The 72,089-nt window shown below is 34.7% G+C and overlaps 2 protein-coding genes, 1 long non-coding RNA gene and 2 other non-coding genes across 6 annotated transcripts; 2 read left to right on the top strand and 3 right to left on the bottom strand.

The window, feature by feature from the left end:
- The first annotated feature begins 23,485 nt into the window (after positions 1-23,485).
- LOC131181216 (small nucleolar RNA R71) lies at positions 23,486-23,592 on the top strand. The gene has a single exon (XR_009149844.1). It is a non-coding gene; the product is annotated as a small nucleolar RNA R71 (small nucleolar RNA).
- A 4,328-nt stretch (positions 23,593-27,920) lies between these two features.
- Positions 27,921-28,027, bottom strand: LOC131181131 (small nucleolar RNA R71). The gene has a single exon (XR_009149759.1). It is a non-coding gene; the product is annotated as a small nucleolar RNA R71 (small nucleolar RNA).
- Positions 28,028-43,396: 15,369 nt separating this feature from the next.
- On the top strand, positions 43,397-45,663 carry LOC110643656 (uncharacterized). The gene is made up of 2 exons (XR_002492691.2): positions 43,397-43,942; positions 44,772-45,663. It is a non-coding gene; the product is annotated as an uncharacterized LOC110643656 (long non-coding RNA).
- Positions 44,516-47,180, bottom strand: LOC110643648 (protein ACCELERATED CELL DEATH 6). The gene is made up of 5 exons (XM_021796109.2): positions 47,006-47,180; positions 46,407-46,905; positions 46,095-46,244; positions 45,489-46,015; positions 44,516-45,355 (listed from the first exon to the last, which is right to left on the bottom strand). Exons 1-5 carry the CDS (start codon positions 47,030-47,032, stop codon positions 44,741-44,743), a joined length of 1,818 nt encoding a protein of 605 aa, XP_021651801.2. The 5' UTR covers positions 47,033-47,180; the 3' UTR covers positions 44,516-44,740.
- Positions 47,181-52,312: 5,132 nt separating this feature from the next.
- On the bottom strand, positions 52,313-64,327 carry LOC110643663 (uncharacterized). Of its 2 annotated transcripts, XM_021796123.2 has the most exons (8): positions 63,758-64,311; positions 62,109-62,208; positions 61,779-61,841; positions 59,610-59,724; positions 55,314-55,355; positions 54,366-54,448; positions 53,594-53,655; positions 52,313-52,796 (listed from the first exon to the last, which is right to left on the bottom strand). In XM_021796123.2, exons 1-8 carry the CDS (start codon positions 63,946-63,948, stop codon positions 52,691-52,693), a joined length of 762 nt encoding a protein of 253 aa, XP_021651815.2. In that variant the 5' UTR covers positions 63,949-64,311; the 3' UTR covers positions 52,313-52,690. The 2 variants fall into 2 exon arrangements, with proteins under 2 accessions (XP_021651815.2, XP_021651821.2); XM_021796129.2 differs by lacking the exon at positions 55,314-55,355 and having other exon boundaries at positions 63,758-64,327.
- Between the last annotated feature and the right edge of the window lie 7,762 nt (positions 64,328-72,089).

Here is a 72,089-nt window from a genome sequence, read left to right as displayed (position 1 = left end):
AGATGCTCATGTATTGACAAAGCCTCAGGGTATAATCAGATCTTGATGGACAATGACGATAAAGAAAAAACTGCCTTTATCACCTAGTGGAGAGTCTTTTGTTACTGGGTGATGCCCTTTGGGCTAAAGAATGCAGGGGCTACTTACTAACATGCCATGGTCACATTATTCCATGACATGATGCACAAAAAAGTAGAAGTTTACGTGGATGACATGATCATTAAATCCAGAGGGACCGAAAGCCATGTACGGGTTCTAAGAAAAGTGTTCGAAAGGCTCAGAAAGTATTAGCTGAAGCTGAACCCAACTAAATGTGTGTTTGGGGCAAGATCAAGAAAGCTATTGGGATTTATAGTAAGTGAGAAAGGAATAGAGGTGGATCCAGACAAAATTCGAGCCATCCAAGAGATGCCTTCCCCAAAGATGGAAAGGGATATGCATAGTTTCCTGGGAAAGTTGAACTACATTTCAAGATTCATCTCTAATCTCACCACTAAGGCTGAACCCATTTTCAAGTTACTTAAGAAGAATAATATGGCCAAGTGGGATCAAGCTTGTCAAGAAGCTTTTGAAAGGATTAAGCAGTACTTGTCAAATCCGCCAATATTGGTTTCTCCAGGGATGGGTAGGCCATTAATTCTGTACATAGCAGTTTAGCAAAGTTCGATGGGTTGCGTTCTGGGACAACATGATGACACCGGGAGGAAAAAAAGGGCCATTTACTATTTGAGCAAGAAATTCAATGACTGCGAGTCGAGATACTCATTCCTGGAAAAAACCTGTTGTGCGTTGGCTTGGACAGCAAATCGACTCAAACATTACATGTTGAATCATAAAACATGGCTCATCTCTAGAATGGATCCAATCAAGTATATATTTGAAAGCCCGTTTATACCTAGGAGATTAGCAAAATGACAGGTCATACTTTCTCAATATGACATAGTTTATATGACAAGAAAGGCAGTAAAAGGGAGTGTGATAGCTGATCTCTTAGCTGAAAACCCAATCAATGATTACGAGGCCCTAGATTTTGAATTCCTAAATGAATATATTAACGCAGTGGGCGATGATACTAAGGGTCCAAATGATGTATGGGAAATGTATTTCAATGGAGTTGTCAATTTAAGCAGTAATGCGATTGAAGCAGTGCTAGTTGCCCCAGATGGGAAACATTTCCCAATAGTTGTTAAGTTGAGGTTCGGCTGCACAAACAACGTAGCAGAGTACGAAGCCTGCGTGAGTGGCTTACAAGCTGCCATTGAAATGAAGATAAAGAAATTATAGGTGTATGGGGATTTGTTTCTCTTAGTTTTACAACCTCGCAAGTGCACGGATCGCTAACAAGTAATAAAGTGATAAGTAGAGTATCGTTTCCACTAGGAATTTTGTTTAACAAGTACCAATCTACACAGTAATTTTGACTGTCTAGGCTATCGAATACTTATGGAATGAAGCTTGTTAACTTTAAACACTAAAATGGTAAACTTAAAACGAAATGGTCTATTTTGAAACAATTCTGGAATTAAGATTTTACACTTGAATCTTACTAGGGATGTTATCTCATTTATTTACTGAATTGAGGAATCGTTTTCCTTGATGGAAATCAGTCCTAAGTTATCCTAAATCCTCTCTCAAGGCACCTAGGGTGTATTCTAATTAACTCAAACCTTACTTTCGTGGTGATTAAATTAATTAAAATCCTTTAAGATTTTTGACCAATTTTGAAGTTCCACAAAGGTATCAGCCCATGTCTAAGTCAGAATTCCTAGGTTCAAGATCTTGATTTTCTAATGTTAATCTTCACCTTTCAGTCCTTCAATTAACATCTACAATCATGGCTAAAAGGGTACCAGCACATAGCATGCATTAAGATCACAAGAAATTAAATCAAGAAACGAATCTCAAATCCAATAAATAAAACTTAGCATTTATCCATAATAATAATTACAAGCGCTACTCTCCCAAATCCAGAATAAGAAAACTACTCACTCATGGTGAGTCCATCAAACATCATGATAAAAGGTAAAAAAAACAGTAAAAAGAAAATCATGTAAAAGAAATAAAACAATAAAAATCTATCTAGGGAAATGAAACGAAAGAACCGAAGAGAGTTACAGCTTTGATCTTATGGAGCTTCAGCTGGAAAACCTCTTTTGGCACTGATGTTTCTCTCCTCGAGACGGCTGGATTTCTCTCCTTTCAAAAACTCCTCAAAAGTGCTATCAAAAGATAAAAGAGAGAGCGAGCCAGCCACCGAACCAACCTAATAAAAACCAACCCTTTTTCTGATGTTTCTTTTCTATTTATAGTTTTTGCTCTAGGGTTAGGTCATTTGTGAGTCCAAAAGGCTTTAGGAGTCTCATTTGAATCAGGAAACAAGAGCAAGAATTCGAGTCAAAAACTGGCTGCCGCATAGTACACGGCCCGTGTGTCACTACACGAGTCCCGGTATGTAGGGCCGTGTAACTTGCTGGAGTGGGATTGTAGAGTCTTACTTTGGCACAGAGAGTTACACGGGTCTGCGCCAACTACACGGGCCTGGTTACACGAGTAACACCCTAGGCAAATCCCACATTGGCAAAACACGGGAGAGATGTTGGGTTTATAAGTTGGCGGTTCGTAACCCCTAGTGACGCGTTTTAAAAACCGTGAGGGCTTCGGCCCAAAGCAGACAATATCACTAGTGGGCCGAGCCGTTACATATTTGGTATCAAAGCTGGACTCCCTCTAGTATGGTGTGTGGTGCGAGGACGCACCAGGCGGAAGCTGGTGGGCTTGTCACGACCCAGGGATGGGGTTGGGATGTACTTGTTCAACCAACTACGCACTGGGTTGGAAACTTCATGTCCCACATCAGAAACGGGAAGAAAAGATTTGGGCCATAAATGTGGGAGCCTTCCTCACCTGGTCAGCGCGCTTTTGGGAATGAAACCTCCCAAGGGACAAATCTGTGAGGCCCATGGGCCAAAGCGGACAATACTAACTGGAGAAGGATCAGGCTGTTACAACACGAGCCGTGTACTATTGTTCCCATAAGGTTCTTCAAGCTTGTGCCCGGCAGAGACTTACTCGGGTCCCTGCAGATTACATGGGTCTAATTACACGACCTGTGTACTTGTGTTTCTCCATTGATTCTCTTGGCTTTCTTCTGGCAGAGAGTTACACGGGTCTGGGGCTTGGTTTACATGACCCGTGTACTTTGTATCAGCAGCAATTCTCTATCTCTTGACTTCTCCAAGCTTTCCTTTGCACTCCCATACTCTGGGGCTTCTCCCAAACACCTGAAATGATGCAGAAAACATGGAATTAAGGGCTTGACAATATAAATTACAAAAACTAATGAAATCAACTACTATGCATGAAAATACTTGCCTAAATGCTATGAGATAGTATACAAATGTGCTTAAAAACATCTATACAATTCAAGTGTATCAAATAACCCCAAACTTAAACTTTTATTTGTCCTCAAGAAAAGCAAAACTATGTTTTAAAATACATTTCAGGGGATACTAAGGAATATAACCAACAATTTAATAAGCATAGAATTGAACTCCTCCAACCTTCACACCAATTTCCCTCTTTCAAGGCATAAGGGTTCTAATAGCTGCCTGTTTAGAACTTCACCTCCTTTCATGGAGTTCAACTAATTATTCCTCTGTACAAGACTATTAATAAGCCACAAATAACCTGTTTTATTGAGAAAGATTTGAGAAACACTAACTCCCCCAAATTTGCCTCTTTTGTGAGTAATTGTGAAGAAGTAATTCAATTCCAACTCCATAGGCATATCTCAATTTTCTATCTTCACTAATATAGCATGCGCTTTTCAAAAGATCAAAAGGTCTTTAAAAGGGTTGTAATAGGGCTAAAGGGATAATGACTTGGTTGCCAATGAAAGGTTTTTAGGGAATGCAAATATGAGGATAGCATGTATGCATAAAATCCAAGTGTACTAAGTTCACTTCTACGTATTTTGCATGGAGAAGAGGGGCTTTTGGCTTTTTATAGTGCCAAGCGTGCTTGCATGATACTTATCTTGGGACTTCTTCTCTTTTTCCTTTTTGTCCTCTCCCCCAAACTCATTGCTTTTGCTGGGTTGGAAAGGCAAATTTTTCTTTGATTTCAATTGCACACTTGTATCCTTTTTTGGGTTCCACATCCTCTCTTCATTTTCCTTATGCATTTTGCTTCCTCAAAAGGGTATGGTAGATGTTTAGGCTAGGGGCTAGGTAAATAACATGGGTAAGCAATAAATTCTAAGGGATAAATATAGGCTTCAAGTTGGCTACAAGGGATATACATTTTAATTAGGGGTGGCTAAGGCTTAGTAAGGCTATATCAAAGAATGCCTTAATCATTTCTTCATCAAGCATATGCTAGGATTTTGCCTTGATAGGTTCAAGAGATATGTTCTTGAGCTAGTGAGGTATTTTTAGGTTTGCTTGTATTTCAAAAATTGTTCTCCTAATTTTACAAGTTTAATGTGATAAATTAATAATTATGAAGAGGTTTAACTAGTCTAGTTCCATTAGAGAGATTAGTTTCTTCACAAACAACATATTAGAATCCCTTTTTGCCTATCTAGATACGTTCATTCCTCTATCTCATGGAGTCCAATTATTAGCTTACTAAAATTTAGTTATAGTGCTAAGTTTCACAATTTAAAGTCCAAATTTTTTCAAAAATTTTCAAAAATTTTGACACACAAGAATAATGTAGCTGAATTTAAACAATGTAATGATGTGCAAATGTAATGATATGCAATGCACTTGTATCCCCCCCCCCCCCAACTCAAAACAGACATTGTCCTCAATATTAAAATAATATGCAAAATTAGAGAAGATGTATAAAAATTTTAAGAAAGCATATTATTTATTAAGCATGGAAAATTTTTGGACATAAAGCAAATAAAAGAGACCTATGATTGCAGTTTAGGACTAAGGCATGTAAGATATTACAATAAAGATTCTATCCTATAGTCCTAGCTCTAAAAGGTCTCTGATGATGATGATGGTAATGCTGGTGATGCTGGCTCCTCTTCCTTTTCATCTAGCTTCTCCATTAGCGTGTCCAATTTGGTGTGTGCTTCCTGGAGGCTGTCCTCAATAGCTCACATCCTATTATTGATTGTGGTCTCCATGCGCTGTAGGTATGCGAGTACCGGATCTATCGATGGTGGTGTGTATGGAGGCACTCGAACGGGGGACTCCTGAAACATTGGCTCTTAGCCTTCTTCTTGAGGCTGCGAAGTCTCGCTAGGTCCTTCGCGTGCTTCGTCTCTCTAAGGGATTGCGTTTCCTTCAGCATCCAGCAAGTAGCATGTGTTGCCCACCTTCTTACATATCCCCATGGATATGCAGATAATTTGTTCTATTCTTGACGTTCTAGTGACAAAGCGCAGCCTATGATGTCCTAGAACGAAGTCGAAGTGGAGGGCAATGGTTGTGACAAGGCCACCAAGCACGATGTGCCCAGTAGACTGTTGACAGAGGCATCGGAGATGGTTGCACAAAAAGAAGATGATGCTACATCGCTGTCCAGTGACCATACACCACAAGAAGAAGAGCTCGTTGGCATTGATAAAGCCAAGGCTATCACCACGGCCCATGATGGTGTGGGCAGTGAACCGATGCATATATTGTAGGGCTGGACTAGTGATGCCCATGGATTTGGATTTGCTGGAGTTATATGGCTCTGTGTTCGGGGTAATGGAACTCCAGAAGATGATGTTGTTGCAGAGCATGCGGTTCCTTGAGATCTCTTGGTGGTTGGCGCTGTCAAAGCCAAAGATGGCGTTGAACTCGTCTATATTCATCACCCGGTCGACACCAAGGAGACAAAATTCAATCCTGCCCCTGTCCTCCCTATCGGTAGGCCATAAGATGGCCTTGAAACTACCCAAAAATTCCAGCGTGGTGTCCTTGTATGCTGGAAATTAGAGTTGGGCGAACCTTGTCCACCTGACGCTATCAAGTAGCCCATTGATTTCATCTTGCAACCCGATTTGTTGCAACAGAGGAAAATCCATGTATTTGGTGGAGCTTATTTTCCGGGCGTGAAGCCGGGTGCATATTGCCTTATGGGCATCATCACGAAATCCCCAAGGAATGGAGATTTCAAGTTGTGGAGCGGGTTGTGGCTGTGGTTACGGTGGAGGATGGGCTTGTTGAGATGGTTGGGGAGTGGCTACCTTTGTTCTTGGGCGTTGGGGTGGAGGCTAAGGTGGAGAAGGTGAGGATTCTCCTCTTTGCCTCAAAGAAGAGCCGATTCTTTTTGCAGATCTCTTTGCAGGAGCCATGGATGAGTTTTTGGGAAGGAGAAGAGTAAGGTTTTGGTGAAGGGAGATGAGATTTGAGAGGTTTTTATAGGCTAGGAAGGGAGGAGATGAAAGGTTTTGTGTTTATAAAGGGTTTTAATGCTAGAGGTGTATTTAAAGAGTCGTTAGGACTCTTCGTTTTGCACATTTCGCACCCCAGGAGTTGCGTCTATGACGAAGTACACGGGTCGTGTATCACTACACGGGTCCCGACATGTAAAGCCGTGTAAATTTCTGCCCGAAAATTTCAAATTCTATCGTGTAAATGAGCTCTAGGACCCGTGTAACTTTCTGTTTCTCGAGTTGCTTTACTGGATATGTTACACAGCCCGTGTCAAGTACAAGGAGGCCCGTGTAAATTTCTGGCTTTAAGTTATTCTGTTAGAGACATTACACGGCCTGTGTAAATTGGGCAATGGACCCGTGCAACTTTCTATCTCTCTTAGAGTTAAAAATGCAAGAAATTTACGACCCGTGTAATATTCTGATTTTTCAAATTTTTGTCAAATGAAAAATTATTATCACCACAACGCATGAAATGGATATAGACTTTAGCAATAGAGCTACTTCCCTAGTTCTCTCTAATTTTCCCTTTTATGGTTTTGACTTGGTGATTCCTTTCCTCTCTTGATCTCTACTCCCCTTTCCAAAAATTCCTACAAAATGAAATGCTAATGAGTATGAAACAAAAATCAATATGAAAAAGGAGAAAAAAGAAAAGTTCAGAGTAATTTTTGGGTTGCCTCCCAAAAAGCGCTTGTTGATAATCTTTAGCTGGACTTTGCTTGTTTATGGTTTATTGGTAGGATGGTCGAGAGTGCAATTGACTCTCGTTTCTATGGGTTCTTCCTGAAAGTAAGGCTTCAGCCTCTGTCCATTGACCTTAAATGCACCTGAGGTTTCTCTCTACACTTCTGCTGCTCCATGTGGAAAGACTCGGGTGACCTTGAAAGGTCCGGACCATCTTGATTTAAACTTTCTTAGAAAGAGTTTCAATCTAGAGTTGAATAAGAGGACAAGATCTCCTTCCTTTATTTCTTTCCTTGCTATGCGCCTGTCATGCCATCTTTTGGTTTTATCCTTGAAAATTTTGGCATTTTCGTATGCATCCTGTCGGATTTCTTCCAACTCATTTAGTTGTAAGAGTCTTTTCTCACCAGCAGCTTTGAGGTCAAAGTTTAGAATCTGAATTGCCTAGTAAGCTTTATGCTCAAGTTCAACAGGGAGATGGCATGATTTTCCATAAACCAGTCAGAAGGGTGTTGTGCCAATTGGGGTTTTATATGCAGTGCGGTATGCCCATAGTGCATCATCTAACTTCATGCACTAGTCCTTCCTGGATCTGTTTACAGTTTTCTCCAGATTCTGCTTCAGTTCCCAGTTTGAGATTTCTACTTTGCCGCTAGTTTGAGGATGATAAGGTGTGGCCACCTTGTGAGTCACTCCATACTTTTTCAGTAGTATTTCGAATTGTTGGTTGCAGAAGTGACTTCCTCCATCGCTGATTATTACTCGTGATGTGCCAAATCTTGTGAAGATATTCTTCTTAAGGAACCTTGTGACCACTCTAGCATCGTTGGTTGGTATTGCAATTGCTTCTACCCATTTTGATACATAATCAACTCCAACCAGAATATACTTGTTTCCACGGGAAGAGGGAAATGGGCCCATGAAGTCTATTCCCCATACATCAAACAATTCTATCTCAAGTATACCATGCAGTGGCATTTTATTCCTTCTTGAACTGTTACCTGTTCTTTGGTATTGATCACAACCTAGCATAAATGATCTTACATCCTTAAACAAATGTGGCCAGTAAAACCCTACTTGCAAAATTTTTGCTGCGGTTTTTGAGGTGCCGAAATGTCCTCCATATAGTGATGAACGGCAGTGATAAATGATACTTTCCATATCTTCCTCTAGTATGCATCTTCTTATCAGCCCATCATTACATTTCTTGTATAGTAGAGGTTTCTCCCATAAGTAATATCTCACATCATGTAGGAGTTTCTTCCTTTGTTGATAAGTCATGTTTGGAGGCAGTACCCTGCATACAAGAAAATTAACAAAGTCAGCATACCATGGAACTTTGGAGAATACAAGTAATTGTTCATCAGGAAATGAATCATAAATCTGCAAATCTTCGAAGTCCTCCGTGTATTCCAATTTTAGTCTGGAAAGATGGTCAGCTACTATATTTTTGGATCCTTTTTTGTCCTTGATTTCAAGGTTAAATTCTTGCAGGAGTAGAATCCATCGAATCAGCCTTGGTTTTGCTTCCTTCTTGTTCAAAAGGTACCGGATTGCAGCATGATCTATGAATACAATGACTTTTGACCCAATGAGGCAAGATCTGACCTTGTCCATTGCAAACACCACTGCTAGGAATTCCTTCTCTGTGGTGGCATAATTAATTTGCGCATCATCGAGTGTCTTGCTAGCATAATAAATAGCATGAAGCTTTTTATTTTTTCTTTGCCCGAGCACTGCTCCAACTGCAAAGTCACTCGTGTCGCACATCACCTCGAATGGTAGCTCCCAATTTGGTGGCTGCATTATTGGTGCTAATATCAGGGCTTCTTTGATCCTGTTAAAGGAGACAAGGCAATTTTCATCAAAATGAAAGGGAACATCTTGACTTAACAAGTTAGTAAGTGGCTTAGCTATTTTGGAAAAGTCCTTGATGAATCTTCTGTAGAATCCTGCATGTCCCAAAAAGCTTCGCACTCCCTTGACTGATGTTGGGGGTGGTATGTTTTCAATGATCTCAATTTTTACTTTATCAACTTCAATTCCTCTTTCTGATATCAAATGTCCCGGAACTATGCCTTCCCTTACCATGAAGTGGCATTTTTCCTAATTTAGGACCAGATTTGATTCTTCACATCTTTGCAACACTTTAGATAAATTAGCTAGGCAATCATCAAAAGTAATTCCATAGACAGAAAAATCATCCACAAAAACTTTCATGATATCCTCAATATAATCAGAAAAGATAGTCATCATGCATCTTTGAAAGGTAGCAGGGGCATTACAAAGACCAAAAGGCATTCTCCTATATGCAAATGTTCCATAGGGCCAAGTGAATGTTGTCTTTTCTTGGTCTTTTGGGTGAATAGGAATTTAAAAGAATCCCGAATACCCATCTAGATAACAGAAATAAGAGTGTTTCGCTAACCTTTCTAACATTTGGTCGATGAAGGGGAGAGGGAAATGGTCTTTTCTGGTAGCACTGTTCAATTTTCTATAGTCTATGCACATTCGCCAACCAGTGACTACTCTAGTAGGGATCAGTTCATTGCTTGCATTTTGGATAATAGTTGTCCCACCTTGCTTAGGAACTACATGTACTGGACTAACCCATTTACTATCAGAAATTGGGTATATGATACCTGCATCTAATAGTTTTAAAATTTCTTTCTTGACTACTTCTTTCATGTTTGGGTTAAGTCTTCTTTGATGTTCGATCGTGGGTTTACTGTTTTCTTTCATGGGTATTCTATGCATGCAAATCGAAGAGTTGATTCCCTTCAGGTCTTCTATTTTATCCCTATGGCTTTGTTATGGATCCTAAGTTCTCTTAACAATTTTTCCTCTTCTAACTTAGACAGGCCAACATTGATTATAACAGGATATTTAGAATTTGAATCCAGAAATGCGTACCTTAGCGAGGAGGGTAGAGGTTTAAGCTCTACCTGTTTGACGTTTTCCTGGAGCTTACCTTTGGTTTGTTCCTCCTTCACCTTCTCCATCTCAGAAGCCTTAGCTAAGGGTAGGGGTGGATGAGCTGCTAACTATTGTGCATAGGCTGCTATTTATGTATTTTCATCATCCACTATGTGGCTGTGCACAATACATGCTTCAAGAGGATCTTTAGGATGGGTCTTATGAAATTATTTTTCAACTTGTTTGTCAATTGCGTCAACCTTAAAGCATTCATCAAGTTCAAATTTGTGTTTCTGTAACACCCCATTGCATAGCCTGGTATATTTCACTGTTCCGGTGTCTGTCCGGACAATTAATGGGATTAGGGCCACACTTAAGACAACTAGAGAAACCATAAACACAAATAATTAGTAATGTTTAATTAGTTAACTATAATTTAGAAAAACAGAACATAAGAGGTTAAACGAGCCGAGAGTCACAGCGATGAGTGACCTCCTCGGGAACGATTGCGAAGTCGTTTTAACACCGTAAAAAGTGACGCTGCGGTCCTTAGGACCCTTATGGACACAGTAGAAAAGAGAAAATCATGAAAAAGAACTGTTAAGTCAGTTAAATAATTAAGTCAGGGAGCCGGAAGAAATATTGGATTATTTGCAAACCGGGATAAACCGGCGAGGGGCAATTTGGTCAATTGACCCCGAGAGCTGACTCCTGACCTAACTGTCAAATAAAATCGGAGAAAAGAAAATTTCGGAATCGAGAATTAAATTAAACAACTAATAGAAAATAAAAAAAAATAAAAAAAAAGAAGATGGAAAAGTCAAAGTTGATGACATCATGAATGATGTCATAAACAAATTAATTAAGTGAATTATTAAAATGGGATTTTATGGTCTTCCACCAACTAAAATAAATAAAGAAAAGAAATGAAAAAAAAAAAACATTATTTGGTCTTCTTTCCATCAAGTTGCCGCCTCACCTTCATCTTCCCTCTCCCTCACCCAAAACCTCCATTAAAGCTCATTTTGAGCTTGATCAAATCCCTAATTCCACCATAGAAAGTTAAACCTCCAATATTAAACCTTGATTTCAAGCCTTGATAGAGGACTTGATAAAAAAAAAAAAAAAAGGAAGAAGTTTGAAGGAAAGGAATTCTGCACTAAGGTTAGAAGATTAACTTTGATTTCTTTTGTTGAATTAGTTGTGTTATTAGCCTAATTAACTAGAAACTAAAGAAATGAAAAAGAAAAAAATTGTGAGGGACCATTATTGAAATTTCAGCCAGCCATGGATGTAGGAAAGTTTTATGTATTTTGAATGAATTAAAGGTGTTAGTAAGTTTGTAGGAGTATGGTAGTAGGATAGGGATGCATAAATGTAGTTAAATACAATAATTTAGTAAATTAGGGTTGAATGTTAGGGTTTGTGAACCAAAATTTGGAGAAATACATAAATGGCATGTTGGAATAATGGTCAATTATGACCAAATAACTTGTGTGGGAATGATAGGAAACTAAACTAAATTCGTAGGTCCAATGGTCATGCTGCTGGCAGCATGACCAAACCTACTTTGAAGGACCAAAACTCAAATTTTACAAGCCTAATGGATATGCCACCAATTGGAGATGAAAATAGACATAAAATAGCACAATTTTCATTAAGGAACCATGGCCAAAAACTGACCAAAACTTGGTGAAACAATTGACCAAAGTGAAATGATAGCAGGCTGCCACTGCACTAAACTGACCAAATGAACAGTAACTGTTCATTTGGTCATAACTCGAGTTAGACAGGTCAAATTGACCTGAAATTTGGCCAGGGGTTAGAGGAGATATAGATCTAAAACTTTAATGAAGAACATCACCCCAAATTATGCCATTAACCCATTCAAATTATTGAGCAAAGTTTAGTTATCAAACCTGCAACTCTGCAGATTTTCATTTGGGCAGTAATGTTTGGATAGCTATAACTCTCTCTAGAAAACTCGGATTTAGGCGATTCTTGAACCGATGAAAACCTAAGACATAGTAGAACATTTCATATGAAGAAAGTGAGCCAAATTATGAACTTAACTTGATCAAATTATTGACCAAAGTTGGATCAAAATCTGCCAGAACCCAAAATTGCAGCATGAACAGTGCACGTGAACAGTAAACTTATTTTGGCCATAACTTGAGCTACAAAACTCCGATTGAGGTGATCCAAAAATGAGAATACACTTAAGACAATAAGGAACATTTTCTATGAAGGAAGTTTTGTCAAATTCCAACAGTAGATCGACCAATGGAACAGTGCAACTAAGTGCACCAAAACCGAAAATTGGCAATTTTGCCAAAATGACCTAAGCTTTGAGAAAATGACCAAAACCAACAAGTTTAATGACCAAAATGTGGTATGTGGGTGAAGTTGGAGTTCCCATACCTATTAAGCCTTAGAAAGTCAACTATTTGACTTGAATAGTGGAGTGAATAGTAACCCAAAACACAAAATTTAAAGAACGTCGAATTTAACACGTTAGAGCTAGGTAATTGTGAAGCTAAATTTATTTTGGATTTATGTTAAGTTCTAGTACTGAAACATTGTAAAATTGTGTGTTTCAGTTGAAAAGAATATCGGGAAGGAACCCGAGGAACCGAGTCGAGGCTAAAGGACGACTCGTTTGAGGTTTGTGCACAACATTACTATGCTTTAAAAATTCATTGATTAAATGAATGAAATATGCATTTTATTGTTGCTTTGAATTGTTGAAAGTATTGTGACCTTACTTATGATGTTTTGATTTAAATTGTGAAAGTTATTGTGTATATTTGAAATGACAATGTTTAGCAAATTGTTAAGATAAGTTTTGAAACCACAGTATCATGACCATATATTTGAACACCTCACTAGCACGACTAGTGGGGGTAATTAGTTTCGAATTTTGATTCCTTCTCTGGAGAAGTGTTGAGGTGTGCCAGTAGAAGAGGATGTGAATGGATATCCATATATATGAGCTAGCTAGCCTTGTGATATGATTTCTCTTTAGCCTCTGGCTATTGAGATTCATGTGATTTCTCTTTAGCCTCTGGCTATTGAGATTCTATTTGTTTCGAATGGCGTGATCTAACTGTGGGTTTTATGAAATGTGTTTTGATACTTCGAAACGAACTTGGTTTGCATTAAAACCTCATGATTCATGTTTTATGTTTAATGCTCATGTTTAGTCAAATTTTGAATAACTGTGATTTATATTTTGCATAAAGATTATTTAGTATGTTGTGCACCACTGAGTCCTAGTACTCAGCAATAGCTTTTGTTGCTGTCGCAGATACAGAGATTAGAGGAGCAGCAGACTGAGCTGCTGAGGTGTGTGAAGTCATCAGCTTGAAGTCTTCGGGTGTAATTTATACCCTAACTGTAAATACTTCTTTTGATGTATATATTGCACATAAATGTATGGACATGTAAAAATGGGTCTTGAGCAGCTTGTACACAAATTTGTATGAAGTTTGTAATAAAGTTTAGTTTGTGTTTCTTTTGATATAAATTTATAAGGATGTGTATAAATTGTTGTGTTTTTAATGAAATATGAATGATATTGATTGACAGTATTTTGATAATTATTGAACTTGTGAATTTTGAGAAATTGGTTGAGATTGAGTATGAATTTGAAGCAGTGGTTAGAAAATTATTGGAAGTGCTTTTATTTCAGGTATTTGAAGAACTGGTTTCTCAAAATACAGAGGAAACTCTGTCAAAATTTTTATAAAATTTGCGTAAAAATAAAATGGGCCAAAAATATTAACTAGTTTTAATTTAACTAAATGTTTTAAGTACTTATTAGAAAATGCTCACCACTTATCAAAAATAAGAAAATTGTTTTAAAATCCCTTGTAGGGTACTTAATGAGTTATCGGTAGGCGAAGTGCGGTAGTTCATTAGGTATTCTACGGGATCATGTTATGCCTTACAAAGGGGTAAGGTGTGACATGTTTTAGTGGTATCAGAGCAAATTTTTGAATTATGTTTTAAATTGTGAATTTGTGTTTTTCTTTGTTAAGTACAACTGCTCAATGTCCATAATTGTTACATACAGTGCATTACATCATGAATATGAACTAACGGAGGGAAATCTCCATGTGTTACTTGTTCAGGAGATACCCTAACTTCAGATTGAAATGGAAGAAGGGGATCGCTCAGTTGAGCAGTCTGTTGAAGCTGAGGCACAAGGGGAAGCCCCAGCTTTACCGAATGTCAGTGGGTCAGCAGCACCAGCCCCACAAATGCCGCAGTTCCCTGCACAATTCGCACAGCAGATGGCTGCGATGTTTCAACAAATGGCTGGGGGTATGCCTGCTCAAGCTCCACCCCAACCACCTGTGGCACAACCACTGCCTCCAGCCAGACAATATGATAAATTATTGAAGTATGGGGCTGCAGAATTTAAGGGTACAGTGGACCCTTTAGAGGCAGAGCAATGGCTTGAAAGAATGGACAGAGTGTTTAAGAAACTGCACTGCCCAGATGAGTTGAAGTTTGAATATTCTGTGTCGCTACTGCAAAGGGATGCGTATGACTGGTGGAAGACCATCCCCCACAGCTTGGCTGAACCACGATCTTGACACAGGATGACTTCATTAGAGAGTTCAGACAGAAATACATCCCAGATGCATATGTTGATCAAAAGTTGCAAGAATTTTTGAGTTTGAAACAAGGAAATCGATCAGTGGCAGAGTATGAGAGGGAGTTCTCCCGCCTGAGTCATTATGCTGAGAGTCTCCTTACTACCAGCAAAGCAAGATGCAAGAGATTTGAAACGGGTTTGAAGCCCAGCATAAGGATGCAAGTTGTGGGATTTCGACACAGCAACTTCTCAGAACTTATGTCCCAAGCACTTGAACTGGAAAGAGTTGAAGCAGAAGCAACCCCAGTGAAGGAAAAAGCTGAGAAATCAGAAAAAGACAAGGGGGAAAAATCAGTTGAACAGAGTTCTGGTGCTACCTCTGGAAAGAAAAAGAAGTTTAGTGGACCCAGCAGGGGTCGAGGTGGAAGATTTGGTAGAGGCCGATTACCGGCAGAGACCCCTAGTGCAGTCCGGTCGATGAGTAGGGGTTCACATTACGCCCGCCCGTGAGACTTGTGGCAAGATTCATGGGGAATGCTATTGGGCCACTGGAGCTAGTTTTAACTGTGGAGGCAAGGGCCATATAGATAAAGATTGTACTAGTTCTCGGAGATAAGGTACAGCTCCTACTACTGCAGAGGGATCTATTCAGAGTCCTGCTACAAGAGGTTCACAGTCAGTTGGCTGAGGAAGAGGCTGTGTTAGAGGCACTGCAAATGGTACAGATTGGTCAATCGACAAGGAAGTGCTTGACAGAGTCTACACAATGAGACAATGGGAAGAGGCCGAGACTTACGATGTGGTAGCTGGTACATTCTCTATCTCGATCAAGAAGTATTTGTATTGTTTGATCCGGTTCAACCCATTCATATGTTAGTGCTAGCATAGTCAGTTCACTTGCATTCCATGTGTGCAAATGGGTTTTGAAGTGCTAGTAACTAGTCCGTTAGGACAAGAAGTCCGGTCAGAATTTATAGAGATCGCCCTTTGGTGATCCAAGGACATGTTTTCTGTCGACTTGATTGAAATGCCCTTGAGAGTATGATATTATCTTGGGCATGGATTGGTTAGCGGGCATCATGCCATGATTGATTGTAGATAAAAAGTCACTTTTGGTCTCCTTTGTACGGTGATGTGGTCATACACGGGAGAGGCATTTATCGCCATCAAACATCATTTGGCTGCACTAGCGGAAGAATGATCGAGAAAGGGGTGTGAAGCATACTTGGCACATGTAATAGACACCCAAGTGGAGAGTCCAAAGATCAAGGACATCCCTATCAGTATGTGACTTTCGGATGTATTTCTGAAGAATTGCCGGGATTACCTCGAGAAAGAGAAGTGCGATTTGAAATTGATGTTATGCAGGTGTGGACCCAATCTCCATAACGCCATATAGAATGGCACTGCAGAATTGAAAGAGTTGAAAGTGCGGTTGCAAGAATTGCTTGACAAGGGCTTTATCCGCCTAGTGTGTCACCTTGGGAGCGCCGGTGTTGTTTGTAAAGAAGAAAGATGGCACTCTGCTTGTGTATTGATTATCGACGGTTGAATAAGGTGACAATAAAGAATAGATATCCATTGCCCGCATTGATGACTTGTTTGATCGGTTGAGGATGCATTTGTGTTCTCAAAATTGACACGAGATCAGTTATTATCATTGAAGGTACAAGAGCAAAGTATTCCTAAAGCGCCTTGTAACCCGCTATGGCCATTATGAGTTCCTAGTTATGCCATTCGGGTTAACTAATGCTCCAGCTGCTTTTATGGATCTGATGAACACTATCTTCAGACCATACCTCGACCAGTTTGTAGTGGTATTCATTGATGATATATTGGTCTACTCGAGGAATGCAGAAGAGCATGATAGACATTTGCGGATTGTACTGCAGACTTTGAGGGAGAAACAGCTATATGCCAAATTGTCGAAGTGTGAATTTTGGCTGAAAGAAATATCTTTCTTGGGGCATGTAGTATCAGAAGAGGGCATCAAGGTAGATCCAAGTAAGATTGAAGCTGTCCTTAATTGGAGGCCACCCAGAAATGTCACAGAGATTCGTAGTTTTCTTGGTTTAGCTGGATACTATCGTAGATTTGTGAAGGGATTTTCCATGTTGGCATCTCCATTAACCAAGCTGCTTAGAAAAGATGTAAAATTTCAGTGGACGGATAAATGCCAGCAGAGTTTTGATGAATTGAAGAGATGTTTGACTGAAGCTCCAGTCCTAACTTTACCCACACCGGGTAAAGAATATACAGTTTACAGCGATGCTTCTCACAATGGGTTAGGTTGTGTGTTGATGCAAGATCGAAATGTCATTGCCTATGCATCACGCCAGCTAAAACCGCATGAGAGGAATTATCCGACACATGATTTGGAGCTTGCAGCCATTGTGTTTGCTCTTAAGATCTGGAGACATTATTTGTATGGGGAGAAATGTTATATCTACACAGATCATAAGAGTTTGAAGTATTTGGGCACCCAGAAAGAGTTGAATTTGAGACAGAGGAGATGGTTAGAGTTGATAAAAGACTATGATTGTCTGATAGACTATCAGCCAGGGAAAGCTAATGTTGTGGCTGACGCCCTAAGTCGCAAGACTATGGCAAGTCTACAAGTTACTCCTTTGTCTTTGGTACATGAGTTGAGGTTATTACATGCCAGCTTAGAGATTAGTGATGATGGGCAGACAGCGGTTGCATGGCATGTACAGCCAGTGTTGATTGATCAGATTAGAATGGCTGCTCAGAATGATCAGAAGTATCGGTCGATGGAAGAAGTCGGCAGGCAAGAAACCGAGTTCTCAATCGAGATGATGGTTTCTTGCTACACAGGCGTAATGTGTGTTCCTAATGATGTTGATTTGAGGCAGATCATTTTGAAGGAAGCACATGAGTCTCCTTTTGCCATGCACCCTGGTGGTACAAAAATGTATAGGGGGCTAAAGGAGCATTACTGGTGGATGGGTATGAAGAGAGATGTGGCAGAGTTTGTGTCCAAATGCCTAACTTGTCAGCAAGTAAAGGCAAAGCATCAAGTACCCACTGGGTTGTTACATCCACTACCAGTGCCGGAATGGAAATGGGAAAGAATAACAATGGATTTTGTAATGGGACTTCTGCGGACACAGAAGAGTCATGATGCAGTATGGGTCATTGTCGCATCGACTAAGTCTGCTCATTTTCTGCCAGTCCGGATGGACTACAGTTTGGACAAATTGGCCAGGTTGTACATTGATGAGATTGTGAGACTGCATGGAGTGCTAGTATCCATTGTGTCAGACAGAGATCCTAGGTTCACTTCTAGATTCTGGGGTAGTCTTCAGAGAGCCCTAGGAACTAGATTGAACTTCAGTACTGCATTCCACCCACAGACAGATGGCCAGTCTGAGAGGGTAATTCAGATCTTGGAGGACATGCTACGGGCTTGTGTGATTGAATTTGAGGGTAGTTGGGATACACACTTGCCTTTGATTGAGTTTGCTTACAACAACAGCTACCAATCAAGCATTGGAATGCCTCCATATGAAGCTTTGTATGGCAGGAAATGTAGAATCCCGTTGTGTTGGGATGACGTGGGTGAAAGAAAGATGATCGGACCCGAAATTGTTCAACAGACTGAAGAGAAAATCAGGGTGATCAGAGATCGACTTAAGACTGCATCAGACCGTCAGAAGTCCTACATTGATCTGAAGAGAAGGGATATTGAGTATGCAGTGGGTGAGAAAGTTTTCCTCAAAGTTTCTCCTTGGAAGAGAATTATGAGATTCGGCAGAAAGGGGAAACTGAGTCCTCGTTTCATTGGGCCATATGAGGTTCTGGAGAGAGTGGGTCCTTTGGCATATCGGTTGGCACTACCTCCAGAGTTGGAGAAGATACATAATGTCTTCCATGTGTCTATGTTGAGGAGGTACCGATCAGACCCATCTCATGTACTACCAGTAGAAGAAATAGAAGTGAATCCAAACCTCACATATGAAGAAGAACCCATAAAGATTCTGGCTTATGAGGTGAAGCAGCTACGGAACAAACAGATACCATTGGTAAAAGTACTGTGGAACCATCATTCAGGCCAAGAAGCTACTTGGGAACGAGAGGAGGACATGAGGAGACAACATCCACAGCTGTTCAGAGATTGATACCAGGTAAAATTTCGAGACGAAATTTATTTAAGGGGGAGAGAATTGTAACACCCCATTGCATAGCCTGGTATATTTCACTGTTCCGGTGACCGGTGTCAGTCCGGACAATTAATGGGATTAGGGCCACACTTAAGACAACTAGAGAAACCATAAACACAAATAATTAGTAATGTTTAATTAGTTAACTATAATTTAGAAAAACAGAACATAAGAGGTTAAACGAGCCGAGAGTCACAGCGATGAGTGACCTCCTCGGGAACGATTGCGAAGTCGTTTTAACACCGTAAAAAGTGACGCTGCGGTCCTTAGGACCCTTATGGACACAGTGGAAAAGAGAAAATCACGAAAAAGAACTGTTAAGTCAGTTAAATAATTAAGTCAGGGAGCCGGAAGAAATATTGAATTATTTGCAAACTGGGATAAACCGGCGAGGGGCAATTTGGTCAATTGACCGAGAGTGACTCTGACCTAATCACAAATAAAATCGGAGAAAAGAAAATTTCGGAATCGAGAATTAAATTAAACAACTAATAGAAAATAAAAAAAAAATAAAAAAAAAGAAGATGGAAAAGTCAAAGTTGATGACATCATGAATGATGTCATAAACAAATTAATTAAGTGAATTATTAAAATGGGATTTTATGGTCTTCCACCAACTAAAATAAATAAAGAAAAGAAATGAAAAAAAAAACATTATTTGGTCTTCTTTCCATCAAGTTGTCGCCTCACCTTCATCTTCCCTCTCCCTCACCCAAAACCTCCATTAAAGCTCATTTTGAGCTTGATCAAATCCCTAATTCCACCATAGAAAGTTAAACCTATTAAACCTAAATGATGATTTCAAGCCTTAGAGAAGAAGACAAAAAAAAAAAAAAAAGAAGAAAAGAAGAAGGAAAAAGAATTGCACTAAGGTTAGAAGATTAACTTTGATTTCTTTTGTTGAAAAGAATGAAAAAGAAAAAATTGTGAGGGACCATTATTGAAATTGTAAAAAGTTTATGATTTTTTTGAATGAATTAAAGGTGTTAGTAAGTTTGTAGAGTATGGTAGTAGTAGGGATGCATAAAAAAAGTTAAAAAAAAAAAATAATTAAAATTAGGGTGAATGGTAGGTTTTTGAACCAAAAAATGGAGAGAAATGCATAAATGGCATGTTGACCTATTGTGAAGTGAAATAATGGTCAATTATGACCAAATAAAAGACCAAAACTCAAATTTTACAAGCCTAATGGATATGCCACCAATTGGAGATGAAAATAGACATAAAATAGCACAATTTCTTGAACAATTGACCAAAGTGAAATGATAGGATCTAAATTTCATGAAGAAACATCACCCCAAATTATGCCATTAACCCATTCAAATTATTGAGCAAAGTTTAAAACCTAAGACATAGTAGAACATTTCATATGAAGAAAGTGAGACCACTTAAGACAATAAGGAACATTTTCTATGAAGGAAGTTTTGTCAAATTCCAACAGTAGATCGACCAATGGAACAGTGCAACTAAGTGCACCAAAACCGAAAATTGGCAATTTTGCCAAAATGACCTAAGCTTTGAGAAAATGACCAAAACCAACAAGTTTAATGACCAAAATGTGGTATGTGGGTGAATTTGGAGTTCCCATACCTATTAAGCCTTAGAAAGTCAACTATTTGACTTGAATAGTGCAGTGAATAGTAACCCAAAACACAAAATTTAAAGAACGTCGAATTTAGCACGTTAGAGCTAGGTAATTGTGAAGCTAAATTTATTTTGGATTTATGTTAAGTTCTAGTACTGAAACATTGTAAAATTGTGTGTTTCAGTTGAAAAGAATATCGGGAAGGAACCCGAGGAACCGAGTCGAGGCTAAGGGACGACTCGTTTGAGGTTTGTGCACAACATTACTATGCTTTAAAAATTCATTGATTAAATGAATGAAATATGCATTTTATTGTTGCTTTGAATTGTTGAAAGTATTGTGACCTTACTTATGATGTTTTGATTTAAATTGTGAAAGTTATTGTTTATATTTGAAATGACAATGTTTAGCAAATTGTTAAGATAAGTTTTGAAACCACAGTATCATGACCATATATTTGAACACCTCACTAGCACGACTAGTGGGGGTAATTAGTTTCGAATTTTGATTTCTTCTCTGGAGAAGTGTTGAGGTTTGCCAGTAGAAGAGGATGTGAATGGATATCCATATATATGAGCTAGCTAGCCTTGTGATATGATTTCTCTTTAGCCTCTGGCTATTGAGATTCATGTGATTTCTCTTTAGCCTCTGGCTATTGAGATTCTATTTGTTTCGAATGGCGTGATCTAACTGTGGGTTTTATGAAATGTGTTTTGATACTTCGAAATGAACTTGGTTTGCATTAAAATCTCATGATTCATGTTTTATGTTTAATGCTCATGTTTAGTCAAATTTTGAATAACTGTGATTTATATTTTGCATAAAGATTATTTAGTATGTTGTGCACCACTGAGTCCTAGTACTCAGCGATAGCTTTTGTTGCTGTCGCAGATACAGAGATTAGAGGAGCAGCAGACTGAGCTGCTGAGGTGTGTGAAGTCATCAGCTTGAAGTCTTCGGGTATAATTTATACCCTAACTGTAAATACTTCTTTTGATGTATATATTGCACATAAATGTATGGACATGTAAAAATGGGTCTTGAGCAGCTTGTACACAAATTTGTATGAAGTTTGTAATAAAGTTTAGTTTGTGTTTCTTTTGATATAAATTTGTAAGGATGTGTATAAATTGTTGTGTTTTTAATGAAATATGAATGATATTGATTGACAGTATTTTGAGAATTATTGAACTTGTGAATTTTGAGAAATTAGTTGAGATTGAGTATGAATTTGAAGCAGTGGTTAGAAAATTATTGGAAGTGCTTTTATTTCAGGTATTTGAAGAACTGGTTTCTCAAAATACAGAGGAAACTCTGTCAAAATTTTTATAAAATTTGCGTAAAAATAAAATGGGCCAAAAATATTAACTAGTTTTAATTTAACTAAATGTTTTAAGTACTTATTAGAAAATGCTCACCACTTATCAAAAATAAGAAAATTGTTTTAAAATCCCTTGTAGGGTACTTAATGAGTTATCGGTTGGCGAAGTGCGGTAGTTCATTAGGTATTCTACGGGATCATGTTATGCCTTACAAAGGGGTAAGGTGTGACAGTTTCATTGTGTCGAACAAGTTGAACTCCACTTCTTCTTCTTCTACCTTGAGAGTTAGTAGGCCATTTTTGACATCTATGATGGCTCCTGCAATTGCTAAGAATGGTCTTCCCAAGATGATAGGAATTTTAACATCTTCTTCCATCTCAAGGACAATAAAGTCCAATGGAATGAAGAATTTACCCACTTTGATAGGAATGTTCTCAAGTATTCCCATACGATATTTAACAGATCGATCAACCAATTGCAATGAGATTGTTGTGGGCTTCAGTTCCTCGATCTCTAGCTTTTTACATATTGATAGAGGCATTAAACTGACGCTTGCCCCAAGATCGCTAAGGGACTTGTCTATTTTCTTGTTACCAATGAGGCAAGGTATGGAGAAGCTTCCTGGATCTTTCAACTTTGGAGGCAGTTTGTTCTGCAATATGGCACTGCATTCCTTTATTAGAGCTACTATTCCATAGTCTTCTAGCTTTCTTTTTTTTGACAAAATTTCCTTAAGAAATTTGGCATAGGATGGCATCTGAGAAAGGGCTTCAGTGAAGGGGATGTTGATGTAAAGTTTCTGTAAAACTTCCAAAAACTTCCCAAACTACTTGTCCAATTTGGCTTTCTGAAATCTTAAGGAAAAGGTAGGGGAGGCTGGTATGGCTCTGGTAATTTCTTTGTCTTCCTTACTTCCTCTTCCTGATCTTTCTTAGCTGCTTCCTCCTTTTTCTCTGCTTGGTCTTTAGATTTTTCTATGGTTTCCTCTGTCGGTTCTACCTCTGGTTGTACTAGAGTTCTCCCACTCCTCAGTGTACTACCTTACAATGCTCCCTTGGGTTCATTTCTGGTTGGCTAGGCAGTTTACCAGCAGCCCTAGTTGAAGAACTTGCTTGCTGAGTGATTTGATTTTCTAGCATCTTGTTATGAGTAGCAAGTTGGTCTACTCTGGAAGTCAACTGTTTAATCAATTCATTTTGTTGTTGTTAAGCTACTAGGAATCCTTCCATCATGGTTTTCATGCTCATTTTCGGTTCAGGTTGTTGACCTCTGTTCTGAAATCCAGGGGGTACTGGTAGTTTGTACCCTTGTTACTTGTTTATTAGCTAGTTCTGCTGATTGGACCATGAGAAATTTGGGTGGTTCCTCCATCCAGGGTTGTAAGTATTAGAATATGGATTGTTGGGCTGCCTCTGGTTGAAGTTTCCTCCATTATTCACATAGTTCATCTATTCTGCGGAGGGTTCATTGAAATTGCTATATTCTGAACTCATGTATCCTCTTCCATAGTTGTCTTCATGTTAACTGTTTGTACCAACTGCGTTGGCTTGCATTCTTTCGATTTTCCTTGTGAGTTGATCAAACTGAGCATTTATCATGCTTAGGGCATTTACTTCCAGGACCCCTGCAGTTTTTCTTGCATTTCCTCTTTCATTTGACCACTCATAATTATGGTATGCTAACCTTTCTAAAAGTTCAAGTGCTTGTGGCACTTTTTTCTCTATTTGATCACCTTCTGCAGCTGAATCAACTGTGCTCCTTGTAAAGGGTAGTAACCCATTATAAAAATTTTGCACTAATAGCCAATCTTCTATACCATGGTGTGGACATTCCCACTGTAAGTCTTTGTATCTTTCCCATGAGTCATAGAGTGATTCTCCTTCCTTTTGTCTGAAGGTGTTGAGCTCAAGCCTCAGTTTTGCAGTCTTTACAGGTGGAAAATATCTTGCTAGAAAAGTTTGAGAGAGGTTTTCCCAAGTAATGAACGTTCCAGCCGATTGAGAAAAAAATCACTTCCTTGCTCTGTCCCGAAGGGAGAATGAGAATGCTTTGAGTCTTATTGCTTGATTAGACACTCCATTCATCTTGAATGTGTCACATAGGGCAAGAAAGCACTGGAGGTGATAGTGTGGGTCTTTTGTTGGTGAACCTACAAACTGGGTTTGTTGAATCATTTGGAGCCATGCTGGTTTTAATTCAAAGTTGTTGGCTTCCATTGTGGGTCTAGTGACACTGGGCTAAAATCCTTGGACAGATGGAGCTTCGTAGTCTCTCAAGAGTCTTAGTCTGTCATTGTTATCGTCCATGGTTGGAATTTCAGGATCTCCTTGACCGTGCTCTTGATGTTTCCTTTCCCTCCTGATGGCTTTCAGAGTCCTGTCTATCTCCGAATCACAGTCCAAAATTTCTTCTTCTGGCCTTGTTCTGGTCATATACCAGATCGGGCACCTGAGAGAACAGAAGAGAAATATAACCAGTAAAATAAAATTATATAATAAATATAATTTCCTAAATCAGCTAAATTGCCTATCGCTTGATATTATTAAAACCAAAATTCCCTGGCAAAGGCGCCAAAAACTTGTTTTGCCTGGTTTTACAACCCCGCAAGTGCACGAATCGCTAACAAGTAATAAAGTGATAAGTAGAGTATCATTCCCATGATGAATTTTGTTTAACAAGTACCAATCTACACAGTAATTTTGACTGTCTAGGCTATCGAATACTTAGGGAAAGAAGCTTGTTAACTTTAAACACTAAAATGGTAAACTTAAAACGAAATGGTCTATTTTGAAACAATTCTGGAACTAAGATTTCACACTTGAATCTTACTAGGGATGTTATCTCATTTATTTACTGAATTGAGGAATCGTTTTCCTTGATGAAAATCAGTCCTAAGTTATCCTAAATCCTCTCTCAAGGCACCTAGGGTGTATTCTAATTAACTCAAACCCTACTTTCGTGGTGATTAAATTAATTAAAATCCTTTAAGATTTTTGACCAATTTTGAAGTTCCACAAAGGTATCAACCTATGTCTAGGTCAGAATTCCTAGGTTCAAGATCTTGATTTTCTAATGTTAATCTTCACCTTTTAGTCCTTCAATTAACATCTACAATCATGGCTAAGTGGGTACCAACACATAGCATGCATTAAGATCACAAGAAATTAAATCAAGAAACGAATCTCAAATCCAATAAATAAAACTTAGCGTTCATCCATAATAATAATTACAAGCGCTACTCTCCCAAATCCAGAATAAGAAAACTACTCACTCATGGTGAGTCCAGCAAACATCATGATAAAAGGTAAAAAAAATAGTAAAAAGAAAATCATGTAAAAGAAATAAAACAATAAAAATCTATCTAGAGAGATGAAACGAAGGAACCGAAGAGAGTTGCAGCTTTGATCTTGTGGAGCTTTAGCTGGAAAATCTCTTTTGGCACTGATGTTTCTCTCCTTGAGACGGTTGGATTTCTCTCCTTCCAAAAACTCCTCAAAAGTGCTGTCAAAAGATAAAAGAGAAAGCGAGCCAACCACTTAACCAACCTAACAAAAACCAACCCTTTTTCTGATGTTTTCTTTTCTATTTATAGTTGTTGCTCTAGGGTTAGGTCATTTGTGAGTCCAAAAGGCTTTAGCAGTCTCGTTTGAATCAGGAAATAAAAGCAGAAATTCGAGTCAAAAACTGGCTGCCGCATAGTACACGGCCCGTGTGTCACTATACGGGTCCAGGCATGTAGGGTCGTGTAACTTGCTAGAGTGGGATTACGGAGTCTTGCTTTGGCACAGAGAGTTACACGGGTCTGCACCAACGACACGGACCTGGTTACATGGGCCGTGTACTATTATTCCCATAAGGTTCTTCATGCTTATGCCCGGCAGAGACTTACACAGGTTCCTGCAGATTACACGGGTCTAATTACACGACCTGTGTACTAGTGTTTCTCCATTGATTCTCTTGGCTTTCTTCTGGCAGAGAGTTATGACACACTTGAATTATATAGATGTTTTTTAGCACATTTGTATTCTAAATCATAGCATTTAGGCAAGTATTTTTATGCATAGTAGTTGATTTCATTAGTTTTCATAAATTCTATTGCCAAGCCCTTAATTCCATGTTTTCTGCATTATTTCAGGTGTTTGGGTGAAGCCCCAAAGGATAGGAGTGCAAAGGAAAGCTTGGAGAGGTAAAAAGACAAAGAATTGCTGCTGATACAAAGTACACGGGGCGTGTAAACTAAGCCCCAGACCAGTGCAACTCTCTGCCAGAAGAAAGTCAAGAGAATCGATTAGAAACACAAGTACACGGGTCGTGTAAACAGACCCGTGTAATCTGTAGGGACCCGTGTAAGTCTCTGCCAGGCGCAAGCTTGAAGAACCTTATGGGAACAACAGTACACGGCCCGTGTAATCAGGCTCGTGTAGTTGGCATAGACCCGTGTAACTTTCTGTGCCAAAACAAGACCACGCGATTCTCCTCGAGCAAGTTACACAGCCCTACTTTGCAGGACACATGTAGTGACACACGGACCATGTACTATGCTGCAGCCTATTTTCTGACTCGAATTTCCCTCCTGTTTTCTGATTCGAACGAGACTCCTAAAGCCTTTCGGACTCAAAATGACCTAACCCTAGAGCAATCAATATAAATAGAAAAGAAAACATCAGGAAGAGAGGTAGGTCACTGTCATCGGGACTGCTGCTGAAGGTTGCTATTGTCGGGCTCTACATTAGTACCAAAAAAAGTTTCCCAGCTGAAGCTCCACAAGATCAAAGCTGCAAACTCTCTTTGATTCCTTCGTTTTATCTCCTTAGACAGATTTTTACTATTTATTTCTTTTGCATAACTCTCTTTTTATTGTTTTTACTTTTTATCATGACATTTGCTAAACTCACCATGAGTGAGTAGTTTTCTTATTCTAGATCTAGGAGAGTAGCTCTTGTAATTATTACTATAGATGAACACTGAGTTTTATTTATTGGATTTGAGATTCATTTCTTGATTTAATTTCTTGTGATCTTAATGAATGCTATGTGGTGGTACCCACTTAGTTATGATTGTAGATGTTAATTGAAGGACTAAAAGGTGAAGATTAACATTAGAAAATCAAGATCTTGAACCTAGGAATTCTGACCTAGACATAGGCTGATACCTTTGTGGAACCTAAAAATTGGTCAAAGATCTTAAAGGATTTTAATTAATTTGATCACTATGAAAGTAGGGTTCGAGTTAATTAGAATACACCCTAAATGCCTTGAGAGAGGATTTAGGATAGCTTAGGACTGATTTCCATCAAGGAAAATGATCCTTAATTCAGTAAATAAATGAGATAACATCCCTAGTATGATTCAAGTGTGAAATCTTAATTCCAGAATTGCTTCAAATAAATCATTTCATTTTAAGTTTACCATTTTAGTGTTTAAAGTTACCAAACTTCATTCCCTAAGCATTCGATAGCCTAGACAGTGAAGATTTCTATGTAGATTGGTACTTGCTAAACAAAATTCCTCGTGGCAACGATACTCTACTTATCACTTTATTACTTGTTAGCGATACGTGCACTTGTGGTGATTGCAAAATAGCGAAACAAGTTTTTGGCGCCGTTGCCGGGGACTTTTTGGTTTTAGTAATATCAAGCGATAGGCGATTTAGCTGATTTAGGCAATTATATTTATTATTTAATTTTATTTTACTGGTTGTATTTCTTTTCTTTTCTCTAAGGTGCCCGATCTGGTATATGACCAGAACAAAGCTAGAAGAAATTTTGGACTGTGATCCTGAAATAGACAGAACCCTGAAAGCTATCAGGAGGGAAAGGAAACATCAAGAGCACGGTCAAGGAGATCCTGAAATCCCAACCATGGCCAATAATAATGACAGACCAAGACTCTTGAGAGATTACGGAGCTCCATCTGTCCAAGAATTTCAGCCCAGTGTCACTAAACCCACAGTGGAAGCCAACAACTTTGAATTAAAATCAGCATAGCTCCAAATGATTCAACAAACCCAGTTTGCAAGTTCACCAACAGAAGACCCACACTATCACCTCCAGTGCTTTCTTGCCCTATGTGATACATTCAAGATGAATGGAGTGTTTGATCAAGCAATAAGACTCAAAGCATTCCCATTCTCCCTTTGGGACCAAGCAAGGAAGTGGTTACTTTCTCAACCGGCTGGAACATTCACTACCTGGGAAAACCTCTCTCAAGCTTTTCTAGCAAGGTATTTCCCACCTATAAAGACCGCAAAGCTGAGACTTGAGCTCAACACCTTCAGACAAAAGGAAGGAGAGTAACTCTATGACGCATGGGAAAGATATAAAGACCTATAGAGGGAATGTCCACACCATGGCATAGAAGATTGGCTATTGGTGCAAAATTTCTATAATGGATTACTAGCCTCTACAAGGAGCACAGTTGATTCAGCTGCAGAGGGTGATCTAATGGAGAAAACAGTGCCACAAGCACTTGAACTTCTAGAAAGAGTTGCATACCATAATTATGAGTGGTCAAATGAAAGAGGAAATGCAAGAAGAACTACAGGGGTCATGGAAGTAGATGCCCTAAGGATGATAAATGCCTAGTTTGATCAGCTCACAAAGAAACTCGAAAGAATACAAGCCAACGCAGTTGGTACAAATAGTCAACATGAGGACAGCTATGAAGAAAAATACATGAATTCAGAATATAGCAATTTCAATGAACCTATAGAACAGATAAACTATGTGAATAATGGAGGAAACTTTAACCAGAGGCAGCCAAACAATCCGTATTCAAATACTTACAACCCTAGATGGAGAAACCACCCAAATTTCTCATGGTCCAATCAGCAGAACCAGCCAATAAACAAACAACAAGGGTACAAACCTCCAGCACCCCCTGGATTTCAAAACAAAGGTCAGAACTTTGCACACCCATCACTACCTCTCCAACCTTAACAACCTGAACCAAAAATGACCATGGAAACCATGATGGAAGGATTCCTAGCAGCTCAACAACAACAAACTGAATTGATTAAATAGTTGACTTCCAGAATGGACCAACTTGCTACCCATAACAAGATGCTTGAGAATCAAATCGTTCAGTAAGCAAGTTCTTCAAGTAAGGCTACTGGCAAACTGCCTAGTCAATCAGAAATGAACCCAAGGGAGCATTGCAAAGCAATTACACTGAGGAGTGGGAGAACTCTAGTACAACCAGAGGTAGAATTGACAGAGGAGTAGAGAAAAAGGAGGAAGAAGCTAAGAAAGATCAGGAAGAGGAAGCAAGGAAGACAAAGAAATTACCAGAACCATACCCGCCTCCCCTACCTTTTCCTCAGAGATTTCAGAAAGCCAAACTGGACAAGCAGTTTAGGAAGTTTTTGGAAGTTTTACAGAAACTTTACATTAACATCCCCTTCACTGAAGCACTTTCTTAGATGCCATCTTATGCTAAATTTCTTAAGGAAATTCTATCAAAGAAAAGGAAGCTAGAAGACTATGGAACATTAGCTCTAACAAAGGAATGCAGTGCCATTCTGCAAAACAAACTGCCTTCAAAGTTGAAGGATCCAGGAAGCTTCTCCATACCCTGTATCATTGGTAACAAGAAAATAAATAAGGCCCTTTGCGATCTTGGGGCAAGCGTCAGTCTAATGCCTCTATCAATATGAAAAAAGCTGGAGATCGGGGAACTGAAACCCGCAACAACCCATTAAATATCCTATAGGGATACTTGAGAACATCTCTATCAAAGTGGGTAAATTCTTCATTCCAGTGGACTTTATTATCCTTGAGATGAAAGAAGATGTCCAAATTCCTATCATCTTGGGAAGACCATTCTTGGCAATTGCCGGAGCCATCATAGACGTCAAAAATGGACGATTAACCCTCAAGGTAGGAGAAGAGGAAGTGGAGTTCAACTTGTTCGACACAATGAAAAACAAATTTGAACCTGATGAATGCTTCAAGGTTGACATAATTGACAAACAAGTTAAAGAGGAATTTCATAAGACACATCCTAAAAATCCTCTTGAAGCTTGTATTGTCACAGCCACACAATGGATGATGAAAATACAAAAATAGCAGCATGTGCACAACAGTTGGCAGCTCCTCCACCCCTACCCTTAGCTAAGGCTTCCAAGATAGAGAAATTAAAGGAGGAACAAACCAAAGGTAAGCTCCAGGAAAACTCCAAACAGGTAGAGCTTAAACCTCTCCCATCTTCACTAAGGTACGCATTCCTGGACTCAAAGTCTAATTATCCTGTTATAATCAATGCTAGCCTGTCTAAGTTAGAAGAGGAAAAATTATTAAGAGAACTTAGGATCCATAGTAAAGCATTAGGGTATAAAATAGAAGACCTGAAGGGGATCAACCCTTCAATTTGCATGCATAGGATACCCATGGAAGAAAACAATAAACCCACAATCGAACATCAAAGAAGACTAAACCCAAACATGAAAGAAGTAGTCAAGAAAGAAATTTTAAAACTATTAGATGCAGGTATCATATACCCAATTTCTGATAGTAAATGGGTTAGTCTAGTACATATAGTTCCTAAGAAAGGTTGGACAACTATTATTCAAAATGCAAGCAATGAACTAATCCCTACTAGAGTAGTCACTGGTTGGCGAATGTGCATTGATTATAGGAAATTGAACAGTGTCACCAGAAAAGACCATTTCCCCCTCCCCTTCATTGACCAAATGTTAGAAAGATTAGTGAAACACTCTTATTTCTATTACTTAGATGGGTATTCGGGATTCTTTCAAATTCCTATTCACACAGAAAACCAAGAAAAGACAACATTCACTTGTCCCTATGGAATATTTGCATATAAGAGAATACCTTTTGGTCTTTGTAATGCCCCTGCTACCTTTTAAAGATGCATGATGGCTACCTTTTCTGATTATATTGAAGATATCATGGAAGTTTTTATGGATGATTTTTCAGTCTATGGAACTACTTTTGATGATTGCCTAGCTAATTTATCTAAGGTGTTGCAAAGATGTGAAGAATCAAACCTAGTCCTAAATTGGGAAAAATGCCATTTCATGGTAAGGGAAGGCATAGTTCTGGGACATTTGATATCAAAAAGAGGAATTGAAGTTGATAAGGAAAAAATTAAGATCATTCAAAATATGCAACCCCCAACATCAGTCAAGGGAGTGCGAAGCTTTTTGGGACATGCAGGATTCTACAGAAGATTCATCAAAGACTTTTTCAAAATAGCTAAGCCACTTACTAAATTGTTAAGTCAAGATGTTCCCTTTAATTTTGATAAAAATTGCCTTGTCTCCTTTAACAAAATCAAAGAGGCCCTGATATCAGCACCAATAATGCAGCCACCGAATTGGGAGCTACCATTCGAGGTGATGTGTGACGCGAGTGACTTTGCAGCTGGAGCAGTGCTTGGGCAAAGAAAAGATAAAAAGCTCCATGCTATTTATTATGCTAGCAAGACACTCGATGATGCGCAAATCAATTATGCTACCACAGAGAAGGAATTCCTAGCAATGGTATTTGCAATAGACAAATTCAGATCTTACCTCATCGGGTCAAAAGTCATTGTATTCACAGATCATGCTGCAATCTGATACCTTATGAACAAAAAGGAAGCAAAACCAAGACTGATTCTATAGATTCTACTCCTGTAAGAATTTGACCTTGAATCAAGGACAAAAAGGGATCCCCGAAAATGTAGTAGCTAACCATCTTTCCAGACTAAAATTGGAGTACACAGAGTACTTCAAAGATTTGCCAATTGATGATTCATTTCCTGATGAGCAATTACTAGCATTCTCCAAAGCTCCATGGTACGCTGACTTTGTTAATTTTTTTATATGCAGGGTACTGCCTCCAAACATGACTTATCAACAAAGGAAGAAATTCCTACATGATGTGAGATATTACTTATGGGAGGAACCCCTACTGTACAAGAGATATAATGATGGGCTGATAATAAGGTGCATACCAGAGGAAGATATGGAAAGTATCATTTATCATTGCCATTCATCACTATATGGAGGACATTTAGGCACTTCAAAGACCGCAGCCAAGATTTTACAAGCAGGGTTTTACTAGCTTGTGATCAATGCCAAAGAACAGGTAACAGTTCAAGAAGGGATGAAATGCCACTGCATGGTATACTTGAGATAGAATTGTTTGATGTATGGGGAATAGACTTCATGGCCCCATTCCCCTCTTCCCATGGAAAGAAGTATATTCTGGTTGGAGTTGATTATGTGTCAAAATGGGTAGAAGCTATTACAACACCAACCAACGATGCTAGAGTGGTCACCAAGTTCCTTAAGAAGAACATCTTCATAAGATTTGGCACACCACGAGCGATAATCAGTGATGGAGGAAGCCACTTCTGCAACCAACAATTCGAAACACTACTAAAAAAGTATGGAGTAACTCACAAGGTGGCCACATCTTATCGTCCTCAAGCCAGCGGTCAAGTAGAAATATCAAACAGGAAACTGAAGCAGATTCTAGAGAAAACTGTAAACAGATCCAGGAAGGACTGGTGCATGAAGCTAGATGATGCACTATGGGCATACCACACTGCATATAAAACCCCAATTGGCACAATACCCTTCCGACTGGTTTATGGAAAATCATGCCATCTCCCTGTTGAACTTGAGCATAAAGCCTACTGGCAAATTCAGGTACTAAACTTTGATCTCAAAGCTGCTGGTGAGAAAAGGCTCTTACAACTGAATGAGTTGGAAGAAATCCGACAAGATGCATATGAAAATGCCAAAATCTTTAAGGATAAAACCAAAAGATGGCATGACAGGTGCATAGCAAGGAAAGAGATAAAAGAAGGAGATATTGTCCTCTTATTCAACTCTAGATTGAAACTCTTTCCAGGGAAGCTGAAATCAAGATGGTCCGAACCTTTCAAGGTCACCCAAGTCTTCCCACATGGAGCAGTAGAGGTATGGAGCGAAACTTCAGGCACATTCAAGGTCAATGGGCAGAGGTTGAACCCTTACTTTCAAGGAGAACCCAACGGGAGTAAATTGCACTCTTAATCCTCCTACTGACAGACCATAAACAAGCAAAGTCCAGCTAAAGACTATAAACAAGTGCTTTTTGGGAGGCAACCCAAAATTTTTCTGAACTTTTCTTCTTTTCTTTTTCTTCAATATTGAATTTTTTTCTTCGTACTTATTAGCATTTCATTTTGTGGGATTTTTAAAAAGGGGAATAGAGATCAAGAGAGGAAGGGAATCACCAAGTTAAAACCACAAAAGGGAAAATTGAACAAAACCGGGGAAGTAACTCTATTGTTAATATTTGCATCCATTTCATGCGTTATGATGATAAAATTTTTCATCTGCCAAAGATTTGAAAAATCAGAAAATTACACGGGTCGTGTACTGGTAGTACACGCCCCGTGTAACTTTCTGGAAGTCCATAAATTTCATGCAATCTCGACCCTTCAGGAGATAGAAATTTACACGGGTCCATATCCCAAATTACACGGACCGTGTAATGTCTCTAGCAGAATAACTGAGAGAAGAAGTTTACACGGGGCTCCTTGAATTTTACATGGGCCGTGTAACATATCTAATAAAGTAACCCAAGAGATAAGAAGTTATACGGGTCTCATAGTTGATTTACACGGGCCGTGTACTACGACAGATTTCGAAAATTTCGGGTAGAAATTTACACGGCCCTACATGTCGAGACCCGTGTAGTGATACATGACCCGTGTATTTCGTCACAGACGCGACTCCAGGGCACGAAACGAAGAGTCCTAACGGCTCTTTAAACACACCCCTAGCATTAAAACCCTTCATAAACACAAAACCCTTCATCTACTCCCTTCCTAGCCTATAAAAACCTCTCAAATCCCATCTCCCTTCACCAAAATCATACTCTTCTCCTTCCCAAAAACACACCCATGGCTCCTGCGAAGAGATCTACAAGGAGGATCGGCTCTTCTCTAAGATAAAGAGGAGAATCCTCACCTTCTCCACCCCAGCCTCTAACCCAACGCCTAAGAACAAGGGTAGCCACTCCCCAACCATCTCAACAAGCCCCTCCCCCACCGCAACCACAACCACAACCCGCTCCACAACCCGAAATCTCTATTCCTTAGGGATTTCGAGATGATGCCCACAAAGCAATGTGCACCCGACTTCATGCTCAAAAAATATCTTCCACCAAATACATAGATTTTCCGCTTTTAGAGCAAATTGGGTTGCAAGAAGAAATCAATGGGCTACTTGACAGCATTGGGTGGACAAGGTTCGCCCAACTCCAATTTTCGGCTTACAAAGACACAACACTGGAATTTTTTGATAGCTTCAAGGCCAACTTATGGCCCACCGACAGGGAAGACAGGGGCAGAATTGAGTTTCTCCTACTTGGTGTAGAATGGGTAATGAATATGGATGAGTTCAACGCCATCTTCGACTTTAACAGTACCAGCCACCAAGAAATCCCAAGGAACTGCATGCTGTACAACAACATCAACTTTTGGGATTCCATTGCACCAAACACAGAGCCCTACAACTCTAGCAAATCCCAATCAACGGGCATCACTAGTCTAGCATTGCGATACATGCATCGGTTTGCCGCCCACACCATCATGGGCCGTGGTAACAGCCTTGGCATTGTCAACGCCAGTGAGCTATTTTTCCTATGGTGCATGGTCATCGGGCAGTGGTGTTAATTTCCTGTTATCAACCTCTGGGTTCAAGATCCAAGTTGATTTTAATTTTCAGCACTTTAATTTCCTGTTATCAACCTCTGGATTCGAGATTCAAGTTGATTTTAATTTTCAGCACTTTAATTTCCTGTTATCAACCTCTGGATTCGAGATTCAAGTTGATTTTAATTTTTAGCACTTTAATTTCCTGTTATTAATCTCTGGGTTCGAGATCCAAGTTGATTTTAATTTTTAGCATTTAATTTCCTGTTATCAACTTCTGAATTCAAGATCTAAGTTGATTCTAATTTTTAGCACTTTAATTTCTTGTTATCAACTTCTGGGTTCAAGATCCAAGTTGATTTTAATTTTCGGCATTCAATCTCCTGTTATCAACCTCTGGATTCAAGATCCAAGTTGATTTTAATTTTCAGCACTTTAATTTCCTATTATCAACCTCTAGATTCAAGATCCAAGTGTATTTTAATTTTCAACATTTAATTTCCTGTTATTAACCTCTGGGTTCAAGATCTAAGTTGATTTTAATTTTTAGCATTCAATTTCCTATTATCAACCTCTGGGTTTAAGATCCAAGTTGATTTTAATTTTCAGTACTTTAATTCTTATCTAGAATCTCTAGATTCAAGATCCAAGTTGTATTTCTCTATTATCAACGTCGGGATCCAAGACTCAAGTTGATTTGAATCTCCAATGCTATAATTTGCAGTATTTTATTTCAAAATTTCATCCTCCCAAAATATGGTTCTAAATCTTTACATGATTCCTATACAAGAGAATTTCATTCTCTTTGATAGAAATTATGTAAAGAGGGGCAGCTGTAGACACTATATTTTGGTCGATCCTCAAATGCATAACTTAATATACAATTTTCTTTTAAAGTTGTAATGAGATTGACATTTCAAACATTTTCTTGGATGGATTTTCCATCTTAATGTTATCCGTTCTCAACTAATGACCCGATCACAAGTTGCCTTTCTGAACTCAAAAATGGTTTAGCTTCGGAATAATTCGATCTCACATTCAAGTTAGGTTGTTTTTCGATCTCTTCGTCTTTATTCGAAGTGTTCGGATCAATATTGGATCTTCGGACTATTCGATCTTACATGCTATTATTTTCCGATGTCACTATGTTCAAATACCTCAAAATTCTGAATCTGCGATCAGATATCTCATTCAAATTGTTCAAACATTTCTCAACAAAGCTAAGGTCTTATCCGATCTCTAAATAATGATTCCGACCCTAATAAGCTCAAGTCATTTTCAAATCTTTACAATTCCACCAAATCACTCTTCAAATGTTTCAAAGTTTCAGTTGATATTCGGTCATAACACCGTCTGATCTCATGTTCACGTGTAATGGTTTTTTGATTTCCTGAAGTGGCCTGATGTTTTATGATTAATATCCGATCTCAGGTTTAATGTTTAACGTTATTCAATTGATTAAGTACACATGCAATTTGGCTTGGATGTTTTCCGATCTCATCAAGAAAATTGAACATGAAAAGACTTAATTCATTTCAAAATAGAAAATATACAAGTCATTCGGTAGGAGGGTCTCCCCTAACCTACTCTTCAGGTACATTTTCAGTTTCATCATTCCCTCTCTCTCTCTCTCTCTCTCTCTCTCTCTCAGGCTCCTCCTCGCTATCTTCTTCAACTCTTGGATGAGATCCACCATCCAGGAGAAGTTTTCCTCAGGATAGCGCTTCACGAGCTCGGCCAGAAGATCGCCATGAGCATTCACATAAGCACTAGCCTCTCTCACCAGGGCCTCTTCTTCTTTTGCCTTGATCTCTTCAGTAAGTCGAGTGACATCAGCAGATCAACAGGCTCAAGAGTCTTCAAGTTCCTGCTCCAGTTCAGCTATCCTTTTCTCGTAAGACTTCATCCGATCTTCTATCTGGATGATGTGGTCCTGAGCAGTTGAGAGCTGGGCTTTGGCAGAAGCTGTGTCCTGGACCGCCTTTAGAATCTCCTGTCTCAAGAGATGGGCCTTTTCTCTTATTATATGTTGGTTCGTAATGGTCTCCAAACCCAAGCTCATCGTCTGAGCTAGGAGATCGTCAATGCTATCTAGGACCAATCTATTCCGATCTACTTAAAAACAGATGGTGGTGTCCAAGACCTTGGCTAGGTAAGGATTACCCCAAACTGAACGATTTCTTTCCAGAGAATGGATAAGGACCTAAACACCTCGAAAGAGTATCCTTATGACTGGTCGGGAAGACCCCCCTTCTGCACTTGAAGAGACCGGCGGAGGTGGAGGTTCGGCTTGTCGAGGTGGAGAAGGAATGATCTCTACCTCCGAGGTGGGCTACTCTGGAGGTCAAAACGGAGACTTGGGTACTTCTGCCAAGTCCCGCCTCGGCATCTGAGCGGCAGTAGCAGCAACTTTCATTTCTCACACTTTCAGGGCGAGCTCCCTTTTTCTCTTGTGGCTTTCCTTTGCACTCTCACCTCCCGCCATACCTGCACAGAGAAAAAGTAAGTGAGATCACCAAAGTTAGGAGACTGAAGATCTAGATTATACCTATCCCGGGGCCGAGGTCAGAGAGTTGCAGCTCATAGTCCTCATGGGCGATCACTTGCATTAACCACCATTTCAGTTCTGCCATAAACCGCATCCAAACATGAGTACTTGTGAGTGGCCGCCTGATCCTTCAACTCCCTCACCATGGTGACCTCATCTTTATTTAGGGCGATCTTCTTGAGAACTAAAGGAACCAAATACTGCCAACTGCGCGAAATGCCTTCAAAGCCATTTGGGTATTTGCTCCTCAATATGAAAAATCAATCTTTCCAGTTCTTCAACGAGGAAGGGAGATCGGTGAAGAGTCTGTAGTTCGGCTTGGCTTGGAAAAACCAAAATTCATCATCTTTTCACTGAGAGAGCCTATGCAACTTGGCAAAAACCTTCGCCGTGTGCTCGAGCTTTTTAGCTCGGCATAAACCTCTGAAAGCCACCAGAGTCCGCCAGGAGTTCGGATGCACCTAGGCTATACAGACATTATGGAACTTCAGAATGGCTCTATAGAATTCGTTTAGGGGAAACCAAAGCCCGACTTTTAATTGTTCTTCATATACCATGATTAGGTCGATTTCTTCAAAGAAATGATCGGCTTGAAGATCGTCATGACATCTGATAAGTTCGAAATAGTCAGTCAGAAGGTTGTACTCTTAGCTAATAGACTGGAGATCGGTCTCCTTGAGGATCGATGGCAACTCGTCCATGAGTAAGTTCTCTTTCCTTGAAGACGATGCCTATTTTGACTTGGTTGCTCGACCATGGACCGGGACAATAGTTGTAAAAGGTCCAGGTCGCTTACTCGGTCTGGCCACTTCACCTTCATCCGATGTCCACGAAATGTGAACAGAAGGAGGACCGGTAGCTCTCTGACCTTCGGTACTGTTCATTTTCAAAGATAAAAATAAAATTGATCGAAAAAAGATTAAAGCTCTTACCAGAGTGTAAAACAATGCCAGAAAACTTTAGAAGGCAAGAAAGAATGTCGTAGTTGCTAAGAGAATCTCAAAATGGCGTAAGTAGGCAAATGGCCAATACTCCTCCCTATTTATACCCGCCCAAGCATTAAATGCTCACGCAACCCCAAGAAACGCATCGGTTAACGGGATTGGGCTCTTTTAATGACTCATCAAAGGTAAATTCCAGAAACGTGGCAGGGAGATCGAATATTTAAAGAGCGGTCAGGAGAGATCGGTCCATGAGTGTGAATTGTGAAGATCAAATCGGACACAGTCTTAAGAGATCGAAAAATAATGCAATAATAAAATAAAATAAACAATCAATTTTGAATAAATAAAACTTCATTTCATAGGTCAGATTACATCATTTGGGCGATCTCTCAAGATCAACAATTACAAATTTCCCTCCACTACATTCTACCTATCTTGTTCCTGCAGATCGAACCACTCTTGATTTCAAGATGCCGTTCAAGAGATATGTGGAGATCGGAAGGGTAGCTCTCATCAACTATGGCAAAGACTACGGGAAGCTCTATGTCTTCGTCGATGTCATCAACTAGAACTGAGCTACGATCGAGACCCCCGAGATGGTGAGGAGTTAAATGAACTTCAAGAGGTGGTCACCAATATTAAAATTGAAATTAGCAGTCCTCTTATCAGAGATCGGTCTGCAAGCCATACCGATGAGCTGATCCGAGATTGGTGCAGTAGTCAGTTTCGACGTTGATCGGTCAATTAGTCCAGTTCCCTCACCATCATCAGACGATGCCTTCATAAACCTCTGATCATCAGAATTGTTCAATTTCAGGAGGTGAATAAAGAAAACTTTCAGAAAAAGATTAAGGTGGTTGTTGTGAGAAGAATTCTTGCCAGAAAAGCCAAGAACGGGAAAATAAAACATTGGAAATTCACCAAAAAAGGAAGGTTATGAGTATGTGAAGGATAAAATTCTTCTGCATATATATAAGGCCTTGGCATTTATTGCATGCAGAACTCAAAGTGGCTTATCGGTAATCGAAGAATTAATTGCTTTAAGGGATCAGAAATTAAGATCAGGAAAAAAAGAGATCGGATGCAGAGAGAGCTGAATTGAGAGATTGGAATAAGAGGCCTCAGGTCTACCAACCATAAAAGGGATCGGCTAAACTGAGAAATAACCTATAGAGATCAGAAGGCTTGGGGAATCAAAATCACTTTCAAGTTTGTAAGATTAACTCCTCACCATTGGATCTCAAACGGTTAAAGCAGCCCAGTAAATCTCAATTTACACCGTTGATCACACTTGTAAGGACAGATTTGAGACCTTTAGATCAAAAGTGAATAACTAATTCAGCACCTTTGGCTCCTAGCCCTTGGATCTATTCTGTAGGGCGAAATTCCTGATCGTTGGATTAAAGAATGAAAGGACAGAGATTCTGAACCAAATCCTGACCCTCAATCTTGATTCTCTTTAATTCTAAGACGTTAGATCACGTCCTTTTAAATCCAAGCCCTCCATCTCCTCCTGTTGGAATTCCGACTCTCTGTTTTGAGTACCCATCTCCTATAAATACCTGCATGCAATGCTATGGAGGTAGCAGTGATTATTAAGGAAAAACCCTGAAATTTTTCTCTAGCTTTATTTTTAATCAGAAACTGTCAAGGCTCCTAGAGACTTTATAAACAAGTTTTCTAAAGAATCTTACCACAAAAGCTATAGGCCTGACAATCCATACTCTGAACAAACGCACACGGTCTTGATAACTCAATCACCGCCTGTCTAGAAGATCTCATTTCAATCATTTATAACTCCTCAAAATCACCTTACCGTCTCAGTTTTAGTGGCTCCGGACACACGAAGACATCAGTAACAGCTTACTCATTATTTCAGCCTTTTCCATAGGTAAGTGTTTGACTTATCATTCTCAAAAGTTCATGACATAGTCTTTGTTAGATCCTTCGTCACAACGAATCTTCAGAATAAGTTTACGTCGAATTGGACTTATTTCACCTTTTGTGATGATTCGCAAGTTTTACCTATCATTTTTATGTTGTCTTTAATTTCTTTATGTTATTTCGTGTAAAGAAAAAGATAATTCAGGATACTGATATTCTGTAAGTACCGTAAGGAGTACAAATGGGAGAAGATAATGTGGAGATTCTCGATCAGGATAAAATGATTAGGAATAGTACGGACAAATTGAGAGGTTAGCAACTCAGACTAGCTCTGGAAAACAGGAATGAGGTCGGGATTCAGAATTAAGCTCGGATGGAAAACCTCTGAAATAACATGTCTAGAAGACTCCAAATGAGGGGTCGTAATAAGCTGAGGAAAGTTCAAATAAATAAAATTAAAAGGCTAGGATAATATGAAAAGCGAGAGGCGATGCGAGCGATGCGATCATATCTAATAGGGTCAAACAAGTTCGGTCTCACGACCGAGACCTTTTAAAATTCACTTTTGACGAATTAGAAAGGAACCAGGAGAGAGTCCTTTCTTGAATCCTCACAATGAAAGTTCTAATATATACATTTTAAGAGATCTGGAGAGAGTCCTTACCCGAATTCTCTTAGCTAAAACTTTAATAAACACATTTTAAGAGATCGAGAGAGAGTCCTTACCCGAATTCTCTTAGCTAAAATTCTAATAAAAACATTTTAAGAGATCGGGAGAGAGTCCTTACCCGAATCCTCTCAACAAAAGTTCTAATAAAAACATTTTAAGAGATCAGGAGAGAATCCTTACCTGAATTCTCTTAGCTAAAACTCTAATATACACATTTTAAGAGATCGGGAGAGAGTCCTTACCCGAATTCTCTTAGCTAAAATTCTAATAAAAACATTTTAAGAGATCGGGAGAGAGTCCTTACCCGAATCCTCTCAACAAAAGTTCTAATATATACATTTTCAGAGATCGGAAAAGGGTCCTTACCTGAATTCTCTTAGCAAAAATTCTAATAAGAATATTTTAAGAGATCGGGAGAGAGTCCTTTCCCGAAAACTTTTCAATCAAAATTTAAATATTCAAATACCGAGGTACATAACATGTGAGTCGAGAATCCTCCTCATTCATTACGAATCTTTAGAAACCCAAATAACATCTCTTTAGAATTAGAATCCCAATTCAAAGAGAAAAAATTGGATAAATTATGTAACAAATCAAATAAACAAAACACCAATTCACCATAAGGTCATCTCATGTACCTGTGTTCTTGGGAAACCTAAAATGGTGAAATATTAAACGCTCCTTTTATCAATAATAAGGACCGACATCATGACTTCAAATCCCCTAAATTATCAATCGTAAGTTATTAAGAGCACATCATTAAATTTGCCGACCCTCGTTAAGAGATGAGGTGGGGTGCCTAATACCTTCCCCACCCGTGAAAGGACTCTGAACTTAGAATCTCTGTTTTGGAAGTGATTTTTATTTTCAGTAGTGGTTTCCTTTAATTTCCTTTAAAATTAAAGTAGCGACTTCTCACTTTTTCTACTTCAGTGAGAATCGTCAGGCGATCGCAAAATCCTTGCAACCGCAAAATCCTTGCGACACTATCTAAAGCTAATGCATCCTGAAGAGTGAAATACAACACCTTTATAGTTTTCATACAAATCACATCATAAGCAACAAAAAGGTAATTTAGAGCACTCACTCACCCATATAATATTCAAACAGTACATATATGGGAGCTGATCCCCTATACAGCTCTCTTAATTCAACATCTGCCAGCAAGTACATCTCAAGCCGGACTTTCTCTTAATAGACCAAATGCGAGGGCCAGTGAGATTATCTCGAGCCGTGCCTATCCCGACTTATCCATAAAAGGATCGAGTCCCAGCGAGTTAAGCTCCAGCCATGTCTACCCATCCTGTTCATATCCAATATCACACACCACACACATGCCAACACACCCACCCTGCTCTAAATTACCATAAAATAACATTCATAACATTTCATCAAATAAAGATGCAATATAAAACGTGCCTAGTATTTAACTACATAAATATTTATTTATAAGTGATGCATGGGCATGCCTGAACATATAATAATATTGAAATTATAATTAAAATTAATATTTTTCTCATAGATATAAACCAAGGTCACTGTGGTTGCCGGGAAGAGGAAAAAGGTTGTCCTAACTCATCTGACAATTACATTATAATTATTTAATACAATTGACTCAATACAAGCTTAAAAAGAATCAAAGACACATTAAGTTGTGCCAATAATTCGATAGAGTTCCCCCTATATCTAGGACCTACCCAACCTACAAAAGGGCTAAAAAATACACTTTTATATTCACAAGTCACACAACCATCTCTCAATCACATCACATGGCCCCTCCTGGGTCCATCCAAATAGTCAACAACCATAATTTTGAAAAATTATAAATTAGTCTCTACAAGTAACCCTGTTTACAAAAACTACTCAAATGAGCTCTAAAAACTGTAAAATTTTATCCCGCGGTCCTTAACAATATTATAGAGGTAACACAAAGGAAATTATAATTTTTTACCTACCAATGAATATTTTATAGAGGTAACACTATAAAATTAAAGAAACTCGAAGTTCGCGTTTCCGGAGCGTCTAAAAATGGTGGGGTAGCATATAACTTTTGACCCAGTTTTGAAGTGATTTCGGCAGCTTATCTGCTCAGCTCAAAATTGCAGATCCGGACAATGGTCGAATTTCCACAAAATAAAAGTACCTATGCAAAGCCCACAATACTAGGGGTTAAACTAAAATATTTATATTTACATATAAAATAATTATTTAAAAATTAGGGGTATTACAAACTGTGAAGACTAGGATTAGGAAGATGACTTCTGCCTCCACCATAGAAGAAGAAGGACAAGAAGGACATTGATAAGGTTCTGGTAATGGAAAAGATTATTTGTTGCAAAAGTCTAGATTTATGACAAGGTCATGGATGAATTACAAGCTGGCGGAAAACTCTTAAAAGGAGGAACAAGATAAAGAGGAATTTTGGAGCTAAAAGCCTTTTTGGAGGAACTTGCCGTAAAAATGAGTAGAATAGGTTGGATGGGAGAAAATAAGTTGAATGGCCTATGGTCTCTAGAGAAGATCACAAATGAGATTGTGATCTCCTTTGATATGATGAACTGTGTATTTATACTTGGAAAAAGTTGATTAACTATTGATTGAAGATCAGCATAGAGTTTGTTGACTTGGGCTGACAAGTTATTAACCTTAGTCTTAGTAAGCTGGGCTTATTCGACTACCAAATCAATCTTTGAGTCAATCTTCTTGAAGAAAGTATTCTGAGCCTTTGCTTTCATAGTTTGCCCATTAAAAACTTCATTAGCCACCTTAATCGATTTACATAAATAAAATATTTTTTAATTTAAACTATAAAACATATTAACCAAAAACACCAAAATAATTTATGTTTACTTTTTTACATTTATGGTATAAATATTTTTTTGCTATCAAAAGAAAATTATATCAAATTTGGTTGTGCAATTTATTTAAATCAATATATGCAAAGATAACGAAAAGTTTTATTTCACCTAATCAATTAACATTATTTAAAGGCTAAATTCATCTCCAAGCACTTGAATTATTGTGTTGTTTTGCCTAGCATACACATTTATTTTTTTTTTTTTTTCCTATCTCGCACCTCAACTCAATAAAAATATGTCATTCAACAAAAATTTGCACATGGCCCAGAAAGTTTGAGCTGGCAAATGTCTGCCAGATGGACAGTAAACATTTGAGCCGGCACCTCTATATGTGAAAGATGGTTCTGAGTTTAAAAAACAAGTTTGGAGGAAAAATCTCACCCTCTCAAATTATTCTTCAAAGAATCCGAGAATTTGCAACCCTGTTTACTTATCCAAGAGAGCAATTTTTTAGAGACCATGTCCTTGCCTCATGCCTGCTGCCATCTCCTTGCCTCATACCCTCTCCATGGTTGCTTGTTCACCAGTTTCCCTAATCTCAACACTCATTGGGAGAGGAAGAGTAGTTTCAGTGAATGCTAGAGTTCAGAAAGAACGCAGCTGCATTCGGAGTGGAAGAGTGTGATTGGATTAAAGGTTTCGGTGGAAGAGTGTTTAGGTCTCCTACTTTGTTTGAGGACATGGTCAAGTGCATTCTTCTCTGCAATTGCTAGTAATCTTCCTTTTCTTTTTCCTTAAATTTATTTCACTCCTTCATGCTGTTTGACAAAAATGCAAAAATGCAATAGATCAGGTGTTATTTGGCCTTATTTAAATCTTAATTTTGAAGAAATTTGTTTTTTATATAGTAATTAATAAGCATTAAGAAAAATTAAATTTAATGTTCTTATGTGGTTTAGTATGCTAAAATTTTGGTTTATTCGACCAATTTTTTCAATATTTTAATTTGGTTCAATTTGATCTATTAAATTTATTTTATTTAATTTTTCAGATTTTCAGATGAATTGAATTGAATCAACAGACACTCACCTCATTGAAAATACCATACTTCTTATTGTTGGGTTGTCTCGAGGCAAGCAGCGAATGCTATGGCTGCCATGTTTGCTGAAAAATCTAGATGTTCAAATTCATCTTCTATTATATAAGCTTTGTGAATGCGTTGTTGCTAATTGTCAGAAAATTAAAACAGAGGGAGAAATAGATTTACAGAGTATGAACCTCAAAAACAGAGAGAAGAAATAACACATAAATTATCTTGAATAACAAAACGCAAGAGAAGCTAAAATGAAGAGAAAACACAAATTTCAGAAATAAAACAGAGGAATACAAGTACAAAGATTTAGTAAAAATATAAATAATTCTAACAAACTCCAACACTAAACCAAAATATAAGAAAATTTTCTAAAGTACAACAAACTTATTTATTACTATTTATTTCTTGCACATCTCACAGAAATGTGATCATATCTCACATGAAACGTTATGAAGCCAGTGAGGACATTTTCTATAGCTAAAATATTATTTCCTCACTTTGTTTGTAGAAAATGCTAGGCCCAAATGTTGAAGAAACTATTTCAACCAAGAGAGGAAACTGCAGTAGTGCAAATAAAGTAACAGGTGCACAAGCGGTTAGGCCAATTGGAATTGTGATCCATTTCACTCTATGAAACAAAACCAAGTGAAAGGCTGCTGTGAATGCTACAAGCATGGAGGCTATTGAAAAGAATAATGTGATAAGACCGATGCTCAACCTCATTGGCAAGGCCTTGAGAAAATCTTCTTCAGAATAGCGTGATGTGAGTATTCCCAGAAACATAAGCAATGAGGTTGAGGAAGAAAAAAGTCCCAAGGCATCTGATACCGCAAAAATCATGAAAGATGTTTCTTTTAAATAAATGGGGATCCCTTGTTCGCTATGGTTGCCGCCTGGTACAGTGAAAGCTGCTGCAAACACAACTGTGACCACAAGTGCAGCGACTGTTGCGCATGATGAAGCTGTATCCTTCATCCATTTCTCACCTTTCCCAACTAGATCCTTGTGTTCCTCAGTGAAAACCTCCCTCGGAATTTTTCCATCTTTATTTTTCATTTCCTTGTATGATGGTTGGACAACCTTTTCCACTTCCTGTATAAAATTTCAGAAAGAAATGATGTTAAAAAAAAAAAAAAAAGGGACAGGACAAAATCTTGACTACTACTTTGCTGTTTGCAAGAGGAAATGCCATCTAAATAAGATTTAGTATTGGAGAATTTATAACCTTGAACCATTGCAACTCCCTTTGCATTTGCAGAGCAGCACCAGATATCTTGTTTGATGGTTCCAACTTCCCTGCTAAATGCAACATGTTGTTGCCAAAGTCATCCTCTAGTGATGTAGCAAAAAGATTATGCGTACCCATTTGATATAGGAGATTGAATATTTTTTCTTGGCGATGTTTTACAGCAAGAAGAAAAATATTTTGCCCATCCATATTCCGGAGCCACACCGTACCAGGGTAGGATTTAATCACCTCGGTAACGAATTCTTGAATGCCCAATATGGCAGCAATTCGTGTTGGAGGTCCTAATAGATCATCAGCTTCTGATACACTTCCTTTTAAAGCTTCAGAAATCAGGAGTCTGAGAAGCTCCATTGCTTGCTTATGCATCAATTTTGTTTTCTGTATCTGCTGTAGAAATTGAAATTGCAAGGATTCCTTTTGGTATTTATCAAAATTCCAGCCTGGATTTTCTACATCTTCGCCTCGATTGGCACTTTCTTTGTCTGCAGAAGTACCTTCAAAATCTGCATTGAAAAGGCCTAGCCAATGAGAGATCCAACTTGCATGTTGATATAAAAAATAGATCAGGATTGCTAGACCAACAATGATAGAATAAGCGTTGGAAAAATCCAAGCCGACTTCCACTTGCAAATGCCTGAGGCTTTTCAACCAATCTGTCCAAAGCAGAAACTCCTCCATGGTTTCTTCCGCGTGCTAATGTAGGATAGCGCTTCAATAGATCAAGCGCGATGCCTGCTCAAGAAGAATGAGTGGAAAATGGTCATCAACATAGCTAACTGTATGCCACTGGACAAGTAGCTCAATAGTCGACTGCTTGCTTTGTAATACAGGAGATTAGTATTCAATTACAGAGAAAAATCATGTCATAATTAAGTATGTGATATTGCACATAACTATAAAAATCTGCAGTGATCAGCAAATTGAGAAGTCTGACACCATCTTTGTTAGCAAAAGGACTTGGATCCTCATCCTTGGTCACTAACAGAAGATACTGAACGGTTTCCTTATGGGCAAATGCAGCAGCACGATGAAGAGGGGTATCATTACCAGAGTCCCTTTCTTGAGGCAATCTTGGATTTTTTCCCACCAGCATTTTTACAGCTTCTGTATTTCCAGCTATACCAGCATAGTGAAGAGGAGTATTGCCGTACTTATTTTTTAGTCCGAGTTCATCTGCCGACATCCTATCTACAAGATTCTTCACAAATTCAATGGAGTGACCGGCGCTAATTGAGACATGGAGAGCAGTCTCTTGCAAGCCTAAGATTTTAGCAGTTAGAGCATTTGAATCACTATTAAAAAATTCCTCTGCATTAATCCAATTGCCAAGTATTGCAGCTTTGTACAGTGGCAAGTAGCGGTTTCCATTCTGATCTCCCAGCTTTTGCGCTGCCTGTAAAGAACAGAAATTAACGGAAAAAGAAAAGGAAAAAAAAATAAAGAAATACGAGAAAATGGATCGAAGTCTTTCTTTTATGCTTTTGAAGCAATACCTTCCCTTCTTCATTCCCATCCTCCATTTCCTGCTCCCTGAGAAGAACAGAAACTGAAAAACAGAAGGCTTTCACTTTGTTGAATCTTTAAAGATTAAAGCTTAACATTTAATTCGTTGGTTGACAGAAAGTTATAGTTAGTTAGGCATTTAATTTTTTAAAGAATTAGATGCAGAAACTTGTGTATAAAACAAAAAGGCATAGACTTTACAAAGCTAATTAATCAAAGTCATATATTTTAATGTGCCATGACACCAAAGTTCTATCCATTTTATTTAAGATAATAAAAAATATATATATCAACTTGAGGTTTTAACAAAATAAAAAACAAAAAATCAACATGATTGAACTTTTGGTCACACCAGCAATAATTGTGACGAAAGAGAAAATTCTTAAAATCCAAAATTACCCTCCACCAATCCCTTATTGTCCCTAATCCTCCATTAAGCTTTAAAACATTGAATTTGTCTAATAGCGTCTGCAACAATCCCAGATGTCTCTTCAAAGCTTGGAAGATTAAAAAAAAAAAAACAAAGCCATGGGCCTTTGTCTGGCAAAGGAATCCGTAGCCACCTTGCAAGATAGGATGCTACCAAATGCCGAGAACTATTATGCAATGCTTTGAGGTCAATAGCCATGTCTAAATTCTTTATTAAAAATGTTTCCGACCCAATTTGCGAAGAGAAAAAAAAAATCATCATGAGCCAGTAAAGACCATGGCGCAGAGGTGAAACCCATCCTTATTGTTCTGAATTTAATCTGGATGCTTTAGAAATTCAGTCTTCTTGGTTTGAAACTCATCAATTTCTCCAATAAGCGAAATCAAAATGTTTATTTTCAATTCCTCATGCCCAACAATTCACAATAATAGCCAAAACCCTATCTCAAATGAATTCTTTTTTTTTTTTCTGACAAAACAAAAGGAAAGTTTTTTATATTAGACGACAAGTCAGTGGGAGGGGACTACTGAGCCTTCATGACGCTTGATACCCAGAACCTTAACTCTTGTTTTTCTGTTTTCATGGGATTTCTTGCTGATAAACCTACTTTGGATAGTTTCGGTCATTCAGTTTGGTATCAGACTAGCTAGGCGAATTGGTCTGCTCAACAGTTTCATGGGAATTCACAACATTGTTGCTTGACACTGTATGAAAAGCTCTTCGACTTAGGGCTTGAATTGGTGTGCTAGTGATAAAAGCGCACAATATTTTATATTTTAATTTTTTATTTAATTAAAATTTAATTTAATTTTAAATTAAAAAATAATTTTTTATTAATAACATTTTTTATTTTAATTTTTTATTTAATTAAAATTTAATTTAATTTTAAATTAAAAAATAATTTTTTATAATAAAAATATTATAATATATAATATTAATTATTATAATATAATTTATTAAAATAATATTTATATTTTATTTAAAATATAAAATTAAAAATTAAAAAAATTAAAATATTACGCTATTTATAATAGTGTCCGGATCTCAAAACGCCATTATAATTAGCGTTCCGCCTTTACATCTTCCACCTCAGCATAATTTAACTCGTTTTGATAATTAAAATAAAACCCATTCTTTTCTGATATATATTTGTTTTTATTACACCCCTTTAGTAAAAAACATTGAATTGGTCTGCTAGTAATAAAAGCGCACAACAAGTGTTTTGTTCGATAAAATAGCTAACAGAGAGACTGTACTTCTTGTTTGTCTTGCTTTAGTTTTTGGTGTTTTTGATAGAGGAGAGAGAAGGAGAAGGGGAAAGTGGCGTGAGAAAGTAACAAATTGTGTGGTAGGGAAGGAATGAAACTACACTAAGGATGAAGAGGTATGTTACAGGAGAGGTTTAGGGGGGTTTGAATCACAAAGAAAGATTAAACTCCAACGACAGAATTGCTTGATAATGGATGGAAGGACTACATAGTTAATGGTGGCAAAATGTAGGGATGTTTTAATGAATTTTTAAAAGTGCAAAGACTGATTTATTAATAATGACAATATTCAGAGACTAAACCATAAATCTTCCATAATTATTTAGTTGTTAGGTTTTGAATATATTAATAGTAAATAAAGGCGCAATTCATCCATTTCCAAAGAGGGATATGGCACCAAATGATGAACACTCAGCTATTATGCCTCAGCAATTGAAAGGGTAACCTAGCAAACCAAGAAAGGCAAGGAGAAGGGAACAGGCAGAGCAATTTGAAATCCAAGAAGTTGAAAGGAGAAGGAGAAGGGAAATTGGAGCTTTTAGGTTAATAAAGTATAGATGAGAAACAGAAACAATAGAGGCAAAGGAAAGGCGAGATTAGGCATTAAATCCGATTAACCGAACGATGAAAAATTATAAAATAAAAAAATAACTAAATTAAAAAAAAAAAAAATCAAATGAAATCAAAAATTCGATTCGATTTTTCGATTTCCGATTAAAAAAAAAATCTCCCCTCTTCATTCAAGGGCCGATGTGGCATTGCCATGCTGCTGATGCGATTTAAAAAAAAAAATAATCATCACGCAATTTTTTTAAAAAAAAATTACCTCTCTCTACCACTCAAATATTTTTTTCATCAAAAAAATTATAATAAAAATTTAAAAAAAATAATTATTTTTTATAATTTTATGATTTTACGAGTTATAATCACTAAAACGAGTCAAAACATATATAAAATTAAAAATAAGTAAAATCGCAATTTTAAATAATTAAATCTTATGAAATTACCATCCTTCACCAATTCTGTGTTACAAAATCATAACCTTGCTAACAAGACCCTATTTTGCATACCCACACAATATGAGAAAATCAAAAACAGAATATTCACGTGGCTTGCATATATTTTTCTTTTTTTAATAAAATGTCAGCATGGCAATTTTTTTTAATAAAATGCTAACATGGCAATGCCACATAGCCCTTGAAAAGAAGTATAGACGGATTTTGGCCATAAGGACTTTTTGATGCAAAAAATTCAAAGTTTAAAACCTTTTATGCAATAAATTCAAACTTTGATGACTTTTTAGCATAATTTTAAAATTAAAGGATTGACATGAAACAAAGTCCAATGTTGAAGGATGTAATTTAATTAGTCGACTGCTATAAGGAGGCTATGCAAAAAAATAAAGGTGATAGGCTCGTATAAAAATTACAACGAGTAGGGTGTCAACGAAATCATCATATTCAAATTCGAACTTAATTAATATTCTCAAAATTGAAACATATTTTAAATTCGATTAAAATTTATTTTCAACCACACAGCCTATCTCAAACCTGATTATTAATACTAGAAAAATATTCAAACTCGTTTAATTTTATATATTTTAATTAATAATTTACATAAAAAATTATTTTATTAATAATTTATATTTAAAAAATTTAATAATTTTATAAAATATTTATATTTTATTTTATTTAAAATAAAAATTCATAAAACTTATAAAATTATTATAAAAAATATATTTTATATTTAATTAAGTATTTATATAAATAAAGTAATTAATAATTAACATTTAAAATTTCAACATTATTTTTTAAATTTAAATTCATCATATTAAAATTTAATCAAATAAAAAATTTATAAAAATCGATCCATTATCATCTCTATGCTCATAATATAATGTTGATGTTCACAAATAAAACACATAATTCAAACTTTTTTCCGAAATTTTAATATAGAAATATTTCACTAAGAATAAATCATTTATAAAAATTTGTGTATAATTGTATTTAATTTTTATTTTTTAAATTAAAAAATAAATAAATACTTTTATTTCTCAAATATGAAAATCGATAACCATTAAATTAAATTATTATAAAATTTTAGATTCCGCATTGTGGGGAAAAGATAGGCGTCAGTTCATAGGTTTTGATTAGCTGGAAAATTCTTTTTCTTTTACGTCACAATCACTTACGTGGGGATCCTTTAATGAAACCTTAAACATGAGATGCAATCATCATCGATCTTCAAGATGGTGAGCTCATTCAAGAAAACAAATCATTTCATTTGTGCTCTTTTAAGATAGCGGCTGTCTGAAACAGACAAGAAAACAACCTTGTAAATTAGAAAGAAAAATCCAAGGGAACTTCCCTGTCATTTATGTGGAACAAATTTTTCCATGTTCACAATTGTTTTAATTACAATGAAAAACCTGAGCTAATGGATAAAGGCCTATATTTAATGTTGGTGTTAAAATTATTGTTGAGAAAATTATTTTTTTAAATATATTAATTAAAAAATAATTTAAATTTATATTTAATAAGTTTTAATTATAAAAATATTAAAATAACGAAATATAATTTTTTTTAAGTTATTTTTTTTAATAATATCTAAAATAATTTTTTTATTTAAAAAAAGTAATTTTGATCTTTTAAGCTCAATTCCAAATAGATACTAAGTGAAAATAAATTTAAGGTTGAAATCAATCATCAATACTCAAATTTGAATCCCAAGAAAAGTTTAAATAATGCATTATATTTTTAAGCAGTGGTCAAGTAAATTTAGAATTAAGTTTTGGATTAAATAAGTTTATGTATTTTTAATAATGTCAAAAAAATTTATACTTAAAAAATATTATTTTTTAATTTTAAATATAAAAAATTATTTATTAGTTTTAATTAAAATAAAATTTTAAAAAATTAAAAAATTTGGTGAACAAAATTGTTTAATATTTATTATTTAAAAAACCAAAAAAAATAATATTTTGTTATTAAAAATAATATTTTATTAGGTATAGACTTATTTAATCTTAATTAGAAAATATTAAGACTCATTTGACTAAAAACTTAATTTTAAACTTATACGACCTTTAACAAAAAATATAGAGATTTATTTTTTTTTCCAATTTGAATAGGCTTGATTGTAGTTTTACACCTCACTGAACTTGAATCAGACTGACACCAGAACTGTAGAAATGATAAATTTATATTACCATTAAATTAATTAGAACAATAAGATTTTGACAAAAAAAAAAATTAGAATAAAAAATTCTCCATTGAATTCTTTCGCATCCGATTTGGTTGGTGAATTTTTTTTTTTTTTAATTATGAAACCCACAATCATAAACTCACAGTTTAAAAGTAATATGTAATTGTAATTACATGAGCCAACAATTAAAAATAATAATAAGCTGGTGTATATATTTCGTGAGAAAAAATTGAAACAGACTCATTTGTTAATGAATTAGTCTCTCGAGATTTTATATCAACCGTAAATAAATGTGCATGTAAAATTATAAAAGTAAGAACGCTTCATCATGAATTTATTAAGTATACTCATCTTCGATATATATATATATATATTTCTATCATAATCATGTCATGTAAGCACCTCCAAACTCAATTTTGATTATGAAATAAATATAAAACTCACCTTTAAAATTATTAAAATTAAACAAATGATATTGTTGTAATAATCGGCAAATAAAAGCACAAAGCATTTATCATTCCTCATTCCCTGATTTCTACGTAGAAACCAAATCACTTTCTATGCCACGAACCATTTCTTCTAAGTAAAACTATAATGAAGGCAGCAAAAACAAAAACCACTACTATTTACAGCATGATGAACTAAACTCCATCTCCAATGCAAAATCAAAGCTCAATTGGCTGGTGGTTATTCCCATTGTCTATAGATTAGATTAGTTGAGGTAGGATGATCTGATTGAGAAGGATAGTCATTGATCAAGGGTCATGATCATTTCACGGAAAATTCACACAACGGGGCAGGATGGTGTTAGCCAGCTCTTCGTTCAACTTGACTGGAAGTGGTGGCATCTGCTTCATTAAATTAGGCACGTCATTCAACCTGCAAATAAAAATGAAACAGATGAGTAGTTCTATTTGGGAAGAAGCCAAGTCTTAATTCTCAAAGTTGAATGCCTAGAAATTAGCAAAACAGAGGACAAGCAAAGATGTGAGTTTTGGCTGATTGGAACAGATTCTCATTTAGAGTGTCTGTTTGCTCCACTGCCCCCAGGACAAGCACTGTAATGAAGCAAAGAAATTGGATTAGCTTGACTGCAACTCAGTCAGCTCACAGGCCTTCTTTCCCCTTCATTTTTCTATTTTTCCTGTTTAGCTGGAGAATTGCAGGCCTTCGGACACAACTTGAAATTTACATGCTTTTTCTACTGTCCAAATAATGTGTCCATAATTCATTGGTGTAAATTTGAATGTTTGGGAAGCCATGCAGGTTCGATATTGAGAAGAAGCTCATTCACTGAATATTACCAATAATTGGCACAGCATATATTCATTAAAGTTCAAAAAGATATGTATATAACCAGAATCCACAGACGTTAATCGCGAATCTGTAATCACCTCTTGAGCAGAAACTGTTTTACTAAGAGTAAGCTTGGGTTATTCACCATGTAAAAGAATTTATATCAATGTTGATCATTTACAAGTCTAAACAAAGTATAAAATCGAAAGTGATCAATCACATACAAGTCAAACACATATGAACAAGCAAATAAAGGCACACAAGTACAGCAATTCATTGACATGTATAAACACAGGCAGAGAACGGAGCAAAGAAATAAAATGCCTTAAGCACTCATAAAGTTACTTGGTAAGTAATCAAAGTCACAAGTTGCAACATACTCATTCATAATCTTGAGAATGTTGTCACGAGTTTGGCAGAGCAGACTGACGTTCTCCTGTAGCTGAAAAGAAAAAGGCCTTCAGTTTGACAACTACCAGGTGTGCATGAAGAAAGATCAAAAACAAGAATACTCTTTATCACACTAAAATAGCAGCAAAGGCTTTTCAGAGCACTGAAACAATATGAGACTTAAAATATGCTTATTATGGTACTTGGTCTCATGGGCTTTAAAATACCACAATATTGACATAAATTAGTATTGAAAGGATATTTCACATATACCATAGAAATTATGATTTAAGCACCACCACCAAAAACATCATTGAAGGAAGAAGTTTAATGGCAAGGCTACATAAATAGAGTATGCATATAGAAATCTTGTACAGAAAGACCAATGACATCTATGGTCTCTTGGCTTGGTCAACCAAGTAATCAAGGATGTGATTAAGGTTCTCTCCAGGAAAGAAAGAAAAAAAAAGACATATATATATAGAGAGAGAGAGTGTGTGTGTGTGTGTGTGAGAGAGAGAGAGAGAGAGAGAGAGAGAGTGAGAGCAATGCAGAAGGTCATTTGAGATATACCGAACCTATGTATACCATGAGTTTCATCTATTATGTGCAAAAGGTCATCACAAACTTCCAAAAGGAAGCCAGCCAGTAATCACCAATGTACAAATTATGTGAAAAGCCAGAGATTTTGGATTTAGTGCAAAGATGCTTCCCAAAATAAATTCAAAGCGAAACTGATGACATCATGACATAGGTATTCACCTGCATGGTAGAAAGATTAGCAGATATTTGATTTAAGGCCTTTGTGTTTTGCTCAAGAAGCTCCTCTGTAACACCACTAAGGGCTGCAAGCAGCATGCTGCAGCTTATCAATAAACCGGGAAAATAGCAATATCATAGAAGATATTATGAGATCTATAGAACTAGAGAGGGAAAAGGGGACAAAAAATTAAGGTTTCAAGGGCTAGAAATGATATAAACTTCTATGCAAAAAACATAAGCAATGCCCAATGCGAGAATCCTAATTTGGGAATCTGGTCAGACCTAATATTACCATAAACTGACATATATCCAACAAATTTCTGACCTCACTCCAAAAACTAGCCATGAAAAGGTGTTTTTCATATTATGAACTTCCACAATTACCCATCACAAAATTCTTCCTCCTTATCTCAAGCCTCATTAACGACATGACATTCATCCGTTAAATCATCACAAATATAACTCAAGTTACGTGACAATGACGCAAGCACTTGAGGGTGAATTATCTCCCTTCATCAACTCATTTAGAATCCCAAAACAGACACTGACACGAACTGTTTTTAGGTGACATGCAGAAAATGGTAAACTCCAATTAATTTATCCCAACACAAGAGATGAATACCTGCATAAACGCAAGCATAAAGTAGCCTAGTTATCTTTTACAAGAAATCAATGGTGTTTTCATTATAGACCATTTAACAGAACAGCAAATAAGGATTTGAGTACTTGAGATCTCCTATCAGTAACGCAATTAAACTCTAGTTCCATTCATCAATTCAAACATATCCCAACTCCTAAGGTCTTTATGGACCACAATCACTTAAATTAGTACGCTTAGAGATGGGTAGAACTCAACACATCTCCGTATGGAAGGTTTTTCTAACTTAACACAATTAATCCAGAAAAACCCTCAAGTGTCTTTATAATATGTATCCAGAAAAGTTGTACGTTGAAATCTTCCTCTACTTGAATATACTTTTCCATTTGTATCTGCTTAAGATAAAAAGGGGTTCATCATTAATGCCACTAGAATAACAAAATGCCATAGTCAGTAAATGCAATACACGTTTTATACAGCACTAACATTATATCAGTTATCAGAAATGAACATTTGGCACTAAGCAAAGAATAAATTATTGAAGTGGCCCACATAGCAAGCCATAACTGTTTTTGAATTGAGGTTAAGTGATGCCTTGGTTTCATTGAAAAAAGAGGGGAATTAAAAACTTCCTAAGAGCAAAAGTTCACGTCTTACTCAAGAAATCAAATATTGGTAATTCCCATGTATGCTATGGTAGACTAGCCAGACTAACATCGTATAAAAATTACATTACAGTATGTATAGCCTATGGCACAAATGATTCAAGAATTACAAGTGACTGCACGTGAGCACATACCTAGAATACAGGGAAAGGTAAGCAAAATCTACATTGCCAACACCCAACATGAGTGCATATCATCATTATGCTTCCAATTCTCCCAATCACCCAATTATTACATTCACAATGACGAGTTGTTACTTGTTCGTGCACAAGTACTAGTAAGAAATCAAAAGCAAATCCAATAATAAAAAATATCATGACAAATTAGGATAACATTGATCACAAAAAGACTATGATGGTGTTTGATAAATAGTACAACAACAAGAATAGACTACTTACTAATTATCTCTATTGAAATTAACTTGAGACTTATAAAATTATTTGAATATAAATTAATTTATAATAACTAAAAAATAATTATATCAATAAAAAAAATAAATAAAAAAATATAAAAAATCCTCAATTTCTAAGGCAAAAAATTCATAAAAAAAAAAGGCAATCTAAAGCCTAGCAAAAGGCAAGGAGCAAAAAAAAGGCAAAAAAAAAAAAAAAAAAAAAAAAAAAAAAATAAAAAAAAAAAAATAAAAAAACAAAAATCAATAAAAAAATAAAAAGAAAAATAAAAAAAATGAAAAATAAAAATAAAATAAAAAAAAAAAAAAATATAAAATAAAAAAATAAATAATATGTGTGTGTGTGTGTGTGTGTGTGTGTGTGTGTGTGTGTGTGTGTGTGTGTGTGTGTAAATTGTTTAATTTTAAAAATCTCAAAATCAAAATGAAATTATTTTAAAAAATCAATATGAAAAAAAAATAAAAATTTATTAAATTTAATTAAATTATAATTTAAATTAATTTAATTATTTAATTATTTAATTAAAATATTTATAAATTTTAAAAAAATAAAAATTAAAATAAAAAAAAAAAAAAAAAAAAAAAAAAAAAACAAAAAAAAAAAAAAATTAAAAAATAACCATTAATTATATTCCATAATTATTCATTATTTCACACCATAATCCATTATATATATATATTACACATACAGCAACAACACCACAATACATAAAAAAATCACCAAAAAAGCTTCTTCTTCTTCTTCTTCTTTTTTTTTATTTTTTTTTTTCTTTTTCTCTTTTTTATTTTTTTTTCCTCCTCTTCCTCCTCCCTCCTCTCCCTCCTCCCTCTCCCTCCTCCTTCTCCTTTTTTCCTTTTTTTTTTTTTTTTTCCTTTTCTTCCCCTGCCCCTTGCCCCCTCTCTGCCTTCCCTCGGGCCGCCTGGGGGGGCTCCACTGAGTGCCCCTTCAATCTCGATGCGATGCGCCCGATGCGCATTGACGCCTACACTTTTTTTTCATCATTTTTTTTCTCTTTTTTTTTTTTTTTTCTTTTTTTTTTTCACTAATTTTACCACTAACATATTACAACACATTAGGCACACACATTAAAACACTCAAGGCATGACTATACCATCTCTCTCATTTCTCTCTCAATTCATCTTCATCATGTCATTATACATTATATCATTATAATATTATTATTTATATATATTATTATTTATATTATATTAAACATCTTTCAATCTCTCTTTTAATTAATCCTCCCTCCTCCCTAAGTGTGATACTTTGTGCACTAGGTCACTTCTTTTTTTCTTTTTTTTCTTTTTACCTCATAATATACATTCACTCCCATATAATATATGCCTTTTCTTTTTAAAACTTGCCTTTTCACTTTGTCAAAGATGATCACATGTACATCCATACACTCACTCTCACATCCCCATCATCTCATCCTTTATTCTTTATTTTATATTATTATTTTTTATAATTAATAAAAGAAAATAAAAATAAATAATTTATTTAAAATAAAAAAAAAAATAAAATGATCCTTCATTCTTTTCTTCCTTAGCTAATCAAAACTAAAAACTTTATGTCTTACTCTTTGTCTTTACTCTTACTCTAACTCCTCTTACTTCTTAATGACCTTACTTTTGAACTTTTACTTCTACTTCACTCACTCCACAAACAACACACAACAACAACACACAAGTAACACACATCACATCAACAACATGATTGATTAGCTCATCCATACCTAAATAGGTAGAGTAAGAAGTTGTAGAGATCCTAAGATCTAACCTATCATGGAAAACTCAAAAATATATATCCTATATTTTATTTTTTTTTTTTTGACACACGCCCACGTGCATGTCTTTGATGATATTTATATAATGAGATGAACTCTTTTCTTTTCTAGAACCTACCACAGAATTTACTTTGGTACTTTATCATATGCCTTTTTCAGGTCAATGAATACTATGTGAAGAGCCTTCCTCCTTTTTTGATAAATTATCATTAATCTTCTTAGCAAAAAGACAGGCTTTATTGTAAATCTACTAGCCTTAAAGCCAAACAAGTTCTCCAATACCTTTGAAGAGTCCTTAAGTTTGCATTTGATCACTCTTTCCCATAACTTCATTGTGTGACACATCAATTTCACACTGCGGTAGTTTATATAACTTTGAATTTCTCCTTTGTTCTTATAGATAGGAACCAAAGTGCTCTTCCTTCATTCATTTGCCATCCTTCCAAATTTTAGCATGTCATTGAATGGTGGTTACTTAGTTTAGTTACTCTTTAAAAAAGCAAAACATAATAAGTCTATAGGGATAGCATCTAGGCCGCAAGCTCTACATTTTTAAGTTCAATATACTTGATTTCAAGAGTGCACTTAAGGTTCCTCTCTGTCAAAGGAACATTAAGGTCTGTAAAATCATTCTCATGACTGCAATGAACAGATGATCAAAGTAGCATCTACATAACTTTTTAATCCCACAATTTCCTAACAAAACTTGTTGACATAACTCATCCAGCAATAACAATTGAAATATTAAAAACTTTCTTTTTAACTGCCTTTGGGGGCATTAAACAATCACATAAAACTTTAAGTCAATGTCTACATAATATTTTAATAGATTAATGAAGAAAAATCCAAACTTTTAGTCAAACTTGCAATTGTGGCCCATCTTTTTAATTTTGGCAATTATATACAGTCTTTCATATTTGTGTCAATTATAGCCAAATTTGAAAATGCAAATGTCAAAAATCTCACATTGCTAACATGAAAATAATTTATTCATAAAAAATTACATAAGCATATTTAAGGGGAGGGAGGTAGATGCAATTGAAAAGACCCATAGTTTTTAGTGTTCAATAATAACAAATATTTTTTACAACATAATTAGGTTTATGTCAAGGTCTTGCACTAGATATATCATATTAGATGTTAATATGAAATTTTGTTTGAATAAAATAAATGTCATTTTAGCAATTTGAAAATTCTGAATTTTAACATATGTCCTTCCAAGTTTGGATATAATTGATACTAATTTGAAGTTTGTGTATATAATTGACAAAATTAGAAGGATTTGCCAAAATTGCAAAATTGACCAAAAGTTAGGGTTTTTTTTTTTTTAATTAACTCTATCTTAGTCCAATAATGATTATATTCCAATGATCACCAACAAAGTTTTTATCTACTGTCTCTGATATCACTACCACATACCACCCTTACCACCACCACCACCATAATCACCATTTTCATTATCTAAATTATTTCACAATTTTTTCATTCAATTATATTTATCAAACAATGTAAGTATACATATAATTTTCAATTGCTAAATTTTGGAAATTGTAAAAATACAATAATTCAATTAAATTTTATATCTTAAATTCCCAATATTAAAATTATTCAACTCCTAAACTTCTAGCACTTTAATTTATCAAACACAATCTTAGTAAAAAGCTGACCAACCAGACCAATATCATTAAGCATATATACATTCAAATAAGAAAAGAAAAGGAAGATTTTCCTACCAAAACTATCAACAATAAAATGCTTTCATGCAGGAGCATAGAACTTCACCTTTGTATGAAATGCCATCATCATAATCCATCGGAATCATTGGAGTTGCGTATGGAAGAATGTTAGGACTACCCATGGAGTGAGATGCCTTCACTGAAAGATCATCAACTCTTTCCTGAGAAAGAAAAGTAGAAGATGTTGCCTAAGCACCTATCAATCAAGGAAATCACAATCACATTTTATATTGCGCTCTTTCTACACATGTTGTCCATCCTGTACCAAATGACGCCATCGAGTTAATATGTCCCAAAAGGCCTTCATTATGAAACCATTGACACAAAATGTTTGGCAATCACTAGTGACCCCACATTAAAAGTTAGCTACACCATAAGGTGTCATAATTTTCTTAATTGACGCCTCAATATCATATTCGTTTAACGCTCAAGCAAACCCATAATAGCTACTAAACAAGCCCCGGATTAGGGTAAATTCCAATTAAATGAAAAATTAGGCACTCCCAAGCATGCGTGGCATTATAAATGTTCAAAACACATAATTTAGACATTCATATATATATTACCAATTCATAGTTCTAACCATATCAAATTATCATGTTTGGATGTATGGCATGTAGGCTTCCCAGATAAAGACTGCATCTTGCATATGGTAGATGTCTGAATGAAGTTTGAAATTACGCCAGTGATGGTCAGCAAACTAACGCCTAATGCTGGATTTTCTGACTCTAGATGCCTCAGCATCTTCACCAAACCAATAATTTTAAATTCCAGCCCATGATGCAAGAACATATAGTTACCAAACAAATGTGCAAATAATGAAGCAGAAATAATGCAAATAAAACTTGATTTTATTGTATACAGAGTTGAATGGTTGCATGAAACTAAAATAACCAATTAACCAAATTACAGTTCATAAAACATTTATGAGAAAGAGACACCAAAAAGAATCTAATTTCAGACTATGTTCCATGAGTAAAAAGCAGCAAAAGAACATAAAGGACACTTCAAATTTCAAATTTGTTCTGCAGGAACAAAAATTTTTAAAAAAGATTAAAAAAAAAAAAAAAAAGGAATCTGATTTCAGACTATGTTCAATGAGTAAAAAGCAGCAACTCAACTCAACATAAAGGACACTTCCAAAAATTTCAAATTTGGATTCTGCAGGAACTCGTAAATGTGTAATACTTTTAAGTCATGTTGTACTACTCTCCTCCAAGTCAATTTAGGTCTACCTCTTTTTTTCTTTCTATCCTCTAACCTAATGTGTTCTACTTGTCTAACTGAAGCCTCCGTATGTCTACGCTTCACATGACCAAATTTTGTTGACAAAATTTGAACATCCTTTGAGGCTTATTTATGCATATAAGCTACTTCTATAGATAAAAACAAAGAAACTATAGTAAATGTAAATCATAGAGTATAAGTTCATATCATATAAATCTAATTCAACAAGACATCATGAAGGGGCACAGAGAGAGATTTCATGTCCTTACATGGTTCTTGATATATATTTCATGCATTTGATTAGTAATCATGAAGGGGCACAATATAACATTCCAAGCTACACATGACTATCTTTTATTATGAAACACTAATGTCTTGTAGTGTTGGCCATGGGTAGGTTCCAGCTTGGAATTGGCAATTCCAGAACATGGAGGAGAGACCTGACCTAGATTTTAAGGGCCTAGTTCCCCACAAATTGATTCCAGTTCCTAGTGCTTTTGATTCGAAACAAGTTAAGACAACCCAATGGTTGAAAATTTTTTTCAAAATTCTCTTTAAAAATAAAAACAACTCAAACCAAAATGGACTGCCCAGCCAAGTGCTAGTTCAAGGTTCAAGGGGAAGGAACCAAGAATGGCCCCCCGCCGAACGATTCCAATTAGGTTCCAGGCCCAACCCAAGTCGTGGCTTGGTCTAGCATCATGTATATACCCTAGATAATCTAACATTGTTAACATAATGAAGTATAGGCAGAGACAGAATCACCACCCCTCCTAAACCACATAATGACATATAAGACTCCCTGCTTTATTGTCTACATATGCATACTTGTTAAAGAGAGGGAGAGAGAGAGAGAGAGAGAGAGATTTCATGTCCTTACATGGTTCTTGATATATATTTCATGCAGTTGATTAGTAACAAAGTCAGTCAGAAATAAATTAATAGCCATGTCCTCAAAAGTATGTCACAAAATAACAGGAAATTATACCTTTTTATCTTTGCTTTTCCTTGGTAAATTATCTTCCTTCCTTCTCTTGCTATTTTCTTTTTTCTGCACGAAGAAATGAATCAGTTAGTAGATTTGGACATGCAACGTCAGATAAATCACAAACCCATTAAACGATAAGAGTGTGATCCACTTATTTCTGAGCCACCTCATTAGCTTAAATGGATAAAATATAGGAAACTTCCAGATAATAAAATGCCAAATCAGCAGGTTTTGGGAATCTAACCAAACAAATTATGATAATAATCATTTTAAAAAGGATCAAAGGCTTCAAGCAGTAATATATTGCATATATGAAGAAGAAAAACTTACAGTCATCCATCTGCAACGCAATGCAACATCACGAGCTGTCTTATTTTGCAGCTGCGTCGATATTTTTGCATAACGAATTATGCTTGATTCTGCAGCATATCTGCAGTGAAATAGAAAAATCACATCAGTTAGATGAATTAATAGCATACCCTTAGTGGCTTGACAGAAATTAAATTTTAGACCATCAACCAACACAGGATAATGCAACTAATCACAAGATTCACAACAATTAACAAATATGTGAATAGCTTTGATAAGCAAAATAAAGAAATTCAAAAGTTTCAAACATTCGGCTTATACAGATCTTATCATCTTAATGGAATGGAACAGTGAAGTTGGCCAACTAATGCGATTTTCAAGGGAGGGAGGAAGGGGGGCAAATATTTTTGTTACTTCTTTTTTTTTTCAATTTTATCCACAACCTTTAATTTTGGTAATTTTATCCCAAATGCCAAACTTAGATCCTATTATATGCAATGTTTTACAACCAAACCTTAAAACTCTATTTTCTGACTGATCCATGGTGATCCAAACCCCCAACTACCATCAATGCCTCCCAAACTTCATTTTGATACAATAATAACTGTGGTAGTGGTGGCATTGGATCATCATGGGTGGTCATGAATCGGTCAGAAAATGGAATTGAAGGTTCATTTGAAAAAATTTGGACAGAATTGGAGCTAAATTTGGCAATTGGGACAAAATTGTCATAATTAATAGTTGTGCATAAAGTTGAAAAACCATCAAAATGTTTAGCTCTTTTTGGTCATAAAGCCAAAGAGAGATAATAGAATCAAACTTGGATTTTCTTTTTGCCTAAATTTTCTTGAAATCAATATGAAGAAAAGCCCGGTTATACTGGGTTAGGTAAAACAAAAAAAGAGAAAAGTTTAAAAATTATTTACTGTTGGCAAAGTTTCTAATGTTTAAAGGTATAAAATGTTAGGGAAAGTAATATTCTTGCAGCTTGACAATTCAGTTCTAGATAATCCTTTATACCAAGATATTGAAATACATAAGAAGCATACATTAACATCTAGATAGCCCTTTATATGGTTATATCAAAGAACAAAGGAAACATATATTGAAATGTTAAAATTGGGATTATGTAAGAGATAATAAAGGATGGAATAAGAAAATTTTGGGTAACTTGGTTGGTAACAATCTACATAATAAGGGTAAGCTGTTAGTGAATCTTTGAAAGAGTGCATATCTATAATAGATGTCAAAAGAGACACAAGTGAGCTTGCAAACAAAGATGTGCGGCCAGTAGCAAGTCTTTATTCAGTCTTTAATTCATAAAAGAGCAGTTGGACAGTTTAATTTGTTGAACCAAAGTAATGGCAAAAATGATACTTTATGCGAACTCTTGATGGAATTTATGTAAGTCCAATGAAGATGTCAGCTACAATTATCAAGAACTCAAATTTATTCTCAAGCCATAGAATAACAAACAATACTGCAAAACTCAACAAAAAATCAAAATTCAGCTAACAACAAAATTCAACAAAAGGAACAAAACGTGAAATAATCAATACAAAGCCACATAAAAACTCCACAAAACTAAACAGAATCAAGAAAAATTGGAAGAACCCAATTCCAGAAAAGCAACAAGAAGCTCAAATAAACTAAAAATAAAAGCAACTAACTTAGCTAAACCATCTTGGAGAATTGCTAGCTCTTCCTGGCTCCAATGTGTGGAGATACCAGGGTTATGTTTCATCCCTGTACCAGAACTCTCCGGACCTGAATTCCCGTGTCCGTTATTGGGATTTGCTCCCCTAAAAGAAGAGGACGCATGATTTGCATCTTGATGATGGGTACCAGATGGGTTCGCCATCAAAGAAAGAAAACAATCAAAAGAATAGATTTTGTACACTTATATTTACAGATACAAAACCCAAATGCCAAAAAAAAAATCACAGAATCTCAAAGCTTGGAAATCGTTTTCGCCAGAATTCAAGTTCCCGCCATAAAATGGGAGAAACAAAGATTGAGAAGATGGTTTTGATGGGTTTTACAGGAATATCAAAAGATGGGTTTTGAATTCTGAAACAAAGAAAACGATGTTTTGATTTTTTTATATAAATATATGCAAAAATGGATACAGAGACATGCAGCGTTTGAAACTGAAGGGAGCTCTCTCTGTTGACAACGGAATTTGAGAAAGAGAGAGAGAGAGAAACAGGTTTTCAATTTTGGAGGTGAAAGCAAATTTTAATTTCTTTTGCCCTTTTTCGCAATTTTGTGGGTTATGATTTATATTGCGGGCGAAAAAGCTGGTAGCTGCGCACGTGTTATCCCTTTAATTCGGTTATTTTTGTTAACGTTTTTATTTTAAATTATTATATAAATAATTAATTATTATAATTATCAACTATTAAACAGCTGACAATAATTAAATAGTTAATAACAATTAAAATAATAAGTAATTGTTAAAATAATTAATATTTATAAATTACATTAATAATCTTTTAAATATGAATTATTATTAAATTATTTTTATTTGTTAAAAATTATCTGAATTTAAATTATTATTAGCTCTATCTTTGACATTTTCCATTAATAAATTTAATAATTGAGAAAGCATTTTTTCTCAATAAATAAAAGAACATTTCTTTCTTAAATGTGAGGGATTATTATATATGTTTTTCAAAAATCAATAATTATTAGGTTTAAAATATGAAAATATAAATGTAATTTGTTTTTATTTTTGTTATTTAATTTTAAAATTTTTTTAATAAATAAATTTTTAATATAATTAATTTTAACTAAAATTCAAATCGAAAATCATACACTGTTGGACACAAACTCTAATAAGATATAAATGTAATTTGCTTTTATTTTTGTTATATAATTTTAAAAATCATTTTTTAATAAATAAATTTTTTTAATATAATTAATTTTGACTGAAATTCAAAATAGAAAATCTTATAGTGTTGGACACAAACTCTAACACTACTGAAGTTGATGACAGAATCAAGAAAAATATTTTTATTCCTGTGTTATAACTAATATGTTATTCTATTTCGAACATTAAAAAAATATATATTTTTTATTATATAAATTTCTCAATGAGATAGATTTTTTTTTTTTACTTGAGTTTGATATTCCCATTTAAAATCACTTTCTTAAAAATATAGATTTTCAACAAAATATTTTAAAAAAAATATAATATTTTAATATTTACTAAAAATATGTTTTTTTTTATAATTTATAAAAGTTATATTTAGTCAATTTTAAAATTATAAAAAATTTAATGAGTTGTTATAGCACCTTTGATATCAACGTATTTATCCGTGTTATGCACTGTAGTGTGTCTCTCTATATATAAATTAGCATAATATCCATACTATATATAGAATAATTTATAATTTTTATTTTTTAATTTAATTTTTAATTATATTTTAATTTGTAAAAAATTATTATATTTTTTAAATTATATATAAGTTTGTTATGAGTTTAGTTAAAATAAAAACATAAGTTAAAAAAGAATTTCAAATTTAAATTTGAATATTTTATATAATTAATAATTAAAAAAATTCCGAATGATTTATTTAAATTTTAAATATTTTATATTTGAAAATTTTTATAAATTAATAAAATGTAGAAGATAAACTGAAATAAATTTTAAATATTTTAAATTTTATAATTCTATTAAAGAAGATAAACTAAAATTAAATTTTAAAAATTACCAAATTTTTTAAATTTTATACACTAATAAAATAAAGAAGTTAAACTAAAGTGAAATTTTAAATATTTTAAAATTTGTAAATTTTAAATATTTTATATTTTTTAAATAAAATTATTACTTTTTTTTATTTTCATAAACACATTATAAGATTTTGTTATGATAAAATTTTTAATTAATTATAATTTTATTTCAAGTGTTGAAAAATAAATAAGTTATTAGTAGATTATTTTTATTATTTTTTAAGTTACTTAATATAGCCATATATCAATACAATGAGAAATAAAATAAAATAAAAATGTCATGCCATGACCATTTTTGAAATGTCATTAATAAAATTCTTAGATTTTAAATATAAAAAATGCTTTTAAAATTTATTTTTTAAAATTTGTGAATATAAATAAATATATATATATATATATATATAATAATTTCGTAACAATTTTAAAATTCTTATAAAGATATTTCTAAAACTCAACCTTTAAAATTTTAAAATAAATTGATTAATAGATTATTTTGTATTATTTTTTAAATTAGTTGACATATAGCAGTAAATGAATAAGGAAAGTAGAAAAAACATATGTTTCTCCTAAAAAAATTTAAATATCATTATTTAAATTTATAAGACTTTAAATATAAAAAATTTAAAATATATGTTTAAATTTTAAAATTCTTAAAAGATATAATAAAAAAGAATTTTAAATAATTATTATTTTTTTATAGGATAAAATTTTAGTAGTTAAAATTTGAAAATATTTAAATAAAAAAATTGATATTTAATATAATAAGATAAATTTATATATATATATATATATATATATATATATATATATATATATATATATATATATATATAAACAGAAGTTTTGCCGCAGGGCGATATTTTAAACTTTCTTAATAAAGTAATAGCCTCAAATGATATATATAACTCATATATTATATTTATGTATTATCAATTTTATTTTATTTATTTCATTTTTCCAAAATTCAATAAATATATATATGTAATTTTTTTATTAATTTTAAGATATATAATTTTAAAATTTTATAATAAAAAAATATTAAAAAAGTTTAAGAAATACTAAGAAATTTATAAAAATTACTAATTAAATAATTTTTTTAATATTATAATCTTATCTTAATTGGGAAATAGTAAATACATATAAAAAAATTAAATATAAATTTATTAAAATGAAATAATAATTCAATATTTAAAATATGATTTCTAATTTTTGTATTATACGAAACTATATCAAATTGAATGTATTTTATTATTATATGTATAAACTTTTAAATAGTATTGAAAAAAATTTTAATTTTTTTATTAATTATATATATTTTATAAAAATTATATAATACTAAAAATTAATTAGTTTCTAATTAATTTTGAAAAATTTAACACTTTATTATTGAAAAAATTTAACATGAAAATATGTGAACCAATAAAATAATAAATAGTTAAATTGATATATTTAGAAAACATTTACAATTATAAAATTATATTATAATAATGTGAACCAATAAAATAACAAATAGTTAAATTGATATATTTAGAAAATATCTACAATTATAAAATTATATTATAATAATAAATCACCTCTATAATTTTTTATTTCCTTTAATCTACTTTCATTTTCATTAATATAACCTAAAAATTATAAGTACACATGTAGCATACATGTAATGGAAAATGAAAATTTATTGTATGATCATAATAATAATTAATATATTATAATAACAGTATATCATATAAAAAATTAATAAAAATTATATATGAAAATATTAAATTATGAGTACATAAAATAAGTAAAAAAAACATGCAATGTACATTTAAAAATAAAAAACTAGTGATAATAATGAATATACTTAAAAAAATAAAAAAAATTAAATTAAAATATATTAAATATTTAACATGAAAGATAATAATTATTATAATTATTAAACATGATAATCTCTATATTGGTAAGTGCAATATAGCAATACCAAAAGAAAATCACATGGTAATATCATAAAAGATGCTATGTGGTTATGCCATAAAAAATAATAACACTTGTTAATACCTTATAAATTTTAAGATATATAATTTATAAATTTTTTTAATTAAATGAAATATCAACAAAATTAAATAATAATAATAAAATACTTAAAAGAAAAATAAAAAAATTAAATAAAAAATAAAATTAAATACTTAACACAAAATATTAATTATTATAATTATAAAATATGATAATAATCTATATATATAATAAATGCCACTAGTAATATCAAAAAAAATATTTATCCACATGGTAATAATAGAGAAAATGTAATATGACAATACCATGAAAAATTATGCTACGTATCAATATCTTATATATATAAATGAGAGTAGATGCCCAACGTGATCCGAAAGGATATATATATAATAGTTCAAATCTTGGTATATAATGCCCTCCAGATGGGGTCCATGTGGGACCCTACCCGGAGCTCCTCAACTCACACAGTGGAGGAGGAGTTAGAGAGTAGATGCGAATAATAATATATATATGAACAAGCTAAGTTTTTTAGTTCAAATATATATATATATACACACTTGCTCAATAGAATATAAAATGTATGAAATTTTACTTGCATTCAACGTGCAATTTTAATATTATTAGAAACCAAAACGATACCCACAACTTTTTTACTTTTTTGCATGAGATGAAAATTTATATTTTTTTATTAAAAAGTTTAATAATAATTGGTGGCCACATAACGAACGGTAACATCATCTTTTCTCTCAAATTCGAGACTTTTTAATTTTTTTTTATATATTTAATATAAGTAATAATAATATAGTTAATGAAACTAGCTTAGGAAAGTAAACTTTACCGGAAATTCGAACATAAAAAAATTATATTTCCACGTTATTATTTAGATGATTCTGATTCCCGCAATCAAAAGATTCTATAATATTCTGAAATTCTTTGAATAATATAATTAAAATTTTGTAATTTTTCATCCGTATGATAAATTTTGAGCGAATGATTAAAAATTAAATTAAATAAAATTAAAAAGAGAATCAAAGTGGGCCACCAAGCAAAGCCCAAAAAGCCTGGCCTCTGTTACCAACGCAAATGGGCCCAATAAGCTAGGCTCAGTCAACTCGCAAGCGCTTGCAATGACAGGCATTGAAACGACGCTGTTGAAAGCTAAGACATAACAATCCAGCACACCATGTCATCTATCCTTATACTCTGTTCCCACGGATAATTTTTATAACTTATCCTTAAATTTTGTTTTGTATTTGATTTTCATCTGTTAATTTTAATTTATTATTAAAAAAATTTTAAAATATAATTTTATTTTATAAAAATCTCTATAAAAAAATAAAATTATATTTTTATCTCATATTCTCTTATACTCAAAAAATATTAATAATTTTAATAATTATATAGGTCTATCATAAAAAATATTAATATCATTATAATAATATATTTCTTAAAAACAAGAAATATTTATCTTTTACTAAAAAATATTAAAATTATATGTATAAATGTCATACTATAATTTAAAAAAAAAAATTTAATCTAAAAATTTATTTTAATAAGTTACAAAGATTTTTTAAAATAAAATTAAAGACATAATTTTTTTATTAATAAATTAAAGTTAAGATATAAAAATAAAACACAGGACAAAAGCTTAGAGTATGATTTGTCATTATCTCATCAAGCCTTTAACACGTGTACTAATATCAGCCCTCTAATTAAGTGACACGTGGCACCACTGTCATTGTCCAAATTTTAAAAATTTTGACATCCTAGGACTTGTTGGCGTTCCAAACTCAACGATAATGACCATTTCTCGATTCATTAACTCTAAAGTATAGTTTAATGAGTTTAAGTAATTTATTAATGTTTAAAGAATTGTGACTAACAAAGGAAAATCAATGGTTTACTATTTTGATTGTCGTTTTATTTAAATTTATATTTATACTTTATTATAATTATTTTTTAGAAAAATTATGTAAAATTTTACCCACAATCAATAATAGCTAATAATATGCCCATATGCATCATTTATAATTTATTTATATTGTTGAGATAATAAATTAGAATATCATGTATATTAATTATTCTATTATTGTTTGTGATATTTTTGTTGTTTCATGACTAAGTTGGGTATTATTGCTTTTGTGTAATTAAAGCAGATTAAGAGTAATAAATAAATAATAAAATATTGGAAATTGATAAAACTTGAAAGAAAAGGGAGTTACGATTATTATGAATAAATATTGTTATGAATAAAGGGAGTAATGGATTGATGGGCATGAAATGGCTTGCCAATAAACGCATTGTGAACAATATTAGATATTCTAATAATTATTAGTTGTTTTAGTCTCTGTCAGTTATTTTACTAATTATTAGCCGTTAAATATTAGTTATTAGTAATTATTTATTTATATGGTGATTTAAAAAAAATGTTCAGTAAAAATAGTCATTGAATTAGCTATTAAATGAAAAAATAGTGGTATCATTATTTTTGACATCGATCAAAACATTTCCTCAATCTCTAAAAGTTAAAAGGTTAACTTTTCATAAATTACTCGATTAACCTCTAAGCACTAGTATAAATATTACGCCACTGAATAATATAAGTAAGAGAAATAATATTTTGACTAGAATTAAAATATTAAATGCTATCTAATTAAAAGTTATTGTCGAATAAAACCAAAATCTGACTTGAAATGGCTTGTCAATCCCTAGATGGCTTTGGGATGTGCCATCAATGGTATGGAGTAGGTAGAAAATAATTTGTTTATGATAATAATTTTAGTTTTCCTTAAACATATACACATTTTTAAGAATCCCTAATCCATTGTTTAGATAATGGTTTCCATAGTTTTATAATGTATAGTATGGCAATGCTATTTATCTGTGAAGAATGTTTATGGAGAATGGTGGTTTTGAGTTATAAAGTGAAGGTTTCTTAACCACAATTTTACCACATATTTTTAATGTGACACCCCTTATCTTTCTACAGTGTAGCCAAGGAAGATATGTCACATCGTATGCCAGAGCACCTTATCTTATCTCATCGATATTTATCATTTCTTAATTTATTTATTTATGGGTCACTAAGTGAAATTTATGAAATTTATATCATTTATTTAAATTATAAATTAATTTGAGGTTCTGAAAATTTTACAGAAAATTCGGCAAAGTGCCGGCTAAAAATGGAGAAAACAGTTTTTCGAAACCTGTAGAAAACATTTCCAAATATATTCACAATCCTTCTCTGTCACACATTATCCCTCTGTAACACATAACATGATCCCGTAGTATACCTAATGACTTACCGAACTTCACCTACCGATAACCCATTAAGTACAATACAAGAGATTTTAAAATCATTTTCTTACTTTTTAAAAGTGGTGAGCATTTTTTGTAGGAACTAAAAACATTTAATTGAAATTGAAAAGCTATGTAAAATTTTTTTGACCAATTTATTTTTCTGCAAATTCTGAAAAAATTTCGGCAAAGTGCCGGCACTAATTGAGAAAAATCAAAAATTTTACCTGTGGAAAACACTTCCACTAATAGCACTTCATCAAATCTCAACCACCAAATCACTCAATCAACACAAATCCATCCAATCTCCACAGTTCAAAATAAGCTATGCACATTGCATTCAAAATAAGAAATTTACATTTGCAGTTAAATCCAAAAGACAGTAGTATTACACATTAACTGTATAACTGCTCAGTTACAAAAGTACATATGATTACAAAATTATTTACATCAAGATATTATAAGGGTATAATCAAATACCCATACAAAAGTCTCTGGGTAGTCGCCACAATCAGCAGCTCACTCTGCTGCTTTTTCCTTGCCTCTATCTGCAACAGCAAAAGGAGCTATTGCTGAGTATAAAAATACTCAGTTGTGCACAATAATATGTAAAATGCGTAATATAAAACATTTATGAACAATTCACAATTCAAAAATTTCACAATCACATTTCACAAATTTTCAAAGCTCATTATAGCACCATTTTGGTCAAACGATTTAATAAATACAGTGTTGTCAATTCATACACAACTTCAGCCATGACACAAAATTTTCAATCAATGCCGTATTGTACACCACGACAAAGCAATCTACAACCTCACTAATCGAAATTAATGAGAGAGGTGGCTAGCTAGGTAATGAGTACTCATACAATCTCGACCTCAACTGGTAAGCCAGAGAAGGAGGAAAATGAACGATCTCAACCCCATAAATGGAGGAGAAATAATATGGTATTGTCATGCTAAGTGTGAATACAAA

This window comes from Hevea brasiliensis, chromosome 6, assembly GCF_030052815.1.
Source record: "Hevea brasiliensis isolate MT/VB/25A 57/8 chromosome 6, ASM3005281v1, whole genome shotgun sequence".
In the NCBI taxonomy this organism is placed as follows: Eukaryota; Viridiplantae; Streptophyta; class Magnoliopsida; order Malpighiales; family Euphorbiaceae; genus Hevea; species Hevea brasiliensis.
Note: the sequence above shows the minus strand (reverse complement) of the source record. Positions and strands in the feature narration are given on the sequence as shown.

Bases quoted from the DNA above. Each gene is read 5' to 3' on its own strand.
- LOC110643648 (XM_021796109.2), bottom strand. From the start codon at position 47,032: ATGGAGGATGGGAATGAAGAAGGGAAG. The intron at 46,245-46,406 runs GTTATGTGCAAT...CTTCTTGAGCAG, and splicing joins GATCACTGCAGATTTTTATA to GCATCGCGCTTGATCTATTG. The intron at 45,356-45,488 runs GTTATAAATTCT...AATTTTATACAG, and splicing joins GGGAGTTGCAATGGTTCAAG to GAAGTGGAAAAGGTTGTCCA.
- LOC110643663 (XM_021796123.2), bottom strand. From the start codon at position 63,948: ATGGCGAACCCATCTGGTACCCATCATCAAGATGCAAATCATGCGTCC. The intron at 61,842-62,108 runs GTAAGTTTTTCT...TTCTTCGTGCAG, and splicing joins TGCGTTGCAGATGGATGACT to AAAAAAGAAAATAGCAAGAG. The intron at 59,725-61,778 runs GTATAATTTCCT...TTTCTTTCTCAG, and splicing joins GGAAAAGCAAAGATAAAAAG to GAAAGAGTTGATGATCTTTC.